This window comes from Rhipicephalus microplus, chromosome 7 (assembly GCF_043290135.1).
Source record: "Rhipicephalus microplus isolate Deutch F79 chromosome 7, USDA_Rmic, whole genome shotgun sequence".
Taxonomy (NCBI): Eukaryota; Metazoa; Arthropoda; class Arachnida; order Ixodida; family Ixodidae; genus Rhipicephalus; species Rhipicephalus microplus.
In genome coordinates, this window is record NC_134706.1 from 123,827,241 (window position 1) to 123,889,532 (window position 62,292).

Below are 62,292 nucleotides of genomic sequence, written 5' to 3' on the forward strand. Positions count from 1 at the left end.
GAAGAAAGAAAAAGTAAAAAAAGATTGAAAAATATAAAATTGTAAAGTATTGGAACACGCGCGTTGGTTATATTTGATGGTTTTTAGAGCTACGCACGTGCGACGTTGGCGTGGTGGATCGCATACACCACGGAGATCTGCGTGTAATAAACTGTTGTTGAAAGTTAGCGCTGTGTTGTGTCTATGTGCCTTCTCTTGTCCGTGTTCGTTGTCTGCGCTACCATCCATCATCATGCAACCATACCAACAAGCCCAAATCGCCACCCTCATTGACTTCATTTCTCGTTCAACGGGCTCTTTCGTTCATGTACTGCGAGATCCTTCGGGTGTTGTAGCCCTCATCGTCAACGCCGTGTGCAAGGCAAGAACGCTCAGTTTTTCCATAAGGAACAAGATTCTACCAGAGGATGTTCGAGCGCTCTTCGGAGGGTGTACCCCTTCAGATGGGCACAGAACGAGGATCATGAAAATTCAGCGCTCAGAATGGCTTCGACAGGTACGCCTTTTCAGAGCCTACCTACGGGCGCAGATGCATCGAACTTACGAGTCATATGCAGCGGGGATTCACTTTCGAAAGCATCTACGTCTGGCAGACCAAATGATAGAATTCCACTGGAAGCTTCAATTACGACTGTTACGTGATTTGGTGGACAAAGTGCGCGTGAGTACAACCTCCAACGTTCATGTGGCAGAAGGCATCTGCCTACCGGACTTTGTACTAGAAGTATTGGGACTTGGGCCAAAGTTTGCCGTGCAACCTCAAAAGAACAAGCCGGAACTCGTATCAATTGTACGTCAAGTGTCGAAGCGGGTTCCCGAGGATCAAGCCACCAGGATCATCAACGAAGGTGTGGACGCTTTAAAATTGTGTAGGCCTCCATGCCGCAGTTTGCCTCTCAAACGCGTGGAAACTTACTTGACACAGCATGCTCTGAGTGTACTTCCAGTCGATAAAGAAGGAGGGTTTGCGGTTTTCTCGCATGATGAATTTAAAGAAAAGGCTAAAAGTGCTATTACGGCAGTGTTCAGCGAAAAGAAAAGTATTTCGATTGAAAAAGTGAGGGGAAAAGCAATAGAACTTTGTAAGAGGATGAATCTAGAAGGTGTGCTTAGCGGTATCAGAAAAAGTAAAAATGACAGTCTGGATGTGTTCTTTAGTGCTAAAACGCATAAGGAAGGAGTACCGTTCAGAGTGATAGTGTCGGAGAAGGACACGTGGCAAAAAGCTGTAGCTGTGTATCTGCAAAGAACATTAAACTTGCTTGACATAAATGACCCCTTCCTGACAAAAAATTCGGAACAGGTGATAAGTTTCGTCAGGGAACGAAAAAACATAGGGTTAAAAGCGTTTTCGGCTGACATAAAAGATCTGTACTATTCTCTGCCACAATCAGCAGTATTAACAAGTGTTGGCGAATGCATCGATGAGTACGGTGCCGTTAGATTTAGCTCACAAGCAGGTACGTCCGTCGACAATTTCTTAGAATTACTTAGGTTTTACTTGTCGTCAACGTTTATTGAAAACAATGGTACCCTGTATCTGCAAAAACAAGGAGTATGCATTGGCTCGTGCTTAGCACCAGTTTTAAGTAATTTGTTTTTGGCTGAAATGGACAGGAGGCTATCAGGACGCCTAAATGAATACAATGTTGTGCACGTATTTAGGTACGTCGATGACTTTTTAGTGTTTATCAATGACAGAACTGCAGATTTTGCTACTCAATGTAATAGCGTGTGTAGCGTTTTTCGTGAGGGGCTTAACCCACTTGAAGTGACTTTTGAAATGCCATGTGACGGAAGGCTCAGATTTCTTGACATTAACTTTCAATTCTCAGATGAAAAGACATGCTGGTGTTACGAGCCCAGAGCAAGTAAGCCTTTACTACAGTTTCACTCAGCGCATACTAAACTGGTAAAACGAGGCATTGCGAAGATGTGCTTGAGTGAGGCACTAAAGAAGTCCTGCCGGTGCCTCATGAATGAAAGCTTCAGACAACAGGTCTCGAGGCTAAGCAATGCCGGGTACCCCAAGAGCCTCGTCGTGTCCGTTGCTGAAGGATTGCACAGAAAAGTGCTGGAGAAAAGATGTGAAGGGATGGATAGGGTGAGCTCAAGAAAGGAAAGTTTTGCCGTAATTCCATACATGCATAAGGTTTCTCACAGGATAAAAAAGATTGCGGAAAAATGTGGCACTAACGTAGTTTTCTCGGCACCCAATAAGTTGGTGAGTCTTTGCAGAAGCACAAGACCAGACAAGGGAAAATCAAATGTATGCCAAAAGAAACATAGAAACCTATTTGTGGAGTGCATCATGTGTGTTGTATACCTCATTCCACTTACTTGTGGAAAGTGTTATATCGGTCAGACCAGTAGATGCATAAACGATCGCTTGCGCGAGCACAATAACAAAGTAAATAGTGTTGTTCCTGATGGTTTTCTTTCCCTTCATTGCCAGAGATGTAAGTGCACACCGAAATTCAAGGAAACGGTTATAATCAATAGAAGTAGGCACGAGATGACGCGGTTGGTATTGGAGGCCGGCAGAATTGCAGAGCTAGGTGACACGTGTGTGAGCAGCCCATCAGTGGTGTTGACAGATAAGGAACTTGATTACATGTATTCGCGATAGGGTTTGTGGTAACATGGGATAAAAGGAAGAAAGAAAAAGTAAAAAAAGATTGAAAAATATAAAATTGTAAAGTATTGGAACACGCGCGTTGGTTATATTTGATGGTTTTTAGAGCTACGCACGTGCGACGTTGGCGTGGTGGATCGCATACACCACGGAGATCTGCGTGTAATAAACTGTTGTTGAAAGTTAGCGCTGTGTTGTGTCTATGTGCCTTCTCTTGTCCGTGTTCGTTGTCTGCGCTACCATCCATCATCATGCAACCATACCAACAAGCCCAAATCGCCACCCTCATTGACATCTAAGCACGTTTCCTTACGCGGCAGCGTTCCACGCTCCCCTGGTCCCGTCAAAAGAACGCCTTGCCTTTCTGAAACATTTTCATACTAAACAATGCAACAGTTTTACGCAGATGCATGTGCCGATCATTATTTCCTTTAATTTATTGCTGCCGAGGTGCCCTTGTCGTATCACTGCGGCGAGAATACTTGCACGTCAACATACACGTTAGTAAAGCAAGAGACGCAACACCCGCGGTAGTATCACGAGTGCAACATAGCGCAACATCAATAACGCAAGCGCACTTCATAAGTAGGACTAGCACAATTGAGCAATTAAGTTATCGAACTCACAAGTCGATGCGTTTTAGCGTTTTATTGACATTTATAGTTTCAGCTCAACAACACCTAGAAAAAGATTGGTAGATCTCATGGCATTGTAGCAAATCTGTTTCATGCGGAGCAGTCAGCGAGTAGCGATGCTGTTTTTCTTTTTGGTTTTGCTTTCATGGAAGCGTTTTTACGAGGTGGATTGATATTGTTTTTTTTTTGTTTTTGATGGAGTATATATTTGCGTACACATCGTGTGCTCATCAAGCATTCTGACAACACTAACTTTTAACACGTTATATATGACCTTACGTAACGTCTGCCCTAATTGCCAACGTGAGCTTTAATTAATAGGCTACAAAGTATGGTAGGCTCTAATATAGGTAATGACCTATAATATAGATCTGATCCGTATTTTAGATCATCACCGATCCACACTTTAGCCCGCCCCACAATAGTTTGCTAAGCTGCGTTGAACGAGCTTTCGAATAGTTTAGTGAAGTAGCTTTCCAAGCTGAATCGGGCGTCTCTAACAGTCATTTTTTTAACCCCTCCAGTTTTCTTTGAAATCGAGCATGATGAACAGAAATGGCAGATGCTTTCTTCAAATGGGAGGCATCTGCATAAGTTCATGCATAGCCCGTTCATACTGATTTTCTTTTTCTCGACTTGCCAACGCGCAGCCGCTGATCGCAGCTCCGCGACTGCGGTAAAGTTGCTCTAAATTTTTCGACGACTATATAGCTTCTTTCAGAGTGTGACGCAGCACGTTTTGACCCAGACTCCGAAAATTTGCTTGCTTTTGTTGAAAAATGCCTACACCCTTGGCACGTCACTCATTAACTTCCGAACGAAGGAGTCATTCTTTTTTTTATGTTATAAACTGAGTTGCTTCTCAGAAAACCACGTGCTGGGTCTATAACCCCGAGCAAATAAACTAATTATTCCCTTCAACTCCGCGCATATGAAGTCAGTAAATAGGGGAATTGCCAATATTTGCCTTGTCCTGGAAAAATCCTGGCCCCGTAAAACGAACCAAAGCTTCTTCCAACAAAGAGCACGTTTATCACGGGCAGGTCACCCTGCTGAAGTGGTTGTTTACGTTGCCGAGAAGCAGCTTAGAAAAGTGATAGCTTCTGCATCGAACGCCCCCTCCCCTCACCCGCACGTCATGGCAGCTGTAAAAAAAAAATTGCTGTAACCTCCTACACTCATAAATTGTCGCGCGACGTCATAAATATTACGAGGCTGATGCTATGTTTTTGAGTTTTTCGCCGGCGAAACTTGATTCAGTGTGCAAAATGACGCGACCCAAACTGCAAAGAAATGAAATCCCATAAGAAGAATCAAGCCGAATTTGTAAACTGCCTTGATGTGGTTGTGCGTAGTATTCCGCTGACTCTTAACCACGTACATATCGGCTGTATCAGCGACCCGGCCTTAACATTTCGATAAATTAATGAATTCTACTGATTAGGCCATTCAATTTATCCTAAACCCTGTATACAAAGGGTCTCACAAAGGTGTATGAGCGTTTATTTCTCCGCTTTTACACCAAAACACTGTTGTGCCCGGCAGTTCTTAAATATCTCAATCCTGTCTTTACAACAAAATTTTTATTATCAGAGCCATGAACCATGTACTATGTGCGCTTGCTTTGTATTTCTTTTCCATTTATTTTTGTTTGCTTGCTTGCTTTTCTGCCGTTTTCTGTTACATGCCCGCTCTTGACTGTGTTTGCTCTTGAATTGAAATGTACTCAACACATTGTTCTCCCCCCCCCCCTATGTAATGCACTTCGGGGCTTTTAGGATATCTGAATAAAAAAAAAATGCCGGCATTTTGCGGAAAAGTCCTCCGACATCTTTCACATGATGTGGGCATGCCAGTCAACCGCTCGCCTTACCCCAAAACCGAACCCCACCCGGGAAGACTGGGAGGTGGCCCTGCTCGGCTGCTCCAACCTGGCGAGACAGAAGGCCTTGGTAAACCGAGCCCGAGTCGCGTTGGACGCCAATGGGCTTCTGCAAGCGGGAGCCCGCCTAGTGTTTGTGAGGGGTGGCTCACACCTGGACACCTCCCACATACTCCCTGTATATAAATAGAATAAAGTTTTTTCTCTCTTTCTTTTCTCGCCATTAGGCCGTTTTTTGCACTTTATCTGTCTGTCTGTGTTCCTTCTTGCGTCCGTGTTTGTTCGCAAATTAACAGCCCATGTCAAGATGAATCCCTAACAAGCCCAAATCGAAACCCTCCCAAAGGGCCTTTAGTTCCCAGTAGCGCGAACTCTGGATGAAAACGTACTGTTGTACGAGACCTCCGAGATTAACTGCGCATTGGCGGAGCTGATCGCGGCAGCCCCGTGACAGAGGCTTTAGTTTCCGCAAAGTCCAGCAGGGGGTTGTGACCGCGTCACGAGGCAACGCCTCTTTGGCAGAGGCGATTTCTCGAACCATTGCTTAAAAACTTCGACGTATTTGTCAGTATGTATTCTCAAGCTACACCTGAAAAGGCTTCATTTCTTTGGACTCGTACGTAAGCACGTTTCAAGAATCGGTGCTGTGGCCGCGTGTCATCGTCAGGCTAAATATCATTGGTCAAACTGCCTCATAAAAACTCAGCAGCGTCTTTTCATGCTGCCGGCAACCGCGTGAGCCACAGTCCTTGACATGTGCGATAATGGAAGCCTTAAAAACGCCAGGGGAAAGCTACGGCAGCAGTGTCTTTTCAATGCCGTTGCCGGAGGACTGTGTGGCACACGACCAATTCACAGGCGGTACGGCCGTGGCGCGCGAGCTATGCCTCGTTAGGGCTGTTGTCGCCACCGACACCTGGAAGGACCGGCTGTATTTCGAACGCGCTTGTTCAGCGGCGATGCCTGGCGGGAGGTGATGGTTAAGCGGTGAATTGACTTCGTGGAATCGGGTCCTTCACAAGTTCGTTCATGAGCTCGTTGAAACAACGCCTGGCAGTATTCGTCTGCGGAAAATCGACAGCGGTGCTCACGACATGGACCAGGATAAGGAGGACGCCGCCCGCAAGACGTCGTTTCTGATCTCGTGGCTTCTTGAGCACCACCTCTGCATCGAGGAGTTCAGCCTGTTTTGCGACAGTCATTACGGCCACGAGGCACCTCGAGTGCCTTTGCCGATTCACGTGTGTCCGTCGCTTAGTTCAAATCTCAACCGCCATTTCAGACAAGCGAAAATCGAAATGGCTGGTAAAGGTTACAGACTTTTGGTCACCGATGAAGAAAGAGGTCACCTGTTCGCACTCGAAGGCCTGAACACCGTGCGCGGCGTCCAGAAGCTCAAGGTTACCACCCCCATCGTCACATTCAAGTTTGCCACCGAACTGGAATCGCTGCTGCGACGTAACGCCAGCACCCTCAAAGTGGTGAAGATCGCGAAAGCGATACTGCCAAGGAACGCCGACCACGCGCTGCGATGTCTCGGGAACTGCGAGTCGCTGACTTTGTGTCCCATATTCTGGCGGGGCCGTCGTGTTCCGAGCCCAGTCTCTGTGGCGCAGCTCTTGCGCACGACAAGTGCACTGAAGTACCTCAGTATCAATACCAGCCCGCTCAAAAGGAAGAAACAGATGACCACAATCGCCAAAGCCATCGAGTTCAACACTTGCTTGACTAAGCCATTTGTTCGTTTTCTCGAAATAAGTTGCTCATCTGAGTCAATATTCATTGCACTTCATGCAAACGAGACCCTGAAGGAACTGCAACTTCACGAGTGCAACTTCGACGTGGGCTCTGCACAAGCCCTGGCAAAGGCCAACAAATCTAGGCTTGAAAGCTTGCGCATTACTGAAAGCATTATGTCCGTCTACAACATGCAACTGCTGGCGGCCGTACTCCGGACGAACGTAAACCTAGAAGAGATTCAGCTTTCTGGCAGGTGGCCTCTGCCCTCCGCAGGGATCGCTGAACTAAGTTCTGCCCTGGCTGAGAACGATACGTTGAAGAAACTAGTACTTGGCAAGTTTCGAGCTACCAAGCAAAAACGGTAAGAGCCTTAAATGCTTTCCTTTTGCACAGTTTTGTTTTCCACGAGTGCATGTTTATGGTTTCCAAATCACAAAATAATGAAGACAAGGGAGCTAGTAAAAAACAATTTTCATGCTGCAGTGTGCACTGTTGTAAAATATGTACAGTGTCAATTTTTATGAAAGGGAACACGGGAACGCGTGGCCTACTCGCTTCGGCGAGTGCTGGCAACGCGTTCAAGCGGAAGCGAGAGCAACCACAGTCTTTTTTCGCGTCATCTCACGGCCAGGAAAACAACCATTCGTTGCAGATATGGAACCAGCGGCAAGATTTTGTCCTCCTTCCCCTTCAAGTCGATTATGCTGGTAGTCGCCTTGAAAGGGGGGGGGGGGTGCAATCTTGCCGTTCCACATTAGCAACGAAAGGTTGTCTAGCTCACCGCAAGATGACACGAAAAGAGACTGTGGTTGCTCTTGCTCCTGCTTCAACCGCCTAAGCGCGCAGGCCACGCGTTCCCGTGTTCCCTTTCATAAACATCACTGTACAATTACAGTATCGTATTCATGCATACAAACCACCTGTGCCTACAGCCGATCATGCTGACGCAGCTCTGCAAATTAGTTTTCTGAGCAGTGGTGTTTTAGGAACGAGTCGAAGGCTTTCATCCTGCCCTTACAATTCTGATTTTTTTCCGCGAGGTCATTTAATCATATTGCTAGAATCCGTCAACAGGACAAATAATTAGCTGCTGTCTTAAAAGTCCCCTTACTTAACTTTAATATTCACTCCATTTCATCAATCCTAGGCACGCAGGGGAGAAATTCAGAAGTTTCTTAAAGGGCCACTCACCAGGCCCCATACCAAATTTTATTTCGGCCGTGGAAGTTGTTGGGTGTCTCATGAGAAACATTTTCCCACGAAAATTTTTTGAATCAGTTCATTACGAGCTGTTTTTCTGAAGCGGTGCGAAACGAGGAGAGGAGGCGACCTCGAAACCCTTGCCGCTCATCCAGGTAGCCTTCGCAAGGCAAATCTCTTCCCTATCCTCTCCGGCATCTGACCAAGAGGTCACATGCGCATGACGTCACTGAACAAGTCCAACTCCCGTGCACGCGAGTGGCGTTTTTTTTTTTTTTTGCCCGCGGTGTTTTGAAGTTTACTGCCTGTTTCGCGGGATGGTTTGGAAATGCTGGCTTAGACGTGGTAGAATAGATGAGCACTATATTGAACTAGAATAGGATACTCTAGTTGACTATAATGAGCACAAGAGTACGCGAACGCGTAGGAGCGTTCCACGGCTGTCTGCTCGATGCGCTGACCGCGGGGACACGAACGCATGCGAACGCAGGCACATTAGCCCCGAATCTCGCTGCAATTCACGGGGAGGAAAGGAGGAAAAAAGAACGCTTAGGTTCACTTATTGCGTTTCATTATTTATCTAGAGATTTATAATCTTTTAAAGCAACAAATACATACTCTTAGCATGCGTAAATAATTGTCGCCATGTCACGTGCCACTGTTGGCAACGGCAGAGCATATCTACGTAGACGACCAATGTGACTGCATTGCCGTGTACGTAGGGCCATTCATACGCGCACGCCATGCCCTCATTCTCTGGGCGCGCGCCCGCAAAAGGAAGGGGGAGCAGCGTTCATCTTGAAATTCGACCGATTTCCGCGGCGCATAGCGTTGCAAATTTTGGCCCACATGATCATGAACGCCTCATCTACGCATTGCGCTTGTCAGCTCAAAATTGTCAGACCTGGTGAGTGGCCGTTGAAGAAAACGGCGTTTGTGAACCTTCTCGTCAGTGAGGTTTTCAATGCGTCCCAAGTGGTGTTTTTAGGTACGAATTAAATGCTGACACGCCTTCATGTAAAGAGGCATGTTTTACACCATAACTCAAATCCGTCCATCATAGTAAGGTTGTCTAGTACCACGGTGTAAGAATATACGAAGACAGGTGCTGACACTCTCCCCGCAACGCGTTGAGAGGCGTAATTTTTGGGCGTCTATATTATGTTTGGGCCGTTATCGATTTTCCGGCAGCGTAGTCGGTGCCTGCTTAGATGGCGTTACGAAAGGTGGGTTCAGTCATCTCGGCAGCCATGCACGAGCGAGCCGCTGATGCACGGAGGAAGGAAAGGTAAGGAGACGGCATGCCCAGCCGGCGTAGGGCGTAAAAATGTGGCGGAATTTACGTCACGCGCGGCCATATTCACTGGACACAATGGCGGCGTTTTGTTATTGTTAATGAAGTGTGGTGCGGCACCGTTCAGGCGGTCCAGCGGCGGTGTGCGCGTTTTCATGGGCCTCGCACATAACCGTGGCGTACTGCAGGTGTTCAACAGCATTCGTTCTTTGTGCCGCATTGTTAGCTACGCGATTTTCCTCCGGTGGTGGTTGTAACCAGGTGTCTGAACTAGAAACCACGGAACGAGCGCGCGTATACGTACTCCGAATTTGCAGCGTCCGTCAAAATTATGCTGAAAAGGAATCATAGAAGATAACGACTGTGCTCAAGAATTCGTTCAATGAATGCCTTGCTGGTTAGTGACAGTTATGCGGTGTTGCTTCTTATGACAACGGACGATGCATTTGCGGTCCACAGGCCGCAAATGCATTAAGACTGTAATATAATCTTGCTTTTCATGTTCCTGTACAGTTACCACATGCTTCTGCGCATTAAAGTTCCTGTTTGCTTCGCTTAAGATGCTCCCTCTTCGCAATATTGTCTCGCTCTCCGCAATATTGTGTGTATTGTAGCAAAACTAGTTAAAATGTCTACGGCACCTGCACAAGGTAACTAGGTGCACCTCACTAGATGCACGTGCTTGTGCATTCAGAAGCTGACAAAGCCTTTCGAACGATGTTGACCAAGTGATGTTGACCTTTTCTCACGCATTCCTTCGGCTAACTTTCCCACCTTTCGCCCTAACGCAATCCTGGTCTTCGTTCTCCGTAGCTACTACTGCGCGTGAATCACACTGAAGACGTGTTCCCACCGCACTTTCGGGTGGTCTTCGCTGCTTTCGTGCTAATGAAATCATGGCCTTTGGGATATCCGTAGGAACCAGTGCGCATCGGACAAAAGAGGGGCGAAAACAAAGAGGCCGGCGCAAATTCAACGGGCTGCCACGCACACAAGCTCCACCGACGCCGTCTTTACTGGCATAATTACGGACCTCCGGGTTTCTTGCAGGGAAGACATTTTTTTTCCCTTTTTTTACCGTTGTGTCTAGCCCACAGCCTGACCGAAAATTTCATAAAGCCTAAAGAGAAGCTCAAAAGGAGGAAAAAGTGATCTGAAAGAAGCTGTACAAATTTCGGTGCTTGGTTCGTTGCGCGGCACAGTTTGAAATATCATCTTTATTTTTACAAAGAACACATCAAATAAAGAAAAGCTTAACGTGCAACTTGCCCTGTTTATCGTAAACGCCGGCAGTGCAAGAGTACAACAGCCATACGCCGAGATTTCGTCAACCGTATCGCGGCAAGACAGCGTGTTGAAATCCGTTCCGTTGGTTTCGGATTTTAAACTGAGTTTGGTGACAGATTCTTTAAGTGACGCGATTTCAGAGTTAAGCGTATTGTTTGTCACATCACAATTAGCAATAGCTGGATAAGATTCTAATGCAGATACACGAGTCTCAAGGGCTTCGAACCGCGAGTTAAATGCTTCTTTGATATCGGCAATATCGCTTGCAATTTTTTTCTGGCCAGCCAGTAGTTGCGCAAGAAGATTAGCCATGTCGGTTGGGGAACTAGTTGAACTGCCAGTGCCACTCGCAACGGGGGTGTTAACATCGGTTGTCTTAGCAGTATTTGCTGAAGGGACACCTCTAGAACCGGGGTTAAGTTCGACGTCACCACTCAAGAGAAGGCTAGAAAAATGCAAAACACGAGAGCAGCAAGCAACAACACTGTTCGGGCAGAACAGCAGCAATAAGAAGCGGTCGTTGATGATGCACCTACAAAGATCAGAGGCCAAATTAGAGAGGAGCGGACTTTGCTTCAACCTCTCTTTCGTCAAACAAGGAAAACTCGTTGAACAGGCACTACCAGCATTGATGTACGCAGATGATATAGTGCTAATGGCCGACAACAAGGAAGATTTGCAGAGATTGATGGACATCTGCGGTAACGAGGGAGATAGGTTAGATTTCAGATTCAGTAAAGAAAATCAGCAGTCATTATTTTTAATGATAATGAAGGTAGTGAGCTTAGGGTACACGAGGTCACGCTAGACATAACAGATAAATACAAATATCTGGGCGTATGGATAAGCAATGGGACCAAGTACCTAAGGGGACACGAAATATACGTCACGACTAAAGGTAACAGGAATGCAGCAGTGATGAGAAATAGGGCACTGTGGAATTACAATAGGTATGATGTTGTGAGAGGAATATGGAAAGGGGTCATGGTTCCTGGGCTGACATTTGGTAATGCGGTCTTGTGCATAAGATCAGAAGTTCAAGCAAGATACAAAATTAAGCAACGTGGAATAGGTAGGCTTGCTTAAGGAGCTCACGGGAATACACCAAATCAGGGAGCACAACGTGATATGAGATGGACATGATTTGAGGGCAGAGAGGCTCGCAGCAAGATAAAATTTGAGAAGCGATTGAGAGAAACGGGGGAGAGCGTTGTGCTAGGAAGGTTTTCAGCTACTAGTACATGAGGAATGACGAAACGAAATGGAGGAAGCGAACTAGAAAATTGACTGGTAAATACTTAAGAAAACAGCAGGGGGCCAAACCAAAAAGAATTATCAGTTAAGAAGAAGGTCAAGGAAACGGAGACCAACATGTGGAGAATTGGCATGATTAAAAAGTCCGCACTAGAGATCTATCGAACTTTTAACCAGGAAATTGCCAAGGAAAGGATCCATGACAATACTCAAGGTAGTTCTCTACTGTTTGAGGCCACAACGGGAGTATTGCAAACAGAGACTTATTGGGCCAAATACGAAAGGGTAGACAAGGTATGCGGTGCGTGTGGAGAGGAGGAGGAAACTGCCGAACTCCTGATAATGTTCTCTAAAGGGCTGTAGTTCAGGATGATGGCGCAGAGTTTTTCAAAGCACAGGGGTTTAAGGACAGGGAGGGCAAAATAGACTTTAAGCGGGTAGAAATAACTAGAAGGAGATTATCTGATTTGTGGCTAAAATCAAGGCAGGAGTGAAAATTAAACCCTTCACTGCAAAGTACCAGTCCTCAACTTCACTATTTCAAAAAGAAAAAAAGAAGATAAATCTAGTTTCTGGTTTACTAAGTATTACGGCATGGTGGCGTTAGCCGTCGCCCGATCTAAGGGTACAGCCATATCAATCCATCCATCCATACTTTGTCTGCTCAGGCGCGCGGAGTGTCAACACCTGAACATTTTTACACCGTGTTGGCACAAAGCAATAGAAGACATTAGATGCCTGCACATGATTGAAAATTGCTGACAAATGCAAATAAAAAAATTAAGGCGGCATATTTGCACTAGTGATGCAAAGCTTGAAAGCGTGATGTCAAGCCTTTTTTATTTCTCTTTGGTTTTCTTTCTTTCCTCTTTTGCAGATCATTATTTGTATTTATTTCTCTTTTGCTCATTTTTGTTCGCTCAAATTTCGTTCTCAATTTCTCGCTTGCTTCCTTTGTTGTCTTTCTACATTATATACAGCTTTGCCTGCCTTTCGACAAGTCAGGAGTTTCAACTTCAATTGAATTCTATAAGGGCAACAGACACCATCACTGATAAGGGTGGTTCCAAGGCCCCTATATAATGTGGTGCTTCACTGCTGCCACCTATTGCCTGGTTGTGTATCTGCTTCACTGCTACCACCTATTGCCTGGTTGTGTATCTTGTACTCTCGACCATGGATCTGGAGATAAATGTTTGAAGGCATACTTGTTTGCGAGTGGTAGCGGCGTAGCCAGGGGGTGGTATACCGGGCCTGTGACATTCCTCTTCCCCCCCCCCCATCTCTCGATTTTTGCCGTGGCACACAGAGCCTTAAGTGACACTCGAACACATCTGCCTATAGAAGAGCTTGTTGCTGGTCTAGCTGCGCATCGTACACGTACAGTACTGAACGTTTTGGGTGCCTGCATGAGTATGTGTGTCAACTTGCAAAGTGTTTGCATTGTAATTTTATTTCTAAAATGTGCACATCTGCATGCTCAGCCTCTTCCTACCCCGAAAAAAGAGCTTTAGTTTTCTTCGGATTTAGCAGGTGTTCTACGTTGAAGCAAGCTGGCATCGAGTTTTTTTTTTTTTTTTTTTTGGCATTCTTGGGCCAAGAGTGATGCTCGTTCAAAGGTGACCTGTTCATCGTCCTCAGGTTGTCAAAGGCAGACTTGGCTGTCTAGCAGGACTGTTGTAGTTCCAGAAAGTTACACTGCTTGTTTACGTCCCGTGTCATGATTTTTAGTTGAAGTCCAGCAATTACGACAAATGGAAATTAATTGAATGAAAAAGTGACTTGCCGGAAGTGGGTGACCAAATTCGCAACTTTTGCCGAAAGCGACACATTTTTTTCATGCCTGTGGTTCCTTTCCTTTCGTGTCGTAACAAATGAACTTTGTCAGTAGTGCACTGTTCCCTCAATGCCAAGTTTTGGGCTGCCTTACAGGGAGGCTCTGGCGCAGACGCTGGCAACATACGCTGGCAACATACATACGCTGTGCGTTAATCATAATTATTGTAATTGATCCAAGCATTCAAATTAGATTGTTTGGAGATGATTTTGTCTTGTTCCATGAAATCACTTCAGCTAACGATCAGTACCACCTTAATTGCTGAATTTCTCGAAGGGTGCAACACATAGAATATGGAGCCTAATAATAATAAAACAGTATTTTTCTTTCGCCGAAAAGCTCCCCTTTCCTTTACATATAGGCGAGGACCACTACCCCTGTATGAGGAAAGCCTATACAGATACATAGGTGTCTTTATTCCATGATAATACCTTATCGTGGAATAGACAAGTAGATATTTGTTCTGCATACCACCAACTATTCTTTTTAAAGCATAAGCCAAAACATTTGTCTCCAGCTGTAAAATTACACTTGCTCAAAATAATTGATCTAAAGATTGAACATGCATGTGTTGTCTGGGACCCTTTACCAAAAACTTTACTAGTCTCGGGAATGTAAAACAAAAAGGCTTTTTCTTCATACGACTCTTCCTCTCAGCCAGCCAGCCAGAAGTCCATCTGCCCGTGAGTGCCCCCACCCACCTACGCCTGGGTGCTCTCATGATCACTCCCTTAACTTTCGGTACACCAAAATTAGAACAGGAGGTTGAGATGGTTTGACCGATATGACACGCATAACATGAATAATGTCACAATCATTCACCCAGGAATGGCAAGAACACACATGGGTAACTTGTAACGCTTGAGTGTTAAAAAAAAGCTGCCATAGGCAGCGTTGACCGGATGAATGCAAACAATAAATATCAGTGTCCCAGCAGGAATCGAACCATAAAATTTTGCGTGGTAATGAAGTATTCCACCACAGAGCCACACCAAGCCTCGGATATACTTTTCAAATAGACCCTAAAATTCGTGTAAAGTTAATTGTGGTTGCAGTACTGGCTTTTTCAATTTCATAAACATTACATATGTACTCCTATGATACAGCTGTCATGTCGGGTTAATGTAAATTGTAGTTATGCACCATCTGCTGAAGTTGATTTCCGTACCAGTGTTCAGGGCTACCATCTTCCTGCACACCAGTGCATCACATCAGCTTACCGCTTCTGGTGTTTCTAATATCCATGTCACTCTTGGCATTGTTATGCAACTGTAAACAACTGCTAATATAAAACATATGCGGCTGTTTAACATATGTGTGCGCGCAGATTTGTACATATATATAGCGCCGCTTCATAACGTTCTGCTCAAGAAAAATCAAATACGTTCACCTTCCATCCGCATTCTTCGCATAACATCGATTCCCAAGGTACGTGGGATCTGCCCAATTTTTTACCTCCTTTGGAATCGACAACTAGCAATTAACCCTTCACCTTATCTTCCCTCTTCAACATTGAAACATACTCGTCACCATCATCTTAATTTAGTGACACCATATTTTACATCAGCATAAGTATTCCATTTTTTCTCATCACACTGACCGCAATAATTCATTGTTGCCTTCTGTGAAATTGTGATTGTTCCGAATTGCATTAACGATGTTTATGTTTGCTTTGTTTGTTCCTTGTTTTTACCCTCACCTTGCTTGAACCTGTATAAGTTCCACAGCATTGAATGAACAAAAATTAATATCTGGGTGCAGCATCTCATAAACTGGTTCAGGCTGTGCAGGCGAATCATATGAACCCAAAGTGCTTGTCATTTGGGGTGCCCGATGTTGGCGACCAGATCTGAAGCTTTTTTCTGTAAGCACGTACTACATGATCAAGGCGGTAGTGCCCTCTACGTCCCCCCACACCCACTACCAAATAAAGACACTACGCATGACAATGTTTGATAAACAACCGTATAATTCGTTACAGTAACTGAACAATAGCGCAACATCTTGACAGGCCTTCCTTCACAAGGTTTGTACAGCATTTCGTGTCGTCTACAACTTGACAGTGCTGTTGGTATGCCAAGAACAGACGTTGCGGCACTGCGCTGCAAACTTTGGGCAATTCTCACCACTTGCGCATAATAAAAAATCTTAATTCAGGAGCGTAGTGGAAATGATCGAATACAAAGAAAAAAACATCACCAGCACAAAGCCACAGCCGAAAAATGTTAACACGTGCTTTTGCAAAGAGGTGGGAGATCTTAAGAAAAATAAAACTGAATACCAGCATTTCTATCGCAAATAGTTGTTTTTGTGCCACAACATAGTGATGCACTTACTGTAAAATTGTCACAAAAAAACTACAAAATAATATCCTGCTGAGAAATGCCACGAAATGCTCTATTTACACTCAAAACAATATTACCAACTTAATTTAATTAATTAAATTGAGACAGGAGGCTAATTATGTCACTCCAGAATTGACTGTAACTATATCAATGTCACTGACAAGGCCTCCATGTAGCAGAGGCCGTGTACAGTCAGAATAACTAAGAATGGGTGTACAGTCAGAAACGACAGTGACCTCATACTTAAACAGCCAAAATACAAGATCGACCACAACACTGCTGGTTAAATAAAGGCACAAGAAAAAAAAATCAACATTTAACATGAATGAAAAATCTTTAGAGTGAAATGCTGTTCCTAGTTTAAGCCTCGCACTTTCGTTAGGAAGTAGCAAAGGTCCAAAGTATACAGCGTACTTGTCGCTGTCCTAAGCCTGTATATGAAAACTGTTTCTTTTTTTGTACAAAAAACCACGCTATGCATGTAAGATGAGACGGGAGCACGTTCCTTCGAGAAACGGTGGGAGGGCGAAACGAATAAGGGCAAGCCACGCGAGTAGGGGCGTCACTTGTGACAGGATGAATGCAAAAAACGCACGATGCAATGACAGCGATGAAACCCAACAACTGTCAAAAAAGTTCATTTCGATAGTCACAACAGCCTTGGCATCCCGCTGCGAAAAACAATTGCACATTGGGATGCAACTCAAGTGCCCTACGTGGGATGGCGCAGCGTACATCCTTTAAAAACTTTCGCATCACGGCCGGCTGCGTGCCGGTCCACTACAAAGCCACTCCATACTGCCAAGCCAAGTCGCTAGATTACTGGCTTGCATTACACCATCTGTCACATTTGGCAACTTGTCAGTCAAGAAGAAAAAAAAAAGGAGGTCACAGTTCTTTCATCACCTAGTTAGGCCAACAGTGCGCTAAGTCGAAATCGCGGCAAGCAACACAAATTGCACCGAACAGCATGCACTTACGCATGCGCTGCACTTCCTGTCGGGCGATATGTTTTATCAACTCCTGCGGCACAAAGTGCAGGTGAGATGGCGTCGCAGTGCCATTCAACATCTGCCGTTGAGAGGCACATAATTAGTGGGCCCTTCATATTTGTAAGACTTTTTGCATATGTACGCTATCGTCTGCAGGCAGTGTCACAAACTAATTTGCAGCTTTTCTGTCACAAGCAGTGACTGCAATTCGTAGGCAAAACTCACAGCATCGTAAGTCTGATACTAGGCAATGGTTTTCAATGTCAGGAGAAGTTTTTTGCATTCTAGCTTAGCTAGCACATGCAGAAAAAACTAACACCTTAAAGAATATTAACTGGTAGAAAGGACACAAGCCAGCTGGTCCACAGGTCAGGCCAGCTGCTCACGGCCTTAGTTAAGAAAAAAACTGTCATAGAGTTCGTGTATGTACGAAGGCACAAAAAAGGTTCATATGTGTATAAAGTTGCTGCAGATGAGAACGGATGAGTTGAATTAGGCAAAAAGTCGACAATTGGCAATAAAGCAAACGAATAGTATGCTTGCAACACTGGCAATCGGTGACAATAAGTGCTACAAAAAATTACCATGACAAAAATGCTAATCATCATATGTAAAAACAAAAGCGCCCACACTTGAATGGGCACTCATTGCTAGGTAAAGCCTCAACAAGCTTTGTCAGCACTGCCAGCAGACGACAGCAGTTAATGGCTCACGAGCAGAAACATTAACTTAGCAAACACTATCCGTTAAAAACCAAATACATTTCCTAACTCCAGCTAAAAGAACAGCATGCCATCATCAAGCTACATCACCTGAGCACAACGGATGGGCATCAGCACTTAGTTCAAATGACCAGCATGGATCTGATGAGCTAGTGCAGAGAAGAAAAACAAAACTATGAGAAGGTCGCAATGTAGGCAAGCCGGAGGAGAAGAAAAACAAGGAGCAGCTCGCGCCTAAACAGAGAATGCTCGCAGGCGGCCATGCCCCCGCCTGTGAGTGACGCCTAGACGAGCAGATTCGAAGAGTAAGAGCAGAAACAGCCACATAGAGGGACTCAGAGCAGTGAGCAGGGACGCCGCTTCTTGGGCTTGGGCTGCGGGCAAAGCACAGCGCGGATGGCCTCATCGAAGACGTTTTTCAGTCCCTTCTGGGTGAGGGCCGAGCACTCGAGGTACTTGACAGCCCCAATCTCCTTGGCCATGGCCAGCCCCTGCGGGTAGGTGATGGGGGCGAGCTTGCGGTCACGCAGCTTCTCTACGGTGTCCTTGTCCTCTCGAAGGTCCAGTTTGGTGCCCACAAGGATAATGGGTGTGTTGGGGCAGTGGTGGCTCACCTCGGGATACCACTGCACACGACAAAGAGCAGTGTTACTTTTAGGGGTGAGGCACATCGCGGTCTAGAGTTGTTCGTTGTCCACCACAGTACATTCAAGGTACCCATTACATGCTATGAAGAATAAGCACGTTAGCACATTCAAGGTAACCGATGACAATGCCATCTCGGCACAGCTAATGCAATGTACTCATTATGTTCCGTGACGACGCTGACGCTGATGACAACGAAAAATAAGCACGTTGCATACCACACACTCTCTTTCTGTTATCATAGCACAGGACATGCAAGGTTCCCACTTCACGAAATGACGAAGAATAAGTGCACTACAAGGTATCTACAAGGTACAAGGTAACATGCAAGGTACCTGATGACAATGATCCTGACATTATGGCACAGCACATGCAAAGTGCACAGTGAAGTGTTGTGAACACAACTCGAGCACACAGAGGAAAGGCCCACAAGGACCTGCACTGGCCCTTGTGAACATTTCATCTGTGCCTTCGTGTTGTGTGCCCTAAAGTTTCACTATGCAGCCAAACCAACTAGCCCGCCTTTCCGTGCTATTGCATTACATGCAAGGTACCCACTATATGCCACAACAATGACAATGACACTCATGACGAAGAATAAGTGTGTTGCAGACCACACATAATCTTTCAGCAATCACGGCACAGCACATGCAAGGCCCCCACTATACGTCATGATTATGATGCTGATCACAAAGAATAAGCGCGTTCCAGACCACACATTCTTTCTGCCATGGATGAAAAGAATCGTGAAAGCGTTCTCGCCCACGAAAGGCAAGGCCACAGGCAATTTACGATAATAATGATCCCCAGTGTTTTGCCCACTCGTAATGATTCACCTCAAAGAGATGCATAGAACTTTTCTTTTTTTCTTTAAGTGAAAAAACCTTTTAAATGCTTTTACAGACACTAAGATTTTATGTCACTTCTGTAAAGCGAAAGGCAGCAGCATGGTCCTCGCATTAATGCGGATAAGAAGCTGACTGTATGCGCAGTGATGTACACAGTCTCGTATTTTCCTTGTTTTCTTCCTCTAGCAGAGTACTCCTCAATCACGTAAGCTGATGGGGGAAAAGAGTAAGAGCTTGGAATGTAAGATAGACTGGAAGATTATGATCGAGAAATCAAAGCTGAATACAAGTTGTGAAATTTTCAACTGTGCTTGGTTGACTGCAGTTACTGGTGACCAGGCATCGAACACAACCTTCAAAGCAACATCGCTGGACCGCCACTATCGACAAATACACCCGTACTGTGGACCTTTCACAAGTGTTAAAGGTGAGCTACAGTATACCATCACACTACCACAGATGCGAATTTCCAATCCTGCATTATGGTTCAATGAAGCAGAGTGCCGCATGAGTTGCATCACCTCGGAAGTTCTAAAGTACGAGCTGCTCCTTGAAGTGTTGCTACGACAGCCAATGGACACACAATGCAACTTTTTCTGCTGCCATGGAGTGAAACGCCTTACAGGACAATCAAAGAGGCTCTTCTTTGCCACCTCCTCCCACCTACACACCTCTGTATGCAGCAGCACTGGAGTACTTAAGAACTTGGTGACAAACGTATAGGTCCGTTTCTGCATCATTCTCAGCCTTTGCTCGGTGACATGGCATATTCCTTAAACACAGCCATACTGAACGAGCTGTTGCTGCAGAATCTTCCAGCTAGCATATATACAGCTGTCGTCACAGTTCCCGTGTGCGGTCAGGTCTTGCCGAACTGACTGACATCATATTGGATCTTGCGCTAACAGTTATCGACACTGCCAGTAGATTTGCAGCGTCCAAGGTCAATTGTCTCAAGAAAGAGCAGCAAAACTTCAGTCAAATCGTGTAAATAATTGGCGAGATGCTTGCATCTTTCACAACTGCCTCAGTGAACATATGCGCACCTCACACTGCCTTTCACTTGTCAGTCGTATCGGCAAGCTTCATGCAGCTTATCATGGTGGAAACTGTGCCAGTGCGCCCAACAAAACCCATTCCTAAACCAAGAAACCGTACCTGATTCCGAATTTCCTCAGATCTAAACCAGAAAATATGTTCTCGCTAAGTGCCTGAACTCAAAGCAAGCACAAACTGGAGAAACTGACAGTAATCAGTTTGGAACAAAGTCACTCAATGTACAAGTAGAAAAAGTTGTCACAGTCTACGTGGAGGGACTCGTTCGAGTGGAGACTGACGGGGATTTCAGCATATTTCTGTAAATGTGCATACTGCTCAATACCAGAAAAAAAGAGGGAAAAAAACGTTAGACGCTCCTTGCACCGATCATTTGCCAATGTATAAGAATGCCTGCCTTGACCATTCTGTCAATCGGCTGTCTAAAATTAGACAAAGCAACTTGTCTTACAACAAGTGAAAATATGTTACAGAATTTTTAACTGGCTCAAATTACCACAGCCACATCGAAATCTGGGTACATTTATCAGTCATTGCAGTGCTAATTTACAGTGCTTACAGGCTGAAATGAGACAAAGTATTTAGTACAACTTGTATATGCAGTTCCTTGAGGTAACCTAGTCGTGCCATGACAAATCTGGAAAATGAAGGTAATATTGGCTCTGATTTTAGTGTTAGAGTCAACGTGTTGCCGACATGACAAACTGAAAACAGTTTAAGCAAATAAATGCGAACTACTTAGCTCCAAATCATCGTGTTTGAATCCATGAGTACTGTAAACCCTCAAGTTCAACAACTAGGAGGGCCTTGTCTACTGAGTGAGCTTGCCAGCTTATGCAATGACGCGTTACTTATCCCAAGAAATGCAGCATTAGGAAAAAGTGACTCTATAGCTTTACAATTTACATTATACGGTGCTGTCATCCCTAAAGCACTAGTGCTATGCCTTTAAAGCTTCATTTAAGTTGTGCCGGCCACTGCTCAATAAGCGGAGAACTCATTCTACGGAATAGGCATGCTGTGACACAGCATGTAAGAGGCATTTGTCGAGGTTTAAGTGCAGCTGTGTATCCTCTGTGAATGTACAGATGAAAATAGCAAGCTGGCAGACTGCAATCACTTTTTCTCTTAGTGATGGGATAATACATATGGTGGCCTTACTACAAGCCTAACCAAAATGCTGCTGTGCAATGCTGTGAAGCAATGTAGTAGTAAAGACTAGCTGAGCTGTGAAGTATACTATCTGCGAATTCATCACAGGTAATAGGACTATCATGCTGGTTAAATAACACGAAAGGCTGCCTTGTTTGATAGAAATGTAGGACTCGAATGCATGAATGCAAAATACCATGAAAAAAATCGTGTATAGTTCAGGGTTGTTTCTTATGGTTTTTTTATGATGCAAAATCTGACCCTGTGCTATAATGCGGATGCCAAGAATTTTCAGCCGGGAATTCCGTTTTTGTTTCGGCAGTGTGGCACTATCATCATCATCAGGCCTCTGTGTTAGTTAGCACTAGCGTTGATAGATTGATTGATATGTGGGGTTTAACGTCCCAAAACCACCATACGATTATGAGAGACGCCGTAGTGGAGGGCTCCGGAAATTTCGACCCCCTGGGGTTCTATATGTGGGTTTTAACGTCCCAAAACCACCATATGATTATGAGAGACGCCGTAGTGGAGGGCTCCGAAAATTTCGACCACCTGGGGTTCTATAACGTGCACCCAAATCTGAGCACACGGGCCTACAACATTTCCGCCTCCATCGGAAATGCAGCCGCTGCAGCCGGGATTCGAACCCGCGACATGCGGGTCAGCAGCCGAGTACCTTAGCCACTAGACCCGTTAGCGTTAGCGTTAGTCCTACATCACGACGAACATGATTCTTGCTATGTGAGAGCCACGAAAGCAGTATTCAGCTGCCTTTAAAAGAAAGGTGATGACAGCTGCCAAAACCATCCACAATAGTGCTGCAAGCGCAGACAAGCGAAGCATTCGCAGTTGGGGGAAATAAAAAGAAAGCCTGCTTCTGTGCAGCAGCCAGAGAGAAACTTCTTGCAGACCGAACAAATGAGTGTTTTCTGAACAGTAATTGACAGACTTTGCGAGCAAAGGAGCACTGCTGGTGATCCCATCAATACTAGTGCTTGACGCATTTCAGTGTCGACTCCTTGAAGAGACTGCTGTGCGACAGTCCTGATGAGGTTGTTGTCACCTAGGGAGGGCGTTTCGGCTGCAGTCGCTTGATGCGTGCCTAAATAATCCATTTAAGGACCACATCAACTGCATGTATATAGAGTGGATAAGGTCTGGAGAGACAGAGGTGACCCCGAACATACAGCTGAAATGGGCATCACTGGCTGTGCTGTGCACGGAGATTGCTGAAGCTTAGGCTAGCATTCCCGAGGCCCTCATTTGTCATGCCTTCAAGAAGTGCACAATTTGAAACGCCCTTGATGGCACTTAAGGTGAGGTGCTGTAGAATGACATCTCTGACAAGGGAGATTCAAAATAAGATGCGTCAGACAACAATGAATAAGTGTGTGAGTGAAACTTATTCATTTTTTGTTTTCCTCAGGCTATATTAGGGTGAAAACAGTTTTTCTTGTGCTTGCTATCCCAATAAATGCACCTCAGACTATTCCCGGGTTTTTGTGGTAGCACAGAAGCTTTTATGCAATCAATCTGAACTTGGAGAAGTGGGTAAATAAGGTTCCACACTTAAATAAAGGTTTTTAGTCTTTACATAGTATATTTTTTAATGTTACCGTGTTGCCAGAATGCGAATTTTCAGCTTCCCAAAATGTTTAGGTACGTACATAAGCGTACACCTTGACATCTGGTTAAAGCACTAAATGGTGATCACTGCATTTAAACTATAATTTAGACAGTACTCAATAAACATTGCAGTGAAATAAGGATAGAGGTTTTTAGCATGTGCATTAGTCTGGTATATGCTTCAACATCTTATCACAAGGGGCCGAATTTTAGAAAAATGCCTATTTTGTTCCTTGCATTCTTATTGTGCCATTTTGATATATGATCATGAATTAGAGGTTAAGGAGGGCTCTAATAGCGTTTATATAGTGCCTATAAATGCTTATTTTTGACATCTGTGCTTAAATTTTTACAAGTGCCTGAAATGCCTGAAATCAGTGCCTATAAGAACACTACTTAACCTCAAATTTTGCTATAGAGTACAGTTGCGGGGACCGTTACTAATATTATTGGGCCAAATTGATCTTTTCGGCACTCAATTGGGTGCAACGTACTTGTCTAGTTCAACAAACTTGCAGAAAGCAACCACTAGCAGCCGTGAAATGGGACACGCCGACAAGCTGAAGGCGCCGCACTGACAGGCGCAAGCAGTTGAATGAGAGGGGCGGAAGAGGACAAGAAGAGATGCCAAACTTGCAACCAGAGGTGGGAGCGCCTCCCAGCGTACACATTAAAATGGGGAGGGGAAAATAATGGTGGGAAGAAGAGGAGAAAGGTGTCCATGGCCGAAAACGTGGTGGGCGGTTTTCACGGCCCGTTTTTCAGTCCAGTGCTTCCAAAGAATTTAAGCATTGTCTTGAAAACAAGCGTGTCGAGGGACGTGTGGGAGGGGGGGAGGAATAGGAGGTACCTTTGTGCAGCCGCAGGAAGATGGAGATTGAATGCAAGACCAATGAGGGACGTCCGTGGAGTGTACGTGAGGGGGGGGGGGGGGGGTACAGATGTCTAAGTGGATTTCGCTTTGTTTGCCATTCGCTTCTTAAAGGGCACTTCACCAGGTCACATGAGAAGTTTTAGACACTCAATTGTTTTATTACAAGTCACCAAAGCATGATGCAAGGAGGTGAGCTTGAAACCTTTGCCACTCGCCCCATGTAGACTTTGCAAGCCAAATTTCTTTTTTCCATCTTCGTTATCGGAACAAATTGGAACCAAATGATCACACGACACAGTCGCATCAATACATTGTGCACATGCAAGGTTACATTCGCACCGCATGCCCAAGCCAAGTCGCGAATGCGAGCAGGGTTGTGTCTTTTCTGTGTTCTCTGTAGTGTACTGCCTGTTTCTGTGGGATGGATCGCAGTATGTGCGCATGTTTGGAGAGGCTGGCACGGATCAAGTATCTATACCACAATACACAGAGTTGCACTGCTGGAATCGCTCTAAGGAACCATGCACCAAAAGCACGCCAAGAGTTGTCAGGGTTGGCATTAGCACGACGCGTGAATAGCGAGAGCACTAATTCAAATGAAATAGAGGCAGCATAGTCTCGTATCTAGCTCGATTCGAAGTACAAAAATAAAAAAGATGCACAGATTCCATTTGTATCTTTTAACATTTATATCAAATTTCATTCTTCTATTGAAGCAACAGATTGTACAAATTACACGTCGCCTCGAATAATTCTCGCAGTGTCCGGTATACTACTGTGAGGTATGCAGGACCATTCCTTGTTGTACAATACCTCCACCATGTTGAAGTGTGCGCTCGTGAGATGAAGAGCAAGCAGCAAGCTCTAAATGCTCAACCCTTGTGAGGGCCCTTTAAAGGGGAGATGTGATTCGAAAAAGAAACTTCGTGAATCTGTAGGCTAAGGCAATAAAAATTATCGTTCTACTTATGGGCTTTTATTTTTATGCTGGTTTCAAATATTTAATCAGTTTTGTAGCAAGATCACAGTTTTCGTTTTGTGCCATGACAATGCGTAAAATATGCGGGGTGTTCTTTTTTACACAAACAAATTTTTCCTTGAAAAGCTATAATAGGTAGGCACTTGACTTCGCGGGCGTTTCCCAGGCCGAGGCGAAAAAATTTTGCTACTTATCAGATCATTTAGGGATGACTAATTGATAAAAATAATTGAATTGACTTTTCTCACATTAATTTTAGGGAGGTTGTTTATATGGAAAAATATTTCTACATCACAAATTATGGAGAGCCTAGTTTCTAAAAATTGAAAGTATCACACGTGGTTTCAGAGATCCATCATCGAATTTCCAGATCGCAGTGTCGGAGACACCAAAACTAACGCACTGCGTGCGTTAGTTTCGAAGCACTTGGCTGGTTTGCAGCACTGCCTATTTGCTCATGTGCTGCCCTTCTCAGCCATGTTGAAAAGAAAGAGACCCAGAGACCCAGAAGCCTCTTTATTCGATGGTGGACACTTAACCCACCATGCTAGACAATAAGAAAGACCGTGTTCTGCAAACCATGCGGGAAAAAGGGCTATTGCATGGTTATGATAAACCACTGGCACCATGTGCCATGATAAACTATAACACCTTTTTTTTTTCCCTCTCTTTTCTGTCGTAGACACAGGTCATGCACGTGTTTCTTCGAACACATGAATTTTTTTAAAAATGAATAGTGCCTATATTTACGATTTTGGGGGCCTAAAACTGTGTTTTGCCTGGATATTTTTGGCTTTTAGAATGCGATTTCTCGCGCTTAAAAATCCAGCCTCTACTTATGATAGTTTGTGCAAATGTTGACGTATTTCTTTCACCTAAGTTTTTGACAGAAAAGTAATGATAAAGACAACTAAGTTCTAATTATTAAGCTGTAAGCAACTTACACCAGAAGTAGAAAGCACAATGTTTCTACAATAAAAGTTTTGTGTTTGCCTTGTTCATCTTAATCCCATGAGATGGCACCATCTACCTTGCCTTTCAGGAACTTTAGGCATTTTACATTTTCAGCTTTGGTATCCTAGGCCACAGTCACCCCAGTTTCAGAAATCTGGCTTACACAACATGATCGTAATTGACGCATGCACTTTAGCTTAATTTGGCTTGGCGGTTGAAATATTCATGAAGCAGATATATAAAAATTAGCAGCAGACTAAAGTGAATTCTCTAGATATCGCCGTAAACGTAAAACATCCAGCGAGTTGTTTTACGTTCTGTGAAGGCAAGCCTATGTTCTCTAAAGATCACAGACATATGAAGACTCCATCAGGTATTCTGGTAAAACAATAACGTGAAAAGTATACGGACAAGCGAAGAAGCTCTAATATCTCAGGAGATGTTGAGATGTGAAAAGCTAATAATAACAGCCTTTATTATAGTATCGTTATACTAAGCTAACATGCAATCATCTTTGGTATAGCTGTAAATACTATCTTACTAGCTGTCTGCCCTAGCGCATGGCCCAGTTGTTGTCAAATGAATTTCACTGGCATCATTAGACACTCACCTTCGCCCTGACGTTTTCAAAGGATGCTGGGTTGACCAAAGAGAAGCAGATGAGAAAGACATCCTGCAGAGAAAAAAACAGTGGCTGTTAATGCAATAAACATTACACATCACTATTGCAGCAGAGTACCTTGAAGGAGGCGCCAAAGACCAACTGTTGGCCCCATAGGAGCGTGTTTTATAACCGAAAGCCCTCCTTCCCAAACAACTGCTTTCTTTTTCTTTGGTTTGCATAACTCAATAAAGTTCACTCACTGAGTGGAGACGCATAGTTTTAAATACACGCTAGCAACAATCAGTGTCCCCTTACAATATGCCTTGAGAGAAAATGAATTTCTCTCAAATCAGTATATTACTCTTTCACAATACTAAAGACACCGTGAGACTGGCTGCAAAAAGATGCTTGTAAGCGGGGAAGTGCACGAAGAAAAAAACGCGACTATGCAATAAGTTGACACAAAACGTTATGGAAATTCTATTTGTTATTCAAAAAATTTTGGAACAGCATTGTTCCATGGGCATTCGGCTGCTGAATGATCTGCACTACAAGCATAGCCAAAGGAAACATTGAGGGTCCAACCTCCCCTATCCCCCTCCCCGTCTACCCAAATTTGACATGTGCATACCAACACACAAACGTAAAAGGGGTGCAAACCTTTAGCAAAAAGTTCCCAACTACAACATTCCTCTGTGCCAAATTCAAGAATTAAACTTTAAACTTCATTATCTCCCTTACTAATGATGCTGTGATGGTGAGATCCACAACAAAAGAGATAAACAAAAAATTTACCAGTTCAAGCTATTTTATTGTACCTTAGTGTTTCTTTAATGTGGACCCATTGCATGCTCAGTTTCGGCGTTCTTGCATCCAACTGTCGTGGCCAAGATGCCTTGGCACTTCAATGTCAAGGCAAAATGTTTGCTTAATCAGTAAATCAACGGTAATAAACATGTTACTCACGTTTATTAGGAGTTCCTCGAACAAAAATTTTTCAATGTAGAAGCAAAACTACCACTACTCTTTGTCTATATTGTAAAAAGTCACCTCAAGGCAAGTCAAAAATAGCCAACACTAATTAATCAAACTTAGCTAAATCGTATTATCCTTTATAATGAACTATTTTAGAACATGGCAATGCTTTAACGTCGATGCACACAAAAATTTACGGCTATATCAAACAAAAAATATGCCATCTGCTGTTACGAGTGTGCTGGCATCCCTTGCAGAGACACTGTTAGCGTCCGTCACAGACGCTGGACGCGTCTCACCGGTGGTAGTGCACCCTCCTCCTCGAGGGTCTCGACGCCTATAATAGGTCGATGCATGGAGCGTCAGAGGCTTCCTCGTCCATGTTCTGTACATGCATTGTAAATATAACCGTTTTGTTTCTTTCTGGCTGCCTTTTGCCTTGGACCTGCCTGGATGCTCCTTGCCCGGCGTTGGCCCTCACGACATGCTACCGAAGAAGAACGGCGAAGCCTCCTTTTCTCATAACACTCCCACTAGAGGCAATTATGAGTAGCATGCACAGCAGCGCATGGGCCAACTTAAAGCTCCATTCATGACGGGCGCCTTGTTTGATGTTAACACATTCTTGCAAATGGAGCACACCATAAATTCACTGCAGTTTTTGTGGCCGTTACTCATCCCGAACTCTTGTTGGAGCACACCAAACGGGCTATTGCCACGCCACACGGGAGCATGTGTGTTTATCGCGCGTCTGAAGAATCTCATTTCCCAACGCCACCACATTATTACTGAGTCTAAAGGGGAAAGGCCACAGCTTCTTGCACAGCCACTTATGTAGGCCCAGACGCGTTGGCACATGCCAGTGCGTTCTGAGTAGGACATAACGCATTGGTTCATCGCATGTATGCAGAATCTCATTCCCTAACACAATCACATGATTGCTGAGAGAGTGTAAGGGGGAGAGGCCCCTTTGCACTCTCCTTACCTAGCCCTTTACACATGCCGAAACACGCCAGCACGTCCCAACAGTGCTTCGTCTAGCTGTTGTGCACATGCTAAACGGTGGTCATGCCGCACACCGAACTGAACTCTGCCGAAAGATGCTTCGCATCTAAAACAGGCACAACATATTGAACATCGGGCAGCACAATGTGCCCCAAAAGGTCTGTTTTCCCTCACAAAAAGGGGACTTTGATTGATATGTGGGGTTTAACGTCCCAAAACCACCATATGATTATGAGAGACGCCGTAGTGGAGGGCTCCGGAAATTTCGACCACCTGGGGTTCTTTAACGTGCACCCAAATCTGAGTACACGCGCCTACGGCATTTCTGCCTCCATCGGAAATGCAGCCGCCGCAGCCGGGATTCGAACCCGCGACCTGCGGGTCAGCAGCCGAGTACCTTAGCCACTAGACCACCGCGGCAGGGCACAAAAAGGGGACTTTCCCGCGTGCCTTTCGGTGAGTGAGTCGTATGATAAGGACCGCTATAACACTACCGCATTTCTTCGCCTACAATCTTCCCCTGTATAGAACACCCACCGCCAACTGCAAACTGCTGAAAAGTAATAAATAAGAAAAAAACAGTGTGTTGCTTTAAGCAACCGTCTTTGCATTACTGTGATGCATTTCCATGAAGTAAACTTGTCCACCCAAATTTGCATAGAAGATACGAAAAATTGTTTAGAAGTTTCATATAAAATTATATGGCATATCCAATTAACTTCAGTTTCTTAGTGAGTTCAACATATGCAAGTTAGTCTGTACCAGGCTATTACACAGGGCGAGGAGAAGCATAAAATATATATGTTTTAAAAACAGATACTGCATTTCGTACAAGATTATGAAAAACGAAAATGTTCTGAGATGCAATGCGCTGTTTCTTTGTTTTTGTCAGTGACCTATGCACGCTTGATTGATATGTGGGGTTTAACGTCCCAAAACCACCATATGATTATGAGAGACGCCGTAGTGGAGGGCTCCGGAAATTTCGACCACCTGGGATTCTTTAACGTGCACCCGACCTATGCACGCTTAATACGTATCTATTTCTGTTTATGTTTAATGGCAAACAGACTATACGCCATTCAGCAGTGTACTATCTCCGTCAAACGAAACCAGAACAGCGGCAAGCTTTCGCGATGGTTAGTGCGCGCCGTCCAGTTATCGCAATTGACAGGGGCACGCACCCTGTTCAACATCTCTGCACATATATGCGTGCCTGTCCATGGTGATAAGTGGACGGCGCGCACTACATACCATTGAGAAGGCTTACTGCTGTTTAGGTTTCATTCGACGCAAAGAGTAAATCTCTCGCACTGCATGTGTGTATACTAACGAACGACTCCCTTCGGTAATACTGCTTCAAGATATTTAAAACATTCCTTGTACAACCCAGGCTAGACAATCAGAGAGCAATGAAAGAGAGAAAATTTATGTTGTTATCGAATTACCTCCTAAATACACGATAACTTTCTCGATCTTTTCATCTCTTGTACTGAAAAATGAAAGGGCCCCAATTCAAAGCTTGAAATAGTTTTTTTTTTTTCAAGGCGAGGTTTTGCTTCTGCCACAGAACACAGAGAACGAAACTAAAGCAGCGAGCACTAATGAAAGTGAAGACAAACAAAGTAGTGCCACTCACCGTCTGTGGGTAGGAGAGTGGCCGAAGTCGGTCGTAGTCCTCTTGACCAGCTGTATCCCACAGGCCAAGATTGATGGGCTTGCCATCGACCATAACATTGGCCGAGTAGTTGTCGAACCTGTTGGGCAGACATTTGTAAGAAAAACATTTCCTGGCATGCTCTCAAGCAAGATATTTGTTACGAAAGTTTCCCACTAAATTCAAACACCAATTTCATCCCGTTTCGGACACTGAGCACGCCTAGCCTCAAGATGTACTTGCAATATCTCTGAGTTGTGTGGAGGTGGTACAGGTAAACTGGTGCTGCCTTGCAGGGGTGTATGGTGTAGCCAGAATTTTTTTTTTGGGGGGGGGGGGGGGGGGTTCAACCATACTTTATGTATGTTCATGCTTATACACACGTTTGTAGGTGTGCGTGTGTATATATGCAAGCAAAATTGAAAAATTTGAGAAAGGGCTCAACCCCTCCCCCCAACTCCCCCTTGGCTACGAGCTATACCTATGCTGCCTAGATTTGGCAATACCCCATGTCGTGTAGTAAGCGGTGGTGACCTTTTTGTTGGCTTTGTGTCTCACATCGCACACTATTTCCTGAAATCTAAGCTTGACACAGCCTTTCTTTGAAGAATTTGCACTATAAGGCAATGCAAAAACGATACACTGGTGGAAAACTTTGAGCAAAACATCATAAGCCTACTGTTACAGCAATGACATTGGTCTTGCTTTGTCATCACTCTGTGATGCCGCAATAGCATCACAGAGTGATGTGGTTTAGGGCAACGCTCGACAGACGACTCTTCTGGCCTGTTTCCATCTTTTACATGCGCTTCTATGAACGCGACGCATGAAAATCGTGATAGTGCCTCGTTCACTGCAAAAGTTTTCACATTTTTGCGTGTAATGTGAATTAATAGGTGTGACTAATATTTTTACGGCAATTACTCATTGACACTGCCAGAATTACGAGCCACAAAGCACTTGAAACGAGCTCTTAGTAAAGGCGCAGGAGCAGACGGCGTGTACAGCAAGCACGCGCCTCTCGCTACTATATTGTGCGCCGGCATGCATGGGTGGCCTTGGGAGGGAAAGTTCCCCACAAGCTATCGCAAATCCCTTTGCAATATGCAGGCTTTCCGTCTCTTTAGCGCTCTCAATGGCTTCAGTGCATTACACTGGCTGTGCTGACCGATGGCGCACTTTTCACGCCGCTACAACGAATAGCGCTTTGCAGGATTCAAGCAATGCTTCTTGAGGATGGGGTGGAAATGTGTTGTGCCAAACTGTAACAGCGATTAAGCATCCTGCAAAGAAAAGGTAATTACCATCAAAGTTGCTAGTGACCCTGTGACGTTGGAAGTGTGGGTGCGCACTACACCTGAGAAAGATCGCGAGCTGACGCCTGATGACGACGTTTGGGAGAAGCACTTCTCAGACCGCGACTCTGCCACGCCATGTTACATGACATACACACATGTAACGTTACATGACACTGCATGATATTGACATAGTTTTTTTTAAATTTCGAAGCAGCTTCCAGCAGTGTTGTAGCTCTGTAGCCGAACAGCTGCATGGCATGAAGAATGCGTGGGTGTGATTCCTACTTAGAACATGCCTAGAACCGAAGACATTTGCATCTTCCTCAGCTTTGCAGTCACCGACAATGCTAATTTTTCCTTCCCAACCAACGGCCCCGGTGCCGGCCTTCCTGCGAATGGAGCTCTCAACACTGTCACGTTAAAATTTGGAGCTGGCGAAGACGCACTGAAACACTCAATTGGACGTGAAGCTCAAACAGTGAGTCGGAGCCAAATGGCCTTGAACGAGTGTGCAGTGAGAGTGGTGCGAGTTTTCGCTCCTCCGCTAACGGAATTTCACAACAGAGGGCACATAAGTGCCGTGCCCGATAGAGTTACTGCATATGCTCCCTGCTGGAGCAGAGTTGCACATAGGTCCGCCATTATTTTCAAAGGCTGTGCAGTGAAGCCACTCGTCGCGCAGACAGGAGAAAAATACGGCGCGATGTTCTAGCGCCTGCGTCTGCGTGTCGCAGACGACACGCAGACGACATATACGTCCGCGTGTCGCAGACGCATTTGCGCGCATTGAGCAAGATTGCACTATTGCAGTCAGACGGTATATTGCGATAGGTTGTGAAAATACTTGAGACCCGTCTGCTTAGATTTAGGAGCACGTTAAGAACCCTAGATAGTCGAAATTTTTGGAGCCCTCCACTACGGCCTGTCTCATTATGATGTGGTGGTCTTGGGACGTTTAACTCAACAATTGAATAAATTGGGCAAAAATGATTGAAAAGGTAACTCATTCAAAATAACGCCGCTGCACTGTTTTTACACCAAATGTACAGTGCACAATGTTTCTGAAAAAAAAAAAAAGAATTTGAAATTGCTCGGTTCATTGAACTCCGCTAGATGGCGCCACTTATCCAGTCTTTCAAAGGCTACCACATTTGCGGCTTCGATGTTCTGGCAACTCTAGCTTTGGTAATTCGACTGAAAAAATGTAATTGTTATTGGCGCTCCCACTTTTGCCAATTTTGAAAGCATGTCTGGTGTCTCCGCAGTGCAGATATCACGAACTCCTACGAACAAAGGTGGATTTACGAGATAGCGCCGCAAACGTAAAGCATCCGGCAGTTAGATTATGCTACGTAAAAGTTTACGTTTTGTAAAGACCCGAACATGCACAGATTCCATCTGGTAACACGGTAACGTAAAGAAGTATACGTACAAGCTAAAAGTTCCTAAAGGTGGTCACGATGAGACTGAAGTCAGCGCGGGCAGAGAATGCGCAGACGCCGTGCCATCGTGCACATAAAGTCGGCTTCACCGCATAAAATTTAACATTTAATGTCACTTTGCACCACGTGACAGCACTCGCCGAATAGCAGCGAAGGAAAAGGTACACAAAACTCTACTCCCTAAAGCTAGCATATATAGTAACTCAAGTGCCTGATTCTGTGACTTTTTCAGGGCACCCGAGTAAGCGCAGTTTCGCCTCCTGAAGACACCAAAAGCATATACTCATACTAGTCTTCTATGGTGCATAAATATTTCAACTGCAACATTGTACAGACAGGTTACTCTATATGAACCCTATTTGAAATTAAGCTTTCTACAAAGCCTTAGGTTTCAATGCAGTTGGAACCTATGCCAAAGCCAAATATGACATCCCACTCACATGGTGTACCATATTCACAACCACAAGTGATCACTCATTAAGCTGTAAATAACACATACTAGGTACTGTAGAATTAGGCACAGAAGCTGAAAAATACAAAACTATGCACTGCCCTCTGGCCAAGAGCATCCACAAATGACTGTGCAGTACACTGCAATATTGATCCTTTTCTAAAAATAAATATCGTCTTTGAACTGATACAGAGTTCGTACAGCCTTCCAAAGAAAAAATTCAAGGATATTTAAGAACTTTGCAGGAATTATCGCATGCTTTTTAAGGACTCAAAGCGGCAATCAAAGTTACAATTTTTTCTCTCTAAAATATTTAAAAATGACTCATTTTACTCTGCTTACAATAAATAAATAGATATTGCAATAATAACAAGAATATGTAGTATTATTAAGTTCTTATATATGTAGAATTCTTAATATGTAGAGTTCTTAATATGTAGAATTATTAAGTAAAGCTTATACAAGCAGTTGATATTTTTTTCAGCAAAGGCTTGAAGTTCCTCAAATATATCCGAAATGTCCAGTGTAGTGTTATTTCACTTATATAAAGATAAAGAAACACGTCAATGATATTAACAACAAACAGCATGTATCCCTTCACAAGTCCCAAATGGTACAAACAGTGCCTCGCACCCAAATACACCAGAAAAGACATCACAGTGATCACGTGCCAACACTGGTGCCATGTTGGTGCTCAAAAAGTAAAACATCAATTTAGGGTTAATACACATACTTTTGACTGCACCATCTTCAGGTCATGGCACACTCGCTCATACAATCACATCGAAACCAACACAAGTTTAGTGTCCCATTCCAAGCAACACAGCTTGCGCACGCACGTGCACACACGCACACGCGCATGCATACACACGCACACGCGCACACACACACACACACAGTGTCATGACCAAGAAAATGCTGGGGCTCAGGCACATGGGCAGCTAGAGTGGCGAAGAGTAAGAGAAGGGCAGAATAAAACAGCTTGCCCGACAAGTGGGTGTTGTGTCTGTCTCGCTAATTACAATGGCATAGTCGACAGATTTACAATATATATATATATTTTACCAGTGCACGTTGGCATCAGCTGTGTGCCAGCAAGAGAAAAGACAATGCCATTCATGTGTAGTGGGCTCGGCCCGTTTTCTTTGCTGCAGCTGTCTTGCCGGGCACCTTGCCAAAACTCTTCAGAACAACAAACCTGTTGCATTTGGTAGAGCTGCTGGCTACAATACATATATATATCTTTATGTAGGATATTTCATTTCATGAGCGCCGTACATGCTCTGAACGTGGTTCCCAGCTTATCATAGAGACCCTGTTCACACATGATAACATTGTACAACCAATAATAAGTGCCAGTATGGTGACCCCAGTTGAGCCAGCTTTAATGAAGATGAATCGATACTCACACTGTGGGTATATATTCGCCAGGGAAGGCATTGGTGGTGTAGCTGATGAGGAGACAGGTTTTACCGACGGCACTGCACAGATAGAGAAAAACAAACGATGCGTCTTCAGACACTTCTCCTCGTTCCACAAGTCCTCCTACAAGGTGAATTTAGTGCACAGACATGGCAAAGTGGAGACTGCTAAACAGAACAGCATCTGGTTTGCTGCCCAGAATGGAAGAAAAGAAAGGCACCAAAAGAAAAATAAAGACTTTCAAGAGGAGATGCCACTCAAAAAATGCAAGCTTTTTTCTTAAATTACATGTTTTCTTGTTTTCACTTGTATTCACAAATTTAGTTTTAGTTTTATGAAGAAAAAAAGCTGTAAACCTCAATTAGGTTAAAATTGCCTTTGATGGAAATAAATAAACTGGAAAAATGGAAATAAAAAAACTAAGAAGAGATCATTGCCTGGAGCCTTCTGGATATTGTCACCTGGCTGCTTGCCATTACTTTCACCAAAGACACATGCTCATAAGAACCATCCCCAAGCTCTCATAATAGAAGGAATCATTTTAAAAAGCACAGCTTTGCCAAACAAATGAGCTTTCATTTCTACGTTAAAAATGAGTTTTTCTCCAGATGCAATTTTGGGCAACTTCTTGTTAGGATATCATGTTATTGGTATTTATGTTGGCCAAATCGAGATTAAATTTTTCTCACATATTCCTTAACATGTGAGGAGTGCAATCATCTCCTTTGAAATGTAATATATTTTATATAATTACATGAACTTTAATATACAGTTAGTATGGGCTGGACATTTTTAAACTGCTCACATTACAATTTTATTATTGATTTAAATGTTTTATGCATACCTTATCAATAGTTACTTGCATTCTTCAGTTAATGAGAAATCATACAAGCCATTATTGACTTTAATTAAAAGCTTGGTGGCAGAAAAAGTCAACCCAAGATGAGCTGTATTTTACACAATGTAATGGTACGAAACAGAAAAATATGCAACTTACTATAAGACTGCTTACATATTTGAAATCAGCATAAAAGCTTACGTAAAACGGCAAAAATTTCATTTCCCTAGGCTATAGATTAAACAACATTTTTTTTTTTACATGGTATCTCCCCATAAAGGCAAGTACGGGAACAGGGAAACCATGGTAAACAGCAAATGATTTTCCATATAAACGCTTTTGTTCTGCTGTGTGACCAAATAAGCTGCAGTCCAGTGATAGAGTGACACTCCCTCAGTTGGCAGAGTGCTGCCCGAATGCAACAAAATCGCAAATCGTAACTATTTCTACAAGTGATCAGGAACACTGGCATACAAGATGGTTGCATATTCTTCACGCAACCAGATATGAAGGAATGCTCAGGGAAAAACTACACCAACAAATTACACCACTACAGCACCCCTTAGTAAAATAGACAGCACCCCCTTTTCCCGATGCTTTTTTCGAACAATGTTGTAGCAGTTCTTAATGGATTAAGTCAAACCAAAGAAGATAAGAAAGCAAGAAAAGGGAAGACTATTTCACATCTGTTCAAGCTGTCATATGTATTATGTCATTTAGGCACCGTGATTAACAAAATATTGCTGCCACGCATGATCTCCTGCACAAGATGGCCATGAGAGTAATCTTCCATCACCGCACTGTGAAAGAGCTCTCAAATGTGGTTCAAAACATGCCTTCTCCCCACTGCCAACAGAAAGCAGTGCTAATTGTCAGCAGTCAGAGTTAAGAACAGGCTGTGCTTCTAACAACACTCATCCACCACTGATATTAACCATTTGTGAAGTTCATAACTCCCATAGACTCATAAAAAAGTAATATTGACCCAACACAATGTTAGAACCTGAATGATGCAAAGCTTGTTTAAATTGGTGAGGTAGCAGCAATATTGAGCCAATGCTCCCTGGCAAAAAGATATGGCTGCAAGGCCTTATCACCTGTGGCTGTCAGCCTTCTCTGTGGAGAGGACGAAGGCAATGAACGATACTTATCCAGGATAAAGCTTTGATGAGAGATGCATGCACACAAAGGTACGACAGATTTGCATATATATTCACAGCTCCTATGCCCATTGTGTTACAGTGGCATGTACGCATTCCAGAGATCAGTAAAGATTGAGCATACAATTAATTAGCAGCCGACGTCGTCTATGACACATATCATGCAGCATACCTTCACAGCGATGGTTACGCTGGCGACGAATGCAGCAGCCAAATTGGCAAAGAGTAAAATTTTTATTGGATGAACTCATGATGAAATTTAGGTCAGCAGACCAAAACACTTACACTATAACAATGGCTGTGAGCAAAATGACAACAGTTGAAATTTGACCAATGAATCTAAGTCGTCAATAATTTACTCGCGATTTTCGCGCATTACCACTTTATCACGCCCATTCCAGAATGTACTCCTACTCCAGCATTTCACATCATGCATGCAATCTCATTAGAATCATCTGAATATTCTAGAAGACTTCACCGACCAACGCATCGCCTGCGACGAGCTATAACACACGCATGCAAAGCAGTATACCGTAAACGACATGCCTCACTATCAAACTGCGAATTAACAAGATATGAAGGGCCAAAGAACCAAAACAACCAATGCGGTTGATAAAGCTGCTACCTATTTACACTGTCACACCTACAATTCTGAGTCAGTTGATTAAGCTGCATGCAACTATTATCAGCTGTAGTTCAGAGCAAGGTATAACTAATCTACAAAGCTTACTATACCTGTTTCATCAATTACGCCTTCCGGATGATTTCCCATGAAAATCTTCAACAGTGTGTTAAAATAAACAGCTACGCCGTACTGAGATGAAACAGAAGATGGCAAACTACTATGAGCTGAATGCGAGATTTGCAAGAAGTGAAAGTAGTGTTTGCTCATGAGAACAATCAAGAACAATCAATTCTCAAGCATGTGCCAGCCTAACTAACGAGGTTACTTTAGAAAGTACCTTGCGCTGAAGTACAGTTGACAATAGTTGCGTGCAATTTATTCAAGTGACTAGGAATTGTAGGTGTGATGGGGCAAATAGGTAGCAGCTTTATGAACCACGCTGACCGTTCTTCGTTCCTTAGTCCTTCGAATCCAGTTAATATGCAGTTTCACAGTGAGGCATGTGCCTTTTGATATACTGCCTTGCATACCTGTGTTACCGCTCATTACAAGCGATGCATTAGAGACTTCTAGAATATATTTACACGCTAGCAATGAAAAGCTCGTTTGGCGAAAATTCCGGCCTCGGTGCCGGCAATGTTGGTTGCGAGGAAAAAATCATCTGCGTGACCAAAAAATTAAGAAAGATGCATATGAAATAGATAATAAAAAATTCTGGGTATGAGTGAGGTGCGAACCCAGGTCGTTTGCATGGCAAGCAGGTGTTTTACCATAGAGCCATGTGTCTGCTTTGAAATATAGTGAAAATAACTTCGTCTGCAGCAGAAAACCAAAAGGTAATACACTCCGAAAAGAATTATTGATTGCCTAGACTATCTAGCCAGAGAAAAAAAGAATTCAGAAATGTTTGTATGCATTGACAGCAATGGCTAAGGTATACCTACGAGGGCATTTCTTATTCCTAAATTTTGAAATGTCATGGCCGTGTTACATACACAAGGGCCACAAAAAATCTTGGTTACTTGAGGAGGCTTGACAATGCTACAGTGAATGTCAAATTTTTTCACGTAAGACATGTGACCACGGTTTGAATACAGAGCTGCCGCATGGGACAATTACACTACTCGAAAAAAGTTGGGGACCCTAAAGCTTCGCCTTTAAGAGTTGAACCCGATAGCGACATCCCATTCATAGTGCATACTTCAAACACTTAGTGTATGAAACCTTTTTTAATTTGCTATGCACCCACTACGTGGCATTAAAGGCACACTCACCAGGTTTGGCGATTTTGAGCTGACAAGTGCAATGCGTAGACGAAGCGTTCATGATCACGTCTGCCAAAATTCGCAACGCTACGCGAAGCGGAAATGAATCAAATATCAAGATGAACGCTGCTCCCCCTTCCTTCTGCCAGCGTGCACCCAGAAGAGGAGGGCATGACGTGTGCATATGAATGACCCTACGTACACGGCAATGCAGTGACGTTGGTCCCCTACGTAGACGACTGCTCTGACGTTGCAAACAGTGGCGCGTGACTTGGCGAAAATTATTTAACATGACATGCGTAGTTTATATAATTTGTTGCTTGAAGAGATTTATAAAGCTCTAGATTAATAATTAGACACAATAAGGAAATGCGAGCGTCTTTTTTCCATTTTTCTCCCGTGAATTGCAACGAGATGCGGACCTAATGTGTCGGCGTTTCGCACGCGTTCGCGTCCCGCAATCAGCACATTGAGCAGACGACGGCCATGGAACGCTTCTACGCGTTCGCGCACTCATTGTGCTCATCTATTCTACCTCGTCTAAGCCAGCGTTTCCAAACCATCCCGCAGAAACTGGCAGAAGACCACAAAATAACGCTGGTCAACAAAGCAATGCCGCTCGTGTGCTCGGGGGTTGGACTTGTTTGGGCACGTCATGCGCACGTCACCTCTCTATCGAATGCCGGAGAGGGTGGGGAAGAAACTTGCGAAGGCTACGCGGAGGAGCATCAAGGGTTTTGAGCTCGCCTCCTCTCATCCTCATTCCGCGCCGCTTTAACAAACCAGTTTTCTCCCCTCATGATGAACAGACTCAAAAGATTTTTGCGGCAAAATGTTCCTCATCGAACGCCCAACTTTCACTGTCTTAACTAAAATTTGGTATGGGGCCTGGTGAGTGGCCCTTTAAGAAAATAGGCGCAGTGGCGTGTGCGCCTTTTGTAGTGTGGTACCAACTTTCAACCATGGAGCCATTATCACATATTCTAATCACATAATCACATATTCTGATGCCCGATGGCAATGGACGCTTGACTACGCATTATTACTGCAATAATTCATGTTGCATTGTGAAGCATATATACAGGAAGCGTGTGTTTGTGAAGCATGAAAGCTATTGTCACTGAATTTCCAAGCAGAGGAAGTTCTTTTCACTGTTTTCACAAGCAGAGACGTGGCCGTGTGGTAGAACATTCACTTGTCACGCAAATGACCCGGGTTCGATTACCACTCGGTCCCCGACAACCCTCGTTCGGTCCCCACTTTTCTCCAGGGTTTCTTTATCATTTTATTTGCATCATTCTCGATTTTTTGGTCACGCATGAGATAATTTTTCGCTCACATCCAATGACGCTGACACCAGAATTCCTGCAAAACAAGCTCTTAAAGAAAAAAGCATGCATCCCTATTTGAGCAAGAGACCTCATCCCTTCTTCGAGATGACAATGATATGTGGTTATGTGCTTGTTAATGGTGCAAGCGCCAGGTTTAGACAAAGAGGCCTTGTTTAAGAGATTTCAAATATGTTCCCCCTTCTCCCCTCTCACCATTTTTAGTTTTATCCACACTTACCCAAGGAAGACAAATGAAAACAATGAATGCATGCATATACAATAAAACATTTAATTAGAAGCATGGGTATGCGTTCTTTATTTTTTACAGTTTTTCCGCCACCAAAGTAAATTTTTATACGAGCAAGGGACCCCTCAAAATATTGTCGAATTATCCTTTACGATAAGGACACCATGCACCTAACACGTGCCAAGTGTGTCCATGCATCATGCATGCGCTGCTGCAATACTGCCACGAGACGGACCCCCCTGCTTTAACCGGAAGCCAGACATTCCCATGCCTTACAGTTAAGCAAGACGTGCCCACTCCACCTTGGAATGCTGAATGGCAGGTGATATGGGGCTCGTTCAAGCTCACCTTACAGATACAAGCCTGCCACACTGCTTTAGTAGCTTTATCACAATGTTTTTTTTTTTTCATTTTGAACGAAGAATAACAGAATGTAAGCTCACACACTGATGATCACGCCTGCATATCGCCAAGCTGCTTCATAGTATGAAAATAGGCCAAGCAAAACCCACTTCACCTTTCATCTCAAAGAAGTCAAGCCTTCAAAAAGAGAATCGCACTAAAACATGAGAAAGTTTCTATATTTAGGCACACTAAATGGCAAATTAAATGTCTCGTTCGTAAGACATTCGAAAGCACTCTTCATTTAAGACCAAGATGGATGAGAAGGCAAAAAAAGGCACTTGTGATGCGAATCTCATGCTGTTTTTGCAAAGACTCGCTGAAAGAAAGAGGAATTTTTCATGGTAGCAACGACGACTCACCTCTAGGACAGCATGATGAAGCAAAATCTAAATTACTCCAGCCTCCTTGATTAAAAGTCTGCAAGCGAAATCTTCCTTACAACCAGCAGTTGGTTTCATCGTTATTTTTACCAACCTTCATTTCTTTTTATCTCATGTTGCATTTCAATCAAAGTCTATACAATACTCCACTACCCTCATACTTTCCTCGGCTTACCAAGACCGTCTAACAAAAATGGGCCCCTGACCAATCGACTCCCCTTCTTTCCTTCCAACCCTTAAAATGTAAACCATGAAGCCTCAAGATTGCATAGGCGACATTTCTTTTCACAAGGAACAAAGAAGCGTTACAACAGCAGTTCATCTCTCGCATGACTGAGCTGCTGACACGACTACAAAGCAAGAAGGGTTCGACACAACACAAAGACGTCTCGCATGGAAGGCTCCACTTTTCCAAGGCACAAACACAAAGCAACGAACGAAGAAGAAGGGTTCTGTGTTGCAGTGCCGAGTGGCAAGAGGTGCGCGCACTAACAGACTCGGATTCCATGTTTGCTTTGCGGTCATTCCTATCTGAGATGGGCGGTTGAAGTGTGCGCACACGTCTCTGAAGCTCCCGTTTGAGGATGCTGTCGCAAGCTTTGACAAGTACTCTTCAAAGTGCGTAAAGAAGAGTGGATACGAGTGTTCACCAATATTGATTCAACTAGACCCAGCTCCCAAGTTTCGAGACAAGCTGAAGAAAATGTACCATGTCAGACTCCCACAACTACTCCTCCAATGCTCCCTTTGTGCTTGTTCGGGTAATACAAAGCTATATGCTGGAATCCAAAATAAAGGTTTTTAAGATATTGTACACTGCCAACTCATTTTGCTATCTTCTGTGCTCACCTTCACAATAATGCAAAGATTAGTGCAGCCAACTAGCATAATTAAACAAGCGAAAGGAAAAGCCACGACTTCATCAATCAAATTTTACAAGTTAAAATGTGAGCATAACATATTGCATAATACTTTTAAGTGATTTTATCACCATTGTGCAAAAAAAAGTAAATGCTCCAAGCTGAGCCTTCACTTAACAGTGATACAGAAGAGGGTGAATATTCAAAATTTACAACATAAGCAGTATAGCTTGTGCGATTTGATTACAGTAAACACTATTTAACATAGCTGAACATTCGGTTCTTTCATACATACAAGGAATTCAACACTTAGTGGTATGCTGGGGATGACTGAAACTCTGGAAGTGAAAACTGTTCCAAAAAGCTTTACTGCAGAGTAGTGCCTTAACACGTCTTTGCATAACATCCTAATGTATACACATCCCCTTCAGGCACGGGCTATGACGGACTGTCTAAAAATGTGTCAAATTCATGCAAAATAACTTGAAGGACCTCAATATTACATCTCAAAAAAGAAAATGAGGCAACATGTTATTTTGTGCAACCTTCGACTGGTGATGTAATTAGCATGTAATTAAATACTTAATCATACAGTCAGCTTCAATTCTAGCATAAAAAGAATCTCATGTCAGGTTCTAAACATGTTCCCAGTTGGTTTTTCAATTATGTTTATATTAAACAAAAAAAAATAGTTTTGACGTTGGTGCTGGAACGTGGCTTTTGAACACTTGTCGAATATGGTTGTGTCTTCAGCATAGTAATCCTCTGTAACAATACGCAGCAAAATGATGCTAAATGACTGGTAGTTGTCCACTCAGGAAGCCTGTACAAACGTGCTAGCTGGATTCATAGCGATTTGAAGAAATACGCGATGCAATTGCATATTTATAGCTGTTCCTTTTCACCACATACAAAATCGACTTTGTGCAAGGTTTGCATATGCTGTCAATTCAGTGAACAAAAAGTATTCTAAATGTGAAGCCCACATTTTTTTCAGTTTCCTATGTCGACTTCGAATTTTCGCCTATTTGCACACCTCCAATTAAACTATGATAGAATAACTCAATATTATAAAAATAACGAGCCTCAAAATTCTAATACAATCATGTTCAAGGAAACAAACCTCAAAGGTATTCGAAAGGCGACGATGCGCCCATCTTACGCTCTTGTATTTACTCTGCTTTGACAGCACTTGTACTCAGTGGCAAAAGTGGCCCATGCATTATTGGAAATATCGACCAATCAAGCTCACTACAATATAGGGCACCTCTTCAAAGAATCGTACAAGGTTGCAGAAAAAAAAAAAAACTGGCGAGACAACGACAACAGAACAGCCACACATTCTGCATGAGAAAGTCGGTGATCCTTCATTCTCCTTGCAGTCAGGTTAATACTCGTCAGTATACTTTAATACTAGTCGGTAATACATTAATACTCATCAATAATAACTTATGATATACCTACATGCATTAAATACTATGCTTCGTCATGAACTGGTGTTTATGCCCTATAACGGTTGTTTTCTACCCTACATCCCTCTGCCAGCAAAGAGCTGCAGGAGAATGCCAAAAAAATGAATGCCTATGCTGATCTTTCTAAGGTGAGAGAGAGAGAATAAGGTTGAGTGAAAGGCAGGGAGGCTTTCTTAGGTGCTTTTTCTTGTATCGTGTCTATCTGATTTCGATTCCTCTTTCCTGCTCGAGTAGAGTCCTTGCGCAGCGCTATCGTCCTTATATTCTGGCACACGTTTCTGACCTGCCTACCAAGCCACTGTGTGCCAACATATAGTACATGTAACAGGAGGTTTACACGTGGCCGTCTTCCAAGTAAAACATTCACGAGTGAGTGAAGTCAAACAAGCATGTGCAACCACGGTGCTGGACAGAACCGACCGGCAAAAGTGCTTGACCACTACGTGGAGATGCCAACAAACATTAGCAACGTTTCCTTCCGTATAGGGGTGGGACGAAAATAACACGGCAGCGGCCAGCCGTAGCTGACGCATATAACACGCCCTTGTTGACATAGCGAGGGCAAGCGAGCCCACTCTAAACAACGCATCCTGCCCATGGGCACATCCCTGTCCAGGCCATTCTGAGAGCCCGAATAAGAAGTGCTTGTTTTGACAATCCTTCCTGCTAAGCAATGGCATTCAATAAAACATGGATAGGTAGCCCTTTCGTGTTGGAACCCCTAAAGGTGCCTTTAGCAAAGACGGCCAACAACTTTCTGTTAACTTGGCTGAGAGTTTCATCAATGTTAACTACTGTGACCTCAAAAGGGCATGCAGTACTCCATTGCTGGCATTCCACAGGAGCCACCTTTTAACAAACTGTCATGGTTACTCGTGTACACACACCAGGTCTAGCCATAAGAGAGTTAGCCAGGGCCACTGCTCAAGGCCAGAGCTGCATATGTAGAATATTCTTTTATAATAAGGCAAGACTTTAAAAGTGAGTGTGAAAATTAGGCTGTGCAGCAGTGGTAATAAAAGATACAGCTATAAAAAATTGCAAAGTATTTTAAAGGTATATGCAAGTTGCATTAGAGCTCAAAATTGGTTTTAAATTGTGTTTTCTTTACTTTCTTTAGTTTTTAGACACACATGGTTATTTTCATTAGGAGCTGCTATCCACACAGCCTTGCAATTTTTGGAAGAGGCAGCTACCAAAACACTTAACCGAAGAGGAAAAAAATCGTAATTACAAAATAAAGTAGATTTATTGTGTTTCTTACGTTTGTTGATGCATTAAAATTATGTTACTAAAATGCAGATGCACTAAGACTACTGATTCTAGCTTGAATTATGTAGGTGCTACTAATTAAAACTTGAGGAAACTTTTGTTAATTTATGCCTGACAGTTCCAGAGAAAAAGGTACAAAACAGTAAAAATGTGGTTTTGAGAAAAGAAATGCGGAAATTACATAGGTGTACAGGCACAGTTCCTGTCCTGTGTCAAAGAAACAGGACCACAAATTATTTTAGCAACTGTGAGTGGACAGGAGTGACATAGCTTCAAAACAAAGATATTCTTGATCGGGTGAATACAAAATACTAAAATTGAATTTTTTTACCCAACGAAGTTTACCCCCTTTCACTACAGGCATCACATACCAATACATGCCAACTTGTGAGCTTTAGAACATGTGAGCCTTAGAAGTATCAAAGATAAACAAGCACATAATTTTTAATAATTACCCTTAGTGCACACGTTTTATGACACATCCACATTTTACTACTATTGTATGGGCAGCACGAAACTTGCAATCGGCCCTGTCAAGCAACAGGATGAATTACTTTTAGTCAGAACAGGGTTTTACAGTGATGATGCTCTTACCAAATTCACCCCCTTTCTGATTTGTTTACATAAGGTAGGCACACAAGTGCTGTTATTTCATAACCAGGAAAAAAAATGCTGCTCATCGTCCTAAGCAAAACATTTTGCCTTACATCAAATACACTTTTAAAAATCTTTCGTCAATATTTGTAGCTGCATAGGGCCAAACCGAATTGACACAGTCTACAGAAAGTGTGAGAGAAAGACAATGTGAGCATAGGAGTGAAAAACTTGTCAATGAATAATAGTACACTACCTCGTGATATCAATATCAAGAGTGCTCCTGTTGCAGCATCCACAACATAATTTCCTTAATGACGGCCTACTTCATGTCCACTACAGGCAAAATGCACGTCGAAATGATTCTGAATTACCCTTAGTTTTCCACCAACCAAGCAAACACTGTAACAGAAAATGTCCAAATTCAATCACAAGCACTTAATTCCCTGCCATCATTCACTGTGTAATACTTATAACCCTGAAACTCTCTCACCCACTGTTGTTACTGCAGTGCTAAATAGGTTACCTGCTTCGTACCTTAGGTGATACTGAACACCACATCAAATTTAGAGGGGAGTAGAATATTTACTCCTAATATTACATCACCATTCCGTACTATTTTTTTTGTTTGTCCTAACACAAGGTCCATCGATATTTGTTGTTCACTGCTCCCATGGCACAATTCATGATTTTTAAGGTTTTTATGTATGTATATATGTACGTATATATGTATGTATGTATGTATGTATGTATGTATGTATGTATGTATGCAAGTACATAACTGCCCAACTTTACTAATTAAGAAGTTGATCAACTTACCTGTCCTAACTACTCTCGCACGTGATGTCCTTAGTCATCTTAAGATGCCTGCAGCTACAGAAGTAATTTTAAAAGCATAAAAAAACTTGCATTTCCCTAGTTTTTGGGGATTTTGGAGACGCTTCTTGAAACATGTAGTATGTATGTATGTATGTATGTATGTATGTATGTATGTATGTATGTATGTATGTATGTATGTATGTATGTATGTATGTATGTGTGTGTGTATGTATGTATGTATGTACATATGTATGCCTTTACTACCATATTCTGGCTCCACTGGCTCGTACCACTACATTAAATTATTAGAACATTCTGTTCTTCAAGGGGCCTTGCAACAACACTCTTTTAAGCATCGTCTGAAAATGCTGCTGATCGGCAGTCGAGCATGCATGTCACATAAGAACATGACTACATGCCACACTCATGATGCATTCGTGGTCGTTTTGCTAGCTTCACATATGCCAAATTTGTCGTTGTGACATGAGTGGATGACGAAGGCATATGACTGGTGCAAATGCGAAAATCATGACATGAGTGTCATGTAAGAACATCACTTGATGCCACGCTCATGATCCACTCGTGCCCGTTTCGCTAGCTTCAGATATACCAAATTTGGTATCACGTGACGTGAATAGATGAAGATAAATGACACGTTCAAACATGATAATCATGAAATGCATGTCACGTAAAACATCACTATATTCTACAATCCTAGCACGCTCGCAGCCGTTTTGCTATCTCGCACACACCAAATCTGGTATTACGTGACATGAATGAACGACGAGCACAAATGCCAAATTCAATCATGATAATCATTACATAGAAGTCACGTACGGCACAATTTACGTCAACATCGTAACGTTGTGCTGACTTTTATGTGAAAATTCAACCTTCCACATTCGTACTTGGCATTTCATTGATTCCCACTGTATGAGGGATCTACCAATTTTTCATTTTGTTGTTGCTAGAAGTTGCAACTGCCTTAGCGAGGTGTGTGCTTTAACATGTGATCAGATCGCATCACCCGCACCAAAATTTATGTGCTGTACATTATATTGTATCTTTTTTTCTTTTCGCTTGTATTGCATAATTGTCCCTCATTTTTGATGAAATCCCGATTGTTAAATCCGAGCACATTACTTATACCACTCCACCTGCTGCGACGACAGAGAACTGGGGCCTAGAGTTTCTCAAGATGCCTATAGCAGATTTTTTTCGGCGCCCCTACCATTGTATATCAATGTATACAATGGAAATAACGAATTAATGCATGAATGATGTTCCCACAACCTAAATCAGGATAAATGTAACCAGTCATACATGCAAAGGCCAAGGGTCTTCTCTTGAAACAGGCAACACAGTATTACATCGCATCACACGGGCTTCCTATTTTTGACACTTCCTAGGGACGGAAGGAAAAAAAATGCAAAGATACAGGCATTCTGCAGCTGATGCCGTCCCCGTTATCGACACGCACTCCCGCTCTCTGGGGCCACACATAGACTGGCAGATATGTTCAGGAAGTTAACACAAGCAAAAGCAATCTCTGGCAATACGTGGGGAGGGGGGACGGGAAGCGGCAGAAGCTTACGCACCAGAGACGCCCTTGGGTTAAATTTGGGAGACCCACTTCCGAAAGTAAAGGAACACTTGACGGCGCAACCGGCAGCTGCAACACGACCCCAGCATGGGAGACAGATGGCGCCAGGGGGTTTGCAGTGGCAGAAACCGGATTTAGAACTTTCGCGCTCAGCTACCCCCGCTGAGTCTACACAAAACCCTAAGTGCACTGCCAATCAGACTGCTTTTCTTCCTGCCGGCGCACACGTAGAAAAGGTAGATTAAAACATGTCACGTAATGAGCACACTAATTACTGCTCGTTACAGGAGGAGCCCTCCAACTCGCTCCTCTTCATTCTTTGCTCAATCCTCCCTGACAAGACAGTAGAGGCCACCAGAGCTGACAAGGAGAAGGGGTTCGCTGGAACAGACCAATCACTCTTCCACATTTCCCTATGTGTCGAAATGAGCATTGACAAGTAGCGATGTACTTTGTAGAACAATCCATAACTGAGACAGAATACCTGGACGCTTCCCAAACAATGCGAATGAAGCTAGTGTGGAGGCCTACACTTTAATGATTACGCTGCATGACGGCCAATTCACTGCTGTCCTTACAACGAAAAATGCACAACCATTTCTATACCATTGGCACGAGCATATGGGGCAGAAACTTGGAGAACAGTTTAATTCCTTTGCAGGTCGCGATAGAACGAAAAGTGACAGGCATAAATATTAGGAGACACGAAGAGACCAGAAAAGATTGGAGAACAAAAAAGGTCAGCCAATACTGAAGCAGACATCAAGAAGAAAGTAAATTGTGTGGCTTGCAATGTATGAGCAATGCTAAAGCACTGCAATGTTGATGGCCACCTAGGCTATTGCTGTTTTGCAAAGAAAGTTTTCTGTTTCCTTCTCCCTTTTTTTCCTTTTTCCTGTGTTCTCCTTTCTGTCGCTCTTTATTTCTATTTCTGTCTCTCTCAATGTATTTCTCGGTCTTTCTATCTATATTTCTCTTTCTTTCTCTCTCGGCATTTCTAGATTCTCTTTTCTCTCTTTCCCTCATTCTGCATTACTTTCTTTTTTTCTGTTTTTCTGTCTCTATTTCTCTCTGTCATTCTATACTATCCTTCACTCTCTTCCTACCACCTCACCCTCACTTAACCGCTGTTTTTCTCGCTCTATCTGTACTCTTTGTCTCACCCGTCACAGTATATTGCACCCAACAATGAAGAAATCGCCGAGCATATTAAACAGCTCCTTTATTAAAAGTAAACCAGAGGTCGCGTATAGCGAAGCAAAGGAAAATTATGGTCAGTTAGAGCGACAAAAGAGATACGAAGTGACAGAAAACGTAGCCGAAGTGAACAGTTGAATGGGGTGACAAAACTAAGGCAGAAAACGGAAGCAAATTGCGCGAGATACAGTCAGTAAATTGGAGATCCTCGGGAGGGGCCCTTGCATTACAGTGGTCATAAAATAGGCTGAAAATGAAATGATATTCACAGTGAACCATATCAACCAAGCAAAACGAATGTCAGAATACCGTGAATAGCTGCCGAATGAGAAACACAAGAAGAGCGAGATGAATTTATGGAGTTCTACGCCTAAACACTGAAGCCGAGTGAGAGGTGTTGTAAGAGTAGCCCTGCAATAACTTTGATGACAGGGGGTATTAAATATTGATTGAAAGTGTGTAGTATGTTTACAGTGCAGCAGTGTAAGGTGTAGCTTTCCAAGTTTACTTCTGCATAAAAATGACCCATTTTTGCAAGATTAAAAGCCCCCGGGGAGGTGAAAAAGGCACCCAACCTCTTCACTGACAACAACGTGACGTTGGTGTTCTTTCATATTCTGCCATACACTCATGGTGCCAGGCACTGAACCCTGATGAATAGTCGCGTAATGATGCTATGAATAGTTGCTGATGAATAGTTTGCCTCATAAATAGTCGTGCAACAATGTGACAGCTTATATTCAATTAATTAAATTCAATATACTGTGAAGTGGTCTTTCAAATCAATCAAGTTGTCACTCTCCAATATGCCCACATTCCAAGTGGTAGTACTGCACTGTAAAATTGAGACACGTTAAACAAGCTAGGACCGACAGTGGAAAGAAGCAAAAATGATGTCACCAACCTGCATGTTAGTATTTTAAGTGCCATTGCAGCCGAAGTTATGCGATCTTGGTTTGGTCGCAGGTTTTTCTAGCCACAGTGGTCACATTTCAGTGGGAATTAGGTGCAAGAACACACACGTACTTAGTTTTGGGGGTATAAAGAACACCAGGTGGTCAACAATACGCTGCACTACGGCATGTCTCAATCATATCATAGCTTTGACACATAGAACCCTAGATGTTACTACTGAAGTTTCAGCACAGCATTTCTGGTAAGTCTTGTAGGGTATTGTAGAGAACGTGACATGTGAAAACGCTTGTAGTGCGACTATTGATGAGGCAAAATGCTCTCTCACGCTAGGCTTCAATTAAGGTTAAAATGGAGCCAACTATTTTACGAAAGCATGCTCGGTGAAGTTTACCAGTACTGCAGAAAGTTAAACTTAAAATAACATTCTTGCCTATTACATGCCAATAGTACAATAAGAATATGAGGCATGCCGAAGTGAGGAAATGTGGATTATTTCTCATCATGTGGGGTTTCTTAGCCGGCACTTAAATATATAAGTACACCAGTGTTCTTACGTCACGCACTCATACAACCGTGGCCACAGTGGCTGGTAATTGAAACCATGCCCTTGAATTTGGCAACACAATGAGCGGCTAGAAGCTGCCCCAGCAGGTCACTCCCTTGCATGTATATGGAAGGGTAGGCAATATTTTGGTGGCCATGTTCATCTCGTGCTGACCAAAGCTTGTAAGTTTTGCCTGATCTTCAATGACAGTTCATATCCAAGCACCAAAAGTCCACTGTAAAGGGACACTAAAGGTAAATATTACTGTAAAATCACAGGCAAACATTCCTAACTGGGAAAGCACGCTCCTCCCTTTTTCAATATATTTGAAATATGCACCAATTGCTGTGCAAGTGCACCCCCCTTTTCTTCCGCCATTTTCACTATTTTTATTCATCGAAAACATTTCATGAGTGTGTATTTATTAAAGCACTTCGTTAGAAGCATGGGCGTACATTCTTTATTATTAGCAGCTCTCCTACTGCCACCTTGAATTTTGATCTACAACCTAGCAAGGGCCTCCCCCTCAAATCTTGTCGGATTATCTTTCACCGTGAGGAGGGGTGTTTGCTCGGGATTTTACAAGCTGATGTGGATAGTTGAAACTGTATTCCGAGAACCTTGTATGCTTTCTTTGTACCAAGGAAATGTTTAGTTTTCAGAGAAAATCATGTTTTAGTTATCCACATACAGTTCATGCAATTCAAGTCACCCGACTCCAAGAACAGCCCTTCTGATGCAACATCTATCACTCCTGCACTGCCTAACAGCAGGTGCTGTGAAGCAAGGGGCTTTATCAAAGCACAGCCCAGCTGAAACGAAACTTGCATCTTCCTCAACAATGACCTTAAGTGCTTTATGGCATGAATTATACCAAAATACAAAAGTTTATTTGATTATATCTTTTAATGCAAGAAAATGTTTTGTGTAGTTTGAGCACTTTCGATTAACTGCACCGAGCCCCTACCAAGTCATTGGGATTATGTTACAGAATATCACACTAGTGACGACATCATGTCCGACATTTCCCTTAATTTCCAAATTACTTTTAAAGTACTGCTGTGCACAATACTGATACTTGAGGCGTTTTCAAGAATTGATCTTTCACTGTGACATACAATGCTGTTTGCCTTTAGTGTTACTTTAAGCGTCAAGCACTGCTTTGTATGTCAATGTCACTTCAAAGGCATTGAAAGTCATAAGAATGAATGCATGCCTGAAGCGACCTTCATGGCCTTCTCTGCCAATAAGTGGCTCTCAAGCTTGAGATGCACCACAACACCTGACAGGCAGTGATTGAGAAACGGCAATTTTAATCCCTCTAGGTATGTGGCTTTTGGCATGAGTGAGCCTTTTCAACAGCGACATGCAGTGGCCAAAACGGGGAGTCCATGCGTATGTGACTGCCCTAGTGGTGCACAGGTCACTAAGGATAAAACAAGTTCATAAACACGACTTTTTAGAAACATGTGAAACGCACTGCTTCATATGCAGCAATACGTAACAAGCAGGCACATGTCACCGAAGTTTTATGGTGTGCAGAGAAGCTAACTTGCAGGTTTCAGATGTCGCCTATTTAGGAAGATAGAAAGTTGGGCAACGATTTGTAGTTTGAAAACACAGGCATACAGAACACACACATGCGGGGTTGTTTTTTTAATTCTTCCTGTGCTCAGTGTTATGCATGCCTGCTAGAATGATAAATGGATGCCGTCAGGTTATATTTCCTTCGTGATACACCTACACGGAGTGTAGATGTGCGCACTAGTCTTCGTAATGACACAGCTCACAGAGAGACGGAGCGACACATCTACGCTGAAGTGCAGGCCTGAACGTGGTGGACGTCATTATCAGCTGCCATAGAAACAATGCATGGCCCGGGAGCAAATAGGCAGCTTGCCATTTATGAAACAGGGAGAGAATGACGGGCCGTTTAATTGCTCCTGCCGGAATGCGCCATTCCAAACGCCTGGATGCAACAGCAGCATTTTCGCGGCAGGTGTTTCAACACAGAGTGAGGTCAATATGCCAAGTTCCCATGCACGCAGGTAAAATGGTATCGCTGGAAAGCTAGGGCATGTGACATGAAGAATTATTTGATTTCCTTCATCAGTCACACCCCACAAGAGTGAGCAGAGGTGTTAGGCCCCGAATGCACATGCAATGTTTCAATAACAGCAGGATGCAAAAATTTTACATTGACCTTTCCCCAGAAGTTGCAACCACCTTCAATCGAAAGTTACCACATGGAAATGCAACAGATTCCACTAAGAACTTTGTCATCAGTGGCTGAGCAGGGGTGCGATTATTTATGTGTTCTGTAACAAACTTTTGCCCTCACTGCATGCAATCGGTCAAGATTCATGAAAACGTCACGAATCGGGAAAGTACGCACAATCTTCAACGTATCGCATGCACTGAAAATGGATGTTGTATTGCACAATGCCCCAGGAGTGCTTGGTACCATTGCACTGTCCACTTGTGTGTTCATTGTAACTTCATATGTCATGTTTTGTATAATTAAGTAAAGAAAATCGCGTCTTTTCTAAATCTGCTTGAATTTGATCCCACAGATTTACAAGACCCAATAAAGTTTCTCAATCAAGTAAAATAACAAGAGTATGTTCATTGTGGTGCTTTGCCTATCAGCAAAGCCCCACAATGAACATAAACTTTCAAGTGCTAAACTTTCATGCACGCACACACATATACTCTCACATGCCCATACACACAATCAAATGCCACAAAAAGCTCAAGCAACAATTAATGATAATCATTCCTGTGGCACAATGATAGACAACACTCAAAAGACCACGGCAAGAGAGCCAGCTCACGATTTTGGAACACTGCTACATTCCTATTTGACACGCTATGGGCAACATAGACTTTGCATTGCATCTGTGAGCAAAAGCATTTTATGCCTCGAACACGAAAGATATGGTTGTGTCATGTGATCCTATGCAAACATGATGACATACAAAATGCCATTACTGAAAAAGTGTTGACACCAGAATAATACGAGTTGCATGCTTTTGAGACCAGCTGTCACATCTCACCACATATGCTCATGACCAACATATGTCACATACTGAAAGTGCAAAGATGTATGAATAAAGTTGGAAATAACGATATGTGAACAAGATGTACTTATGTAAAATGAGGCACAAAGATTTCCGGGAGATGTCACCAATGTTTACACCTCCCGCATATCATTATGATGAAGTCTGAATCCTAACTCGTCAATCAATTTCGGGCAGTAGCACAAGGTAGCGCATGCATGGCGAAAGCAAGATGGGACAAAACCCTACGTCTCGTCGTGCTTTCGCCGTCCATGTGATTCTTTGCGCTGTTGCCGAAACTCTGTTCTATCATATAGCTTATCAGTCTTTCCTTCTGTCAGCCAACTTGAGAGACTCCCTTACAAGACTTCTCCTGGAATAAGGGCCTCCAATGTAGAGTGAAGTGAGACTCTCAATAAAGGTACATTCACTCATTCCTCCATGCATACACCAACCGATACGTGGACCGATTATTAGACAGACACTAGGGTGATTATAATGAGCAACAAAATAGGTCAGTGGACGCTAGTAGAAACGTCAGTTAGGTGGGAGTAGTACTAACCAAGTATGTCTATGAACGGGTGCTGGCAAGTGTAAAAGAGTGTTGGGGTACGACTGGCAACGATTTAACTGAATGCTGACAAGTGTTGATCTAATGAGATTGGGTGAGTACATTGCCTGTGAGGAGGATGGGTTTGAGAGCCGCCATATTTGGCTTCTGACGTTTGAGTTTTGTACCTTTAAGAACTTAACAAACAGTGTTATTTGGATGAATGTGTATCCAACCTGCCACTGGCGGCAAGCTTATTCCCCCTTTTGTCACAATTCATATTGCTTATGATGGGGTTCTATTCTCTGGGGGAGCGATAATGCGACCTCGTGTAAAAACAACAACCTTCCGGGCGTCACCCAATTTATTATGAAGGTGTGCTTGACACCTGCAATAACTGTCAACCTATCAGCTGGGGCAACTACAAGTCTGGAACACAGATGCAAAAAGAGAATTTTTCTCCCGTATGATTGCACCCTGATGAAGTGTGGAGATCCTTGTGCATAGGTCAGCAAAAATTGTAGAGCTCACCCAAACTCGCTCATGAAAATTTTCCTGAGCAGGACTCACGCTCACCAAAATCTTAATTACCCAGATTCGTGCCTCAATTTGCGTCCGAGTGAGTCAACTCAGTAGTTTGTCGACCTATGTCCTCGTCTTCATCCAAGAAGCGTACGGATGAACTCCACCAAGGAGTTCCAGAGTTGGCGTACTGTAGTATGGACTCTGTATGAGTGACACACATGGTCCAATCACTTCAGTATTGGTGGAGTGGTAGGTTTATCGTGTTTGCATAATATTGCCTCTTCATGTGTTGCATGGCTGAGCATTCCTAGAAACTGCACATGTTATTATTATGCTATGGTCCACATTTTCAAGCACTTTTCCTACCCTAGGCAACCAGGCGCACTTATTAGCATACAGTATGCTACGATAATTGTACCAGTTTGTTATTTTCTTCGTGATTCACTACGCCGTCTAGCTGCTTAGTACAACTTTATATGAGTAGACAAATCCATAGAGTTTCCTAAAATTGACTAGCAGAGACTGGTGCTGAAGTCGTTCAGCGGCCATGGGAATGGTGGTTAGCACACAAATTTGCTTAGTCTTCATGCTTGGGGGCTTTGAACACACTTGCGCTTGTTTAATGTTGTGTTTTGGTTTTGATTCGAATAAAGAAACAGATCATTGTGAACTTTGCCCTGTTTACCCTGTTTAAATTGGTGAGCCTAAAAAGATTAAGATGGTGAAGTGCAACTGCTGAACATTTGCAGATTGTCATTTTGTGACAAAGCAGCTCCAAGCCACACGAAGTCATACTGAGCCAGAAGAACGAAGATTAGACAAATCTGTGTACTGCCGATAATTGCTATACTCATTGAAGTGCCCTGCATTGCTGGATGTGCCCTTTAGATTGGGTGGCGGCTGACGCCACATAGTTATATAGTTAAATACTATCACTATGTACTGAAGGATTCAATTTCATTCGCGCCTTGACTGTAGCCACCAATCAGTTAGCCTCCTCCTGATTATTACTACCTGTTTAAAGTCCATTTTGCCACCACTGTCTTTAAACCCCAATGCATTGAAAAATTCCACACTATTGTCTTGGACTATAGGTTGAAGCCCTTTACAGAACATTATCAAATGTTCAACGGTTTCCTCCTCCTTTCCAAACGCACTACATAACGCGTATCTGCCTTTGTGTTTGGCTCAGTACGTCTTGGTCCAAAGTACTCCCGTTCTGGCCTTGAACAGCTGAGGACTGCCCATAAAATTATCGTAGATCTTTCCTGTTGCGATTTGCTGCTTGACAGTTCGGTAGGTCTCCAATGATGATTTCATAAGCATTCCTATTATCCACATGCCCCTCTGTGTTTCCTTCACCTTCTTCTTAACCAATGTTTCCTTTCAGCTTGGTATTCGGCTGTAGTCCAAATACTTGCATGGCAATTTTCAAGTTCACTTCCTCTATTTAATATCAACACTCTTCATGTACAAGTAGTCTCCAACACTCCTCTCCCATTTTTCTCAACCGCTTCTCAAATTCTATCTTGCTGCTAGCTTCCCTGCCCTCAAATGATGTCCATCCCATATCACTTTGTACTACCTGATTTGGGGTATTCCCGTGTGCTCCCAAAACAAGTCTACCTATACCATGTCGTTTAATTTCCAATCTTGCTTGAACCTCTGATCTCATGCACAAGACCTGCATTGCCGAACGTCAAACCTGGGACCATGACCCTTTTCCAAATCCCTCTCACAACCTCATACCTATTGCAGCTTCACAGCACCCCATTTTTCATTAAAGCTGCATTCGGATTCCTGTTGTCCTTAGTCATTACGTATCTTTCGTGTTCCCTTAGGTACGCAGCCCCTAGACTCAAGCGCCAGAGTTCTCTAGGGTATTAAGAGGAAACTATGGAAGGATCGACTCAGTACCAGCCGAATGTTCATCCGCTACGCGCTTAGCGGGCCTTCCGGGCGTTTTCGCGTTTGTGGCAAGTTTGCCTTCCCCGACCCCCCCCCCCCCTTTTTTTTTCTACGAACGTCGCGTGGCGTGCCTCCGGTTACAACATGCACGGCGTAGCTAGGGGTAGTAGCGCGTATCGAATCTTCTTTCTTTTTTCCCTCCCTTTCCGTTCTCGGAAAGGTGACAAACACCGAGGTTTCCGCAAGTGCGACGAGCCATGGAAGGAGAGAGGCGTTTCTGTCACCGCTGATGAGCTGTCGACACCCGATACCTCAGAGAGCACCGAGATTAAAACAAGTTGTAGCGGAAAAGGGGGAGAGAGAAAAAAATCCCAAGCCACACCACGTAAGCCACAGGAATGCGATCGAGGAGAGCAGAAATCCGGCTTTACCGGCAGCTGGAACGCTGCCACAGGTTACCCCAATTTTATTTGCTATTGATATTCTTTTATTTTTACGCGCGCTTACTTTATCAATTTCCTGCGGTGCTTACGCGCTATCTTTCGCGCGCACAGGTGCAGGAACCGACCGATGATGATACGACCGAAAATGACCGCAGCCGGCTCGCCACGAGGTATCTCTGACCGATAAATATTACGCCACGGCCGCGCTGTGTTTGTTCCTGGCTCTAATAGAAATTGGTTCACCTACCCACCCGCCGATGGTGATCGCGCAATTCTACAGGAAAAGAATCAATGGCACTGCTGGTTGTAATGAAGAGTACGATTAATTGTCACGGTTTTCATTAACGTTGAATAAACAAGCCCTCCATTTGACAATAATATTGAAAACGAGGAGATACCGGGGCCAGGAAAGATGTATGGGTCGTGAATTGCAATTGTAGAAAAATGTAAAGCGGACGGCAGGTCACGGGTTCGTTTCCTGCCAGCGGCAATTTGACTCAACTTCCAATGTACTTTGTTCAGATCTACGAAATAATTACTATTAAAACCGTACCATTAACGTCCCATTTACCTCTCTTGGCTTCATTATGTGCTGTTTTCATCAAGCTGTGTTTTTCATCAAGATAAGGGTCCCCGAAAACTTCCGTCATTCATTCTAATTTGCTAATGAGTCACCGAGATACCATTCGCGAAACAAAAGCCACCCGGCAGAACCACGCCACTCCAGAACTTGGCCCCAAAGTTTGGAATTGTACTAGAAAAGTCGGCATAAAAACCCGGCCCCCCGAGGCGTGTGTTGCAAGATCACTGGAGGCCGTTCTGTATTTCTGTTTCAATACTTTTACAACGCCGTCTCGTCAGCGTGGCCTGGCGTAGCGTGCACACGACACTCACGTTCTCAAAAAAAAAAAAAAAAAGTGGGACAACGCGGTCGTCAGGGCGTATTTTGTGCTGCTTCACCCACAGTGACACACTGCCGTGTCTTTCTCCCGCTTATTTTGTTTTTGCGTCTGTTTTATTCAGACGCGTAGGCGCCACCACAAGGCGACGGCCGTCAGAAATGAAACAAACACACAAAAAGACACCGCACGACACGCGGGAAAGAAGGTTTTCTGACGCGGCCTGCTACCTACGTAACGACCTCGAAGGCCAGCGAACACGCCAATGCGAACGCCCCGTTCGTACAACCAAATTTGAGAGTCGGCTGCCTTCTTATTGAGACGGTGGTGCGTATGGAAATATGCCAGCTGTGAAACACGAGTAGGCGTCGGGGTTTTCTTTTTTTCGGGACATACTCCGAAACCGCAACTTTCGCCTTTGGAAAGCGTTTTACGTCACCGAACAATTGAGTTATAGTTATGTCTGGCGAGTTTACACCATACAGGAGGTCGTGGTTTGAACTGACGAACGCCACAACGGCGTTGGGTTTTGTGGCGCGTCACAGCGGGCGAACAGGTTGCGATCACCTTTTTCTTTCCTTAATTCGCTAAACATTTCGGGCACCTTTCGAGGGGTGAAAGCTGAGGGTAGTTTAATTGGCGCTCGTCCCCAAGGTCAAGAGAAGGAAAAAAAAGACGGAGGGCCGATGAGCCAGCACGGCTCGCCAAGTAATCGCGGACTTCCTGAGCCTGAGTTCCCCGCTATGACGTGTGTTCCGCAAAACGGGAGTTCCTTCCTCGGCCTGGATTATTATCGCGCCAAGAGGGCGCCCAACCGTCAAAAAACAGTCAACCCCCACTTTCTAAACGGCGCGCCGGCGACGGTTCAATCAAAGCCAATGAAGTGGGCGAGGCGCCGGGTCCACTTGGGATCTGTAGAGGGCCTTACACTTTCCACGTGATCGCGGTCGTCAACGAATTTCAGTGCAGCAAGACACCATCAAGCAAAAATTGAGGGGGGCTTCAGAACGCAACGTGCTAACTTTTGAAGCCCTTTTTCTGCCGACATTTTCATGTTGTTTTTCTGCCGAGTCGACGGAAATACCGACCGGCGTTTTGGTTGAGCCGGCGCTCAAGTTTTGGTGAGGAAGGAACATGAGATGAAAAGAGAAAAAACGGGTTTTTAGGGTCGCGTGCCAAAGTTTTTTTTCGCACCACCGAACACTCGCGCAGAATCGCGGTGCAAGCCGAAAAAAAAAATGTGCTCTTTCTCACGAGCGGTGATCAGTTAGGAAACACTTTTTTTCAGGGTTCACTAACGATGTTTATTCACGCTTGCGAGCATCGTGAAATGCTCCCTCTACCATTGCAAGTTTATTAGGAGCACGTTAAGCCGTTCAAACAACTCGAGCGCGCGATGCCAAAAGAAGGCGTGGTGCTAGAAAAGCCTCGAGAGTGGGGAGAGAGGTTAGGGTAGTTTTACTCACCCGTCACCGACGACCACGCACTTTATCGCTTGCATTCTGTGAAGGGCGACCCGCTCGATGGGTTAACAACTGTTCCGGGCCACTTTGCGACCGAGTTCCCCTGCCGGCGACAGGAGACGCGATAAAAGCACAATTCTTGGCGTCTCCCGAGAAAACGCCACGGACACCACCACCGACACACCGTTGGAGCACCACACTGGCACGGGACGATCGCGAGGAAAACAACAAAAACCACCAAACACGGCCACCAACCACACTTCACGAGCGGGCACACTCCCACAGGCTCTTCGCTCGCTGGGCGGTGGACAAAATGGCGGCCATACATAGAGACCAAAATGGCGGGTGGTGAATAAATTTTGTCCCTAGTATCTCTAATAGAGTGTACTAGAATGGGGGAGTGGGTCCACTGAAGGCTCCACGCTGAGGCGTTTTTTTCGGAAAATCCAGGTGGCGCTACCATCGCCTTCACCTGAAGACTTAGCCGTGGTTGCCATGGTTACAAGTCCCCTTTGCCACGCGGTTCGCGACGGGTGGGTAGTCTGATAGTTCGCGCGGTTCGCGTGCTGCTCGCGCGTCTGGCGCAGTCTCGCAGCGTTGTTGCTTCGTTCGTGCGTGCGTGGCCGTGAACGGCGTCGCACCGTGCTTCCGCGCCAGTTCAACAAAATCTAAATGTTTATATTGCGAAACGCCCTGCTCGTATAGGTAGTCACGCACGCAAGTACCGTGATTTCCACGGTAATTGTTTACAATCAAGAGCGTAAGTTGAATTTGGCTTTTGCGAAAACGTACGCATCGAAAGTGTAATATGAGCATTAACTGCGATGCTTTTAAAAATGTCAATATAACTGGGATATATAAGTAAGTTTGCGTTTGGTGCAAATTTAGACTCACGGCAGCAAATTGAATATGATGCAAGACTAAAGTTACCAGCTGTTATCACGAGAATTAAAGCTAAAGTATGCGAACCCTTCTGCAAATTTGCAGCTATTCGTTAGGGACGCGTGATATTATTGAAAAACTGAACCAGTCCTGTTGCGATTACGTGAGGGTGTTGGCAAAGGAAGTTTAGTCACATCGGACGGCAACTGTGCTATTCGTAGGAAATGACTTATAGGGCGGACGCACGTCCGTCGCGGTGGTTTTATGATGAGTTTTTGTTCGGCATCTAGTGCTGGTATACGTTGTAGGTATTAATGAAATATGTTATATTTTACCTTTTCTCTTCGTGCCTGCGGTACGTGTCCATGCAAACATTTGTTCGAAACATGAACGTGTTTTCACCTATAGATAGGAAGTCTGAAAGACACCAATAAAGAAGTGATATGCGCAAAATATTTTATTTTAAATTGACTGCGCAAGCTTTTCGCATAAATATAAAAAACAAAATAAATATCATCGAAAGACTTCGACACCGTCGCTCAAGGAACGTCAGGCTCTATGTTGTCCTGCTAAGCTTTAAGTGTTTTGCTCTCGCTCGTTTCGAAGCGTTTTCCCTGTTCATTCCCTTCACTAAGAAGTGAAGGCGAGTGAGCACGTAGAACGAAACGAGCTTTGTGCTCACTGCATCTTTGTGGTCTGGACAGCCGACCGCTTTCGAGTTCAGAAAATTAGTTTTCACCAATGAAAGGATGTCAGAGATGCTATCTGTGTGCAACATGGAAACACTGAAACATTCAGTAAACAAGTTTTCAAGTGAGGCAATGAAATCATACAGCTGTCGTGAGGGGTACAGAAGTCCACCCCAGTCGCATTGCTCCGTGAATTGCGAAGGGAGCTGTTCAGCAACCGCGACAGCTTTCTCAAACAGAAGCACTTCTTTGCATTGTACGCATGCCAACTTCAATACACACTTTCTGGCCACGTACCCTGCTGTGTAGTAAATGAGTCTCGAGTCACTCTTCTCCAAAGTCACATCGATGTGGTCAGCAAACTTTTCTGGCATCGTGGCAATCGTGCTTTCGACCTCGCCAAGTTTTCCCTGTGATATAAGATCATCAATTTTTTTGTGCGTGACCTTTAGACCCTGTCTGTCATGCACAGTGACAAGAGCGTTTATCATGTCAGGGTTTGCGTTTGCGCTGTCCACACTGTGCGCCAAGTTATAAAAGGACAAGCAGTTGACGGTTATTAGAAACTCATCCGGAGAGGGGTGCGCGTTGCAGCCACTTGACTGGCGAACGATGCCGAAGAAATGTTCCACGGGATCGGTGCTAAGTCGAGATGTCATGAGATATTTGAATCCAACGCTCTCTGTCAGGTACTTCAGCAATGAAAGGGTATTTGCTATAGTGACCCTAAAACCTATGGCAGTGGACTCGCTGAGAAAGTGCCGCTTGTTGTCACTGAATGATTCCCAGTCATTCAGGAAGTCCAGAAAATTGGACAGGAATGCCACGTCTGTAGAAGCTGGTCTCAGCGCTTCGGCCCGAAACCTGGAAGTCATCACGGTGATCAGTCGTTGGATCTTCCTGCAAAATAAACAAAAAGAATGTATGTCAGAAGAGCGCTCATCATGCGTTTGAGATGTTTACGATTACACTTAATTCATTTGGAACGTAGGCGCAACTCACGAGAAGAACAGCTGAGTTGCCTCGATGCTGCCACACCTTCTCTCGATGTCCTCCTTGTAGAAGGCCAGGCCCCGTAGGACATATGGACCGAATAGTTGGAAGGCGAAAGGGGTTCTCATCTTCTCAAATGAGTTTGGTTCCAGATGCGTCTCGGTCAAATTGGGCATAACTTTCAGTGTCCTAACACTTCTGTCTAGAAGGTACGCCTCCCGAACCGGATGCACAGACACCTAGAAATATAGGTTGAGGTAATGCAATGTATGTAAAAAACACAATCTTTGTAAAATGTCAACCATGAATCTATACGTACCAATCCGTCTGGTGTTGCAAAGCCTTTCTGGAGAAGACCATTCCTGAGGCATTTTAGCAGATGCGGGAAATCGGAGATAAAGTGCAATTTCCTCATCTCGTCGACAGGATGCTGTATGGCGCCATTTATTTTCTTCGATGACGCCGACACCCCCGCTAGCTTCCACATTTTTCGATTCCAGGGGGCTCCGTCACAAGTGATGTGGTCGACGAACAAGCCCG

The 62,292-nt window shown here is 43.8% G+C and overlaps 1 protein-coding gene across 1 annotated transcript; it reads right to left on the reverse strand.

The window, feature by feature from the left end:
* Positions 1-17,702: 17,702 nt before the first annotated feature.
* On the reverse strand, positions 17,703-59,489 carry Rac1 (ras-related protein Rac1). The gene is made up of 5 exons (XM_037431363.2): positions 59,192-59,489; positions 34,802-34,873; positions 30,184-30,301; positions 26,571-26,633; positions 17,703-18,449 (listed from the first exon to the last, which is right to left on the reverse strand). Exons 1-5 carry the CDS (start codon positions 59,224-59,226, stop codon positions 18,159-18,161), a joined length of 579 nt encoding a protein of 192 aa, XP_037287260.1. The 5' UTR covers positions 59,227-59,489; the 3' UTR covers positions 17,703-18,158.
* Positions 59,490-62,292: the final 2,803 nt, after the last annotated feature.

What these genes read in the sequence shown, in the direction of transcription:
- Rac1 (XM_037431363.2), bottom strand. Translation starts at nt 59,226, where the DNA reads ATGCAAGCGATAAAGTGCGTGGTCGTCGGTGACGG. An exon ending in TGCGTGGTCGTCGGTGACGG is followed by an intron (nt 34,874 to 59,191) that starts GTGAGTAAAACT and finishes CTATCTGTGCAG; the next exon opens with TGCCGTCGGTAAAACCTGTC. An exon ending in TTGAAAACGTCAGGGCGAAG is followed by an intron (nt 18,450 to 26,570) that starts GTGAGTGTCTAA and finishes TGTCGTGTGCAG; the next exon opens with TGGTATCCCGAGGTGAGCCA.